Below are 72,089 nucleotides of genomic sequence, written 5' to 3' on the forward strand. Positions count from 1 at the left end.
CAGTCTGCTTGAATCTAACCATAGCTTCTAGCTGTAATATCAGGGTAAAGCAAGAAGTGAGCCAAAAGCTCAACAAGTGCTAACAGTACAACGCAAAACATAAATCGAGATATACCTTTAGGAATGACAATGGAAAGACATATTCAATGATAACGAGAGATAAAACTTATGTGAGTTGGCATCATTTTGCTTGCATCAAAACAAATTTTAAAATCATTCTTAATCAAAATCATTTTATGACGCTACGGATTACAGCCGGTGATCAGCCGCGAAGTAATCCCGAACCTCGCTGGGTTCTAAAACATTATTGGGAATCCCTAGGCAACTTTTAAGCCTAATATAAGTGTGGAAAGGACTCGCGTCTCAGTCCAGATCCACCATTCAAGAAAATATTTATCCCCCTTTGGGACTGAAAATTCACATTTTATTTATTTCAAAAGCTGATGCCGAATTGTAACAAAATCTCTTTTAACTGTAAATATTTTTATTAAGGAATTATAGATCAACTCGAAACACGGGAAACAAGGTACTGAATATCAGAGCCATGATTCACAAAACTATTCTATATTCAAGTAATTGAATAGTTTTCATATATCAAAGATTGGACAAGAGGATTTAGTGAGGGTAATGGATAATATGAAGGGTAATGCCAATTTGGGCTCAAAATAATGGTTTCTCATCAAGGTTCAAGTGCTGGATCATTAAGAATGTAAGCTTCATGAATATTAAGGGTGTTAAGGTATGAAGAATAATTTTTAGCTCAGGGTATATCAGAATTTTCAAGCTTTAGGATAAGAAAGAGGGTATCAATTAATGAGGAATCAAGCTGGGAAGTATCTGACTATCAGAATTCAAAGTAAGGTTCTATAGGGGTTCAAGTATCAGGATGAGATATCAATGCATAGGAAACATCAACATGTTAATCAAGAGGATCAATCAAGAAATATATCAACTCTTCATTTTTATCATGGCATTAAACTATCATGAAAGACTTTTGAACTACTTGCAATACGTACTCGAGGGTTCATGGCATCTCTATGTAACTCAAAGATAAACAAAAGATACGCTTGATTTAAATATATCAAAATGACTCAGGATAATTGCATCGATATATATATGAACTGTTTACAGTAAATACGAAGGTCAAGTTGAATCACTTGCCTTGAGATAGACTGGTCTGGTCTGACTGGTAGGAGCAACAACTGGAGCTTCACTCGACTTTTATGGCAAGTTTTCCCTCATCTCGAGATCCTACATAAATAATAATAATCCTCATTATAATATATTCTTACCATTTTAACCTATTTACAACCCGAAATTAAACATGGATGGCACTTAGGCCTATACGCACTTAATTCATATCCACCATTATATTTTCAAATGTACACACGTAGCCACATAATCACATATCGTATATTAATACCAAATAACATCATATACACCATAATACCACACTAGGCTTGGATGATCTCGACTCACCACTTAAGTCACTTGGTCGCTAACTAAACAAAGTCTTCAAATTTGGGCTTCCTAACTCAATGTGCCTTTCCTAAATTATCCAAAACCTATTGACCCTCACTTGTGTCTTTTGCTCTACTGACCTTATACTATCTTACAACTATGGTGGTCGACCTAATACTCACTTCTAAGTGTTCTAAAGCTATGTGATAAGTGAAAGTGCTCACTGGTGCAAATTTCAGAATGGTAACTAAGGTTTCTTGAGTGCATTAGACACTCTTAAACTACAAGTTTTTCTTCAAAATTTTTACACAAGACTCTCCTGACCTAAGGGCATCTCACAAGCTTGATGTGGCTCAAAGGCCTGGCTTGGGCCTTCTTGGGCCTAAGCTAAAAGTCCAAGGTTCCCCTGTTTTTCTGGGCAGAAAATGCCCTGACTTGAATTAACTTGTGACACATGGTTCTAGCTCATATCCTATGAACTATGGTTGGAAAAACTTCTCTGACATACCCTCTAACTAAGGCCCAATTGGGCCTAATGAGGGCCTACCCATGACATGGCCAAATCTCCCTATTTCTAAGTTGCAACAAAACTGTCCCCTGCTGGACAGATTTTGTTATTCTACTTGTGCACTTAACCAAATGACATGCAAACCTCCAACCAACTCCTAAAACCTATTATATACTCCCCATACTAACTTCTGGTAGCTTGGGCCTCAAAGTGCACATCAATGACATGGTCAAAACTCACTCTAAACCTCAGGGTACTAAACTGATTTTTCTGCAGAAACTATAACTCTCATTTTCCAAGGCTTTGACTTGACAAACCTATCTAACAACAACTCAAAACTTAAACAAAGACTTATACATGGTATTCTACTGAACTAACTCCCTTTTTCTAAAAATAACCTTGGTGAGATCATCCTTACCTAAGGTGCAACTATGGCAAAACAAAAGAGACTACTCTTTACAAATCACAAACCTTTATGCTCTTGAAGCAACAAGATATATATATATATTTTTTTTTATAATAGATAACCACGAATTATTACCATGCAATAAGAAGTATAAATCAATATTAATACATTATTCCTACTGAAATTAAGGCTCATTAACAACATGAATCTAAATGATCAAAACTTCCAAAAAAATCAAAAGTGATTTACATGCATGCATGCTTTCGGATCTTTCAAGCCAAAGCAACATGATTTCCAAATAAATTTTTATCATAATTCAACATGCAAGCCTAACATGGATTACAACTAAATGATCAACTAGCATGCAAAAGGGTTTTATCAAGCTTTTACTATAAAATTCACGTTATCATCACAAAATACACAAAAATGTAACAAGGCAACAAAACACCATCCATTCGGCTCCTATCAAGTCATGGCCGAATGGATTAGGGTAAGAACAACATTTCATAAGTGTAACACTCTTATGTCTAGCCATTCTTGACCCTATGATACTATATCTCATGGTGAAAGCCTTAGATTCACAAGAATCAAGGAGGTTCACTTTGAGTTTAACAAAAACATCACCATGCAAGGTCAAAACATAGGTTTTTCACTCTAAACTTTTGAAATATATATAAGAATAACATATAGGGAGTAAAATTACTTGGATATAAGATGATTGTTTGAGTGAGAGTTGAAGAAAGAAGGGGATGGGGCTCGGTTTTGGTGGTTGCCGAGAGGGGAGGGGAAAAACCGAGAGGTGAGGGAGGAGGGAGGGAGAAGAGAGTGAAGTGGTGGGGTGAAGTGAGGTCATGATCACTTCTTGGACTTGTTTTTATGCATTGATTTGACTATAATGTGAGTGGGTTTGAGATTTTACAAGAGTAACCCTCCAATATAGTTAGGTAGATTTGCATGCAAGGGTAAAGGGGTAAATTGGTTAGCAAAATGTGAGTTAGTGGGGTTGAGAATGTCTTATTTGCCCTTTGATTAAATAAAAGAGAGTTTGCATGCAAAGTTATTCATGTAATTTGATAAATATGACAACTAGAATTTATAATGATTTATTTTTATAAAATAAAATACAAGTTCAAAAATTATAAAATTTATACCATAAATTAACTTGTATTTTTAGAGATTTTATAAAATCATTTTCAAAATTTGTGAACAAAATACCTTTTAAAAGAAGATTTTTCCAAAGCTTAGAATATTCCTTATAAATCAAAAATAAAGAAATTAAATAAACTCTTGCTTTGAAAAATCATATACTACCCAAAGCAAATTTATAATGCAGAAATTTTCACTCACACAAACGTACAATCATTGAATATATTTTCATTTGACTTAATATTATACCAAATTCACAAATAATATTACATAAAATGCCGGTCGTAACATTACAGATTCTGATAGAGCTTCTCAAGACCTTCAAATCCAGTACTCGAGCTTTTCAAACAAAGATCAATAACACCTTCAAAAGTTGATTTGATTCTTGAAACAGTTTATGAATATAGGATTTTTCTCTGTAAAATTATATATTTATCTGTCTGCAAATGATTTTGATACGAAATAAAATACGGTAAAAGGCTATTTATATTTACGGAAAATTAGTATCCCGTTGGATCATTCCGGATATAAAACGGTACGTTTATTTGTAAAAACTGATCCAAACGGTATCGGTTTTCGGGATAATTATCCAAATCAGTACAATTTATACTGCGGTCTTGGTATCAGCGCCTGGTTACACGTATTACGAAGTGATAATTGTGATAGTTTAATAAAAAGCTTCCGTTTAGCGAAAATACGGGTTTTTATTGATTTACCGAAACGAATACTGTATCGAAAATATTACGCCAGGACCCGCGCAGGACAAACCGTACGCCGGATCGAAAAAGTCGAAACATGGAAAATGCTCGGAATATTACAATTAGGGTAGGAAGGAGTTCTCGGAAGAGTTTCGGGTTCCAAAAACGTAACAACGGTTGACGTCGGTTGGTTCCCGTTTTTATAAAATAGATTTTAAATACTCGGAAAAAGATTTTATAAATTTCATATGATTCATATAAATTCATAAATCAACATAAAAATAGTTAGGAAGATATGACAATTATCTATATTTTATTTTGGACATATAAAAATTGAAATACTCAATTAATACTATTTTTGAATATTCAAATACAAATAATACTTAACAGTTAATTCACAGAATAGATACTGAACACACATAATGATTATTTAATTAGCAAAAATAATTACACGATATATCCCAGATATTACAAAGTTGCTTGTTTGAAATGGGTTATGGGGATTTTGTCCCACATTGGTATTGTAAAAGAAAGATATTGAGTTTATATAGCATCTTGTGTTAGTGTTGTTTACAACTACTAGCATAAGTGGAATGCTTGTGTGGCCTAGTGCTAGTGGGAACTCTTATATTTTTCTTTTCTATTACAAGTTTAATTATTTTTATTGATTATTTAATTATTAATATAAAATATATTGAGTAAGGATTATTTTAATCATACTCTGAATATATTTTGTAATATTAATATTAATTAATCAGGATATAATATAAATAATAAGGAAAACCCATTTTGTTTACTTTTTTTGTTTTGTTACTTGGTGTACCACATCGAGTAAAATAGAAGAAGAGCAACTTGAGATGCCTATATATTGATAGGTATACTTGAGATTAAAAAGTCCCAAGTCTCGGTGCCTACCTCGCAAACATATATGAGTTATATAGGTTTTTTGGGCAAACTGAGGTGCGAGTCGCCGTTGATCATTGTTGGTTCTGTGGCCAAATTGATCTGTTGATGTTTTATCCTGGAAGCGATATTGCTGCATTTCATCACAGCTTAAGTGGGGCTCTTCAAGAACAGTCAAGTCCTCTTGAAGGGTTTGGCGACTCAGCTGTTGTGTTCTTCTTCTTATCAGAATTTGTAAAGCAATAAGAGATAAGTTTTCTTTACTTTATTTGTCAATTACAGTCTTTATAGTTTGTTATTGCCTTCGTATTTTATTTCGTTTGTTGGTTATTTGCCATGTTCTTGTTATTATATATATAACTGCCCATTGTTGCTGTGTAGTTAGAATTATACCCAACAATCTTGAAGAGATTATAGTTATATATATAGTTAATTAGCAAGATGGTTAACGAAACTGTTGATGTTCCTAAAATTATTGAGACTGGTTCTGGTTCTGGTGGTACTACTACCATTGACTGGACCACGTATCGTTTCCCCAACCAATTGATTTATCGAGTATGCCTAATAAATTTTATGGTGGAGCTTCTTTTTCTCTTTGGCAGAAAAAGACGAAGCTCTAGTTAACGGTTAAGGGTCTATTGTTAGTGGTACAGTATGATCCTCCTGGGTTGGATCAAGAGAAAGCTGAATCTGTTAAGGTTTATGCTTTATGGGCTGAGAAGGATGGGGTGGCTAGGGCAGCCAATTTTGGCATCCTTGGAAAACACCTTGTTCGATGTTTATTCATCAGATGCCTATACTGCTAAAGTCTTATGGGATAAGCTGGACCAAACCTATAATACTGATTCTCAAGGATTTGAGAAGTATTCTGTGGCGAGGTTTCTTGATTTTAAGCTGGTGGATGGAAAATCCATGACTGAACAGGTTCATGAGTTTGAGATGTTAGTTCATGATTTGGGTGAGTCCGGTATGGTCTTGCTTGAGAAGTTTCGAGTGATGTCTGTGATTGAAATGCTCCCTAAGTCTTGGAAAGAGTTTGCTCTCTCCCTGAAAAGACAGAAAGGAGAGATCACATGGACTAACTTGATGTTGGACATCTCAGTACGGGAGCAGCACAAGTCCAAATAGGGACATGTGTTGCCTGTGGAACATGGGAGCTCGAAGGTGAATGTAGTGATTGTAGGACAGAAAAGAAAGGTAGTCACTAAGAAGGCTAACACTAAACTTGACTAGAACAAGGCTAAAAAACCAAAGGCGAACAAACCATGTTGGTCTGGTGGACAGGTTGGTCAATGGAGCAAGGACTGTCCAACTAAGAAAGCTAAGAAAGCTAAAGTGGTAGCTCAAGCAAATATTGTGCTTGGACTTGGAACCACGAGTGGGCCAGTAGCTAACATGGTCATTGGTGAGGTTGTTGCCTCTGGAATCGATGACGGGTATGTTACTTACAACCCTGTATTACTTTCCACTTATCTGTCACATGAGTGGTTGATTGATACTAGAGCTAATGTACATATTTGTGCTGATATTAGCATGTTTGTATCTTATCAACAGAGTCATGGAGTGACAGTGACGATCGGGAATGCTAGTGCTGCACAAGTGCTTGGAATAGGAAACGTGGACCTGAAGTTTGCTTCTGGGCGGATTATATCTCTCACTAGAGTGTATCATGTTCCCTCTATTCGTAGAAATATTATAAGTGGAAGTTGTTTAGTTAAAAACGGCTTTGAACTTTCTTTGAAGTGTAATAAAATAGTTATTACTCATACTGGTACATTCTTTGGCAAGGGTTACTTGTCTGATGGTTTGTTTTTAATAAATGTTGAACCCGTTTTGGGTGGTTTTATTAATGATAGTGTTGCACCTTCTGTTAATTGTGTAGAATCATCTGATTTGTGGCACTTATGACTTGGTCATTTAAATCTTGGTGCTCTAAAGTATATGTTGAATTTAGAGTTGATTCCAAAGTACGCCATTGATAAGAAATCTAGGTGTCAAGTGTGTGTAACTGCTAAACAAACAAGGAAACCTTTTCATAATGTTGTTAGGGATTCAGACTTTTTAGATTTAGTACACTCAGACATATGTGAATTTGGTGGTGTGTTGACTAAGGATCACTGTAGATATCTCATTAACTTTATAGATGATTGTAGTAGATAGTGTTATGTTTATTTGCTTAAACATAAGGATGAAGCACTAGATAAATTCATTATGTATAAAAATGAAGCTGAAACACAAATTAGAAAAGTACTTAAACGTTTGAGGTCTGATAGAGGTGGTGAGTATACGAGTACCTTGTTTAATGAATTTTGCGCAAATAATGGTATAGTTCATGAGGTTACTCCACCATAGACACCTGAGTCTAATGGGTGGCAGAACGAAAGAACAGAACTTTTAAAGACATGATTAACAGTATACTAATTAATTCTGGGTTGCCTAAGTACATGTGGGGAGAGACTCTGAATACGGCTTGCCATATTCTGAATAGATTCCCTCTAAAACATATGAACAAGACACCATATGAATTATGGAGAAAGCGTAGGACAGGTTTGAGTTATCTTCGTGTGTGGGGGTGCCTTGCTAAGGTGCTATTCCCTGAACACAAGAGAAAGAAACTGGGTCCGAAAACTATTGATTGTATCTTTCTGGGCTATCTTGAAACCACAACTGCTATGATATTTTTAGTATTAAAATCTGACATAGATGGTATTGTGGCGAATACGATAGTTGAGTTTCGTGATGCAACTTTCTTTGAGTAAGTATTCCCAATGAAGACTGGTATATCTTTGGGTAGTTCTGAGGATGATCCCACTCACACATCAAGTTCTATTCCTGATCATGTGGAAAAGATGACAAATGTGGGGGTGGATCCTGGTAGTAGCTCTACTCCTAACAAAGTAGAGGAACCTAGAAGGAGTAAGCGTGCAAAGGTAGTCAAGGACTTTGGAAGTGACTTTATCACTAACAATGTCGAGGATGAGCCTTTAACTTTCCATCAAGCCAAGGATTCTTCGGAGTCAAGGCATTGGAAAGGCGCTGTAAAGAGTGAAATTGACTCAATCGTTTCGAACGGAACATGGGAGTTAGTTCATCTCCCTCCAGGGTGTTCTACTATTGGATGTAAATGGATCTTCAAGAGGAAGCTAAACCCTGATGGCTCAATAAATAAGTACAAGGCTAGGCTAGTTGCTAAGGGCTTTAGGCAAAGGGAAGGCATTGATTATTTTGATACATATTCTCCAGTTGCCCGAATGACAATAATCAGAATGCTTATTGCATTGGCTTCTGTACATGGTCTTATCATCATCAAATGGATGTAAAGACAGCTTTTCTTCATGGTGACCTTGAAGAAGAGATTTATATGGATCAACCTGAGGGATTTGTTGCTTCTGGTAATGAGAGGAAAGTATGTAGACTAGTCAAGTCCATCTATGGCCTTAAACAAGCACCTATAGACTGGCATAAAAGTTTGATGAAACTGTTTTAGACTTCAAATTTTTTTAGTTAATGAAAGTGACAAGTGTGTCTACTATAAGGTTAGAGGTAATGATTGTGTGATCGTGTGCTTGTATGTAGATGATATCTTGTTGTTTGGAACCAATATTGAGATTATTAAGGAGACAAAGAGTTTCTTGAAGATGCACTTTGAAATGAAGGATATGGGTGAAGCTAGTGTGATTCTTGGGATCAAGTTGACTCAGTCAACTGATGGAATAACTTTGTCACAGTCTCATTATATAGAGAAATCTATACTTGAGAAGTATGGTTATTCAAATTGTAGAATCACTAGTACACCATATGATTCAAAAGTTGCCTTAGTCAAGAATAGTTCAGGAGTTCCTGTGTCTCAGTTAAGGTATTCTTAGATTATTGGGAGTTTGCAATATCTTGCTAATGTGACTAGGCCAGATATTTCTTATTCTGTGTCTAAGTTGGCTAGATATACAAGTTGTCCAAACAAGACTCATTGGGAGGCACTGGATAGAGTTCTTAGATATCTGAAGGGAACTATTTCCCTTGGCTTGCATTACCGGAGATTTCCGGGGGTACTCGAGGGGTACAGTGATGCAAGTTGGATAGCTAAGAAATCTGGTTCCAATGGAGTGACTGGATATGTGTTTACCCTTGCGGGTGGAGCAGTGTCCTGAAAGTCTTCTAGACAGACTTTGATTACTCGGTCTACTTTTGAGGTTGAGTTGTGTGCACTTGATACCACGGGGACGGAGGCTGAATGGTTACATAGACTCATGAGTATGTTACATGTAGTAAGCAAGCCGCTTCCTGCCATTTCTGTTCATTGTGATAGCCGTACAACTATTGACAAAGTCAGAAGTGTAAAGTATAATGCTAAAATAAAGAGACACATCCAAGTTAGACTAAAGTCTATAAGGGATAGGAACTCAGTATAATATAGCTGATCCGCTGACTAAAGGGATTGAGCATGCTATAGTCCTTAAGTCGAGGTTGGGGATGGGACTAGTAACCCATCATAATTCATCAACATCGGGAACCCAATACACCTGAGAGGAGATCCCTCGAAGTGTATTCAATATGGTAATAACAAGTTGTAAGGATGAATTGGCAGTACCTCTACCATATACATTTAGATGCTTATGTATCTGAGTCTATTCCCTATAAACCTTAAGAGGTACTTGAACTGCTGGTTAGCAAGAGTTATTTGAACTCTGAATGGGGTCAAGTCATTTGATGAGATGATAGCAGTACATCTCTGGAGATGCCCAGCTAAGCGAATGTAATTGTGTGGTCGCAATTAGAGGAAAGGGTTATTCCTCGAAACATTCGACGAACAGGATCGAGACATGACCACTAATGTTTCAAAGCCGTAGATTGGCACCATAGCCTTTGACTTGTCATCGTCTATGGAGTGTGGTTACACCCAACGGATAAAGATTCAAGGTGAAACATTCCATCTGTATCCGGTAGCCATCGAAGTAGAGGACTTAGGAGGGTTCAAACCCGGAAGGGTACCGACTCTGAAAAGCAAGTCATGATAAAATCTGGTATGCAATTTAATTATGGATTGTGGGGGATTGTTAGAAAATGGAAAGTTTGAGGCATATTTTATATATGTTCATGATATGATTTCCGGAAACTAACACTTGGAGGTTGTTCCTTGACATGAGGACTTAAACTTTCATATTTGGATCTAAGATATTTTCTTAGTGGAATCCATGAATATATTGAGACAAAGTTGCTTGTTTGAAATGGGTTATGGGGATTTTGTCCCACATTGGTATTGTAAAAGAAAGATATTGAGTTTATATAGCATCTTGTGTTAGTGTTGTTTACAACTACTAGCATAAGTGGAATGCTTGTGTGGCCTAGTGCTAGTGGGAACTCTTATATTTTTCTTTTCTATTACAAGTTTAATTATTTATATTGATTATTTAATTATTAATATAAAATATATTGAGTAAGGATTATTTTAATCATACTCTGAATATATTTTGTAATATTAATATTAATTAATCAGGATATAATATAAATAATAAGGAAAACCCATTTTGTTTACTTTTTTTGTTTTGTTACTTAGTGTACCACATCGAGTAAAATAGAAGAAGAGCAACTTGAGATGCCTATATATTGAGAGGTTTACTTGAGATTAAAAAGACACAAGTCTCGGTGCCTACCTCGCAAACATATATGAGTTGCATAGGTTTTTTAGGCAAACTGAGGTGCGAGTCGCCGTTGATCATTGTTGGTTCTGTGGCCGGATTGATCTGTTGTTGTTTTATCCTGGAAGCGATATTGCTACATTCCATCACAGCTTAAGTGGGGGCAATAATCTCTTCAAAAACAGTCAAGTCCTCTTGAAGGGTTTGGCGACTCAGCTGTTGTGTTCTTCTTCTTATCAGAATTTGGAAAGCGATAAGAGATAAGTTTTCTTTACTTTCTTTGTCAATTACAGTCTTTATAGTTTGTTATTGCCTTCGTGTTTTATTTCATTTGTTGGTTATTTGCCATGTTCTTGTTATTATATATATAACTACCCATTGTTGCTGTGTAGTTAGAATTATACCCAACATTTACATCATGAGTAGAAACATGTGATTTGGTTTACCTTTTCATCAATGACTAGTTAGCTAGTTATGCCAACTCAACAAGCTGAGCACACACACACAAGTTAAGTAATGGTTTAAGACGATTAAATATTCTAGAGTTCTTACATTCAGTTTTTAGTATCAATTCTTATCTATTTTATTAGTTTAATTGATATCAATTTTTTCTTTAGGTAAAATATATAACCATATTTAAAATTTCATTGAGATTTGTAATACAGGAATAACAATGTGTTGCTGACTCTGTAAAGTTAAGGCTATTCTGTTGCACACATTATTAAAGGTTCAATTTATATTTGTGAAGGTCTTATTTAAAAGTTCATGATGAAGTTCTTTTCTCTAAAAAACAACTCAAATTTTTGGTGGTCTTATTGAATTTCAGGAGACAATTAAAGAATCTTTAACTGAACCATATAAATTATTCAAAGAGATAATAAAATATATTCACATAATGATATTCACGATCAAATGGACATAAATTATAATATAAATGGACCAGTTTGGCAGTCTAAGTCAATAAAATTAAAAATTGATGCGTCTTTTGAAAAAGCGATATGGGATGGAAGTTATTAAAATTGTAATGATCTTAATGAGTTGATGGTGTCTAATGAAGTCCCTAATCTTGCTTCAAGGATGTCACCGAAAGTTGTTCTTGTGAACTATTGTAGCTCAATTGAAAGAATTATGGTTATGCTTTGTGCGTATTCCATAGAGCCTTTTATAATTTTGACTAAGTCAATGAATAAATTAAGTAATTATTTTAAATCACAAGTTTAAGAACCGCTAAATTGTTATCAAAATAATTAGAATCATCTTAATTTGAGTTGGTCTAATAAAAACTAATTGCATATTCAACAAGGATTTCAAGCACAATAATATGGAATGAATTCTAATTTTCTGATTTTCAGAATTATAGCTATTATAAGCAAGTATGGTATGATACAAATATGATCAATTCTCGCAGGACTTCTTATTCTCAGACTTAGTCGGTTAGGGTATGATTAATTAAAATCAACATAATATGAATTATTCGATTTATAATTCTAATTTGAGATCTCACATTGAAGATACATTCACGTGATTTTTTTATTTGCCCAATAATTTTCTTACAAATAACAAAATTTAAAATTTACTGTCATAAAATATGCAAAGAGAAATTTTATGATCATACAAGCTAGCTGCTAGTTAGGAATGAAAAGGTGAACACCGACAACCATAACTAATTAGTTGTTTTGAGTTTATTAAATTTGAAGGTATATACATTAACTTATAAAGGTACAAATAGATTACCAGTAAAAGTTTTATATTTTAAATTATACTATTTGGTTTTTACTATTTACATTAATTTTATAGTTTTTTTTGCATTAATTTTTAAATTAAATTTTTTTGAAGTATTATTATTTAATTTATAGTACCTATACTTATAATACTGTACAACCGGTGATGAACAAATAAAGTTAATCATACATAAAATATAACCTATAATATAAACTAAATAACATAGAATAAATTAGATGATATATGAAATTTTTCTTCAATTATCTTTTTAAAACTAACACGAAAAATGTTTAATGTAATATGATGTTGAGAGAATTCAAGCTATTGAATTATATTTAGTATAAGATCTAAAATATATGTTGTGTTGTAACGAAACGGATACCAAATGAATGTGAACAAACTACATATTTATAATTTAGTACATAATGAATAATAATCTCGGTAATTAGTAAGAAAACGGTCATAATATTTTTGGTCAAATTAATCATATATTGTGTCAATTAAAGATATTAATGGTATAACATACTCAAATGGATTTACCTTAACTCTAAATTTACAAATGTGGTGTCATATCTTATATGCATATTACATCATTTAAAATGTAGAGTGTTTGTATAAAGTTGAAAGATCAAAATGTATTTATATGTATATACAAGTGTTAAAGATTTTGGTTATATTTTTTAAAATTGTTTAAAATTATTAACATATTCTCTAATAAAATTTATGAAATTTATAATTATTACATATCATCAATGTAACTTAATAAACAATTAATTTTACTTTAAGTTTGTATGTATTTTCAGCTCATCATGTTATAAACTACCTTCTGTATCCTACTAATACTTTACTTGTATACTAATAGTTGTTGCTAATGTTGATGCGACATGTAATTTCAGTTTAATATAACTCACTAAAGATTATCTAAATTGTAGTATATGAGTAAAGATGAAAGCATAAAATTTTAACTAAAAAACACTTTTGATTTTCCTTATAAACACTATGCATATGTAGTAACTGTCATTACTAAAAATTTCACCAAGCAGTTTGTAAGAGAGAGCATAAGTACTACATTACTAGGCGTATGCATTTCCCATGACCATATAAGAGCATGTTGTTGGTTAAGTATTAGAATTTGCTTCAGTGTCATAAACCATCCTTAACCATTCATCAATATCATCGTCAGTTATTTTTGCTTCAGCTCTATCTTCCGGGTCACTATTAACGCCAATGTACTGGTACCCCCCTTCAATAAATTTTTGAGCTCCTCCACCCAAATCAGGTGATGCTTCTTGGTTTGGAACATCAAGAGCACCAGTAGAAAAAGTATTTGTCCCCCCTCCAATTTCTCCTCCTAGTTGGAAACTTCTAGGGTTGGTGATTAAATTTCCATTAGAATATACACCTCCATCCAAATCACCTAAACCTTCTTGGTTTGGAACCTCAAGAGAACTAAACCCACAACCATTTGTGGGGATCACTTGATCTACAATTTTGTCGCCCGCATGATGGCTTCCATTGTTCCCAATAACATTTTCATTATTATAATATATCCACTTAGCTAGATCGTGTGATGGTTCTTTATTTGGAACATGAAGAGCATCAGTCATGTAATCAGCATTTGTCGAGGCCACTTGACGGCTTTCGGTGTTCATTATGATACCATTTTCATAGAAATGCATTTCTCTACCCAAATCAACACTTACTTCTTGATTAGGGACCTGAAAAGTACCCATTACAGAATCATTTATCGGGATCACGTGTCCCTTTTCCAAGAATATTTGATCACCTCCAGTTTTCCCACCTAATTGTTCTTTTCCATAGTTGCTAACAACATTGCCATTACGGTATACCCCTTTAGCCAAATGACCTGATTTTTCTTGATTTAAAACCTGAAGAGCACCTGTCACGCAATATCATTTATCCTGGTCATTTCTAGTGTTTACAATATTATTTTTTTAGAATAAATTCTCTACCTGCATTACCTGATATTTTATTTAGCTTTTGTTGCACACCTTCAAGGGTAAAGCCCACATAGTTTGTGCTTGGTGGAGTCATTGAGGGGTTTGAAGGAAGACTCTTCCATTCAAGATGTTCCTAGGTTTAAGAAGTATAAGACGATTATTAAAACATCGGATAATAAAATAAAAATAAACATGTATAGGTAAGCTTTAAATTAGTACCTTAAAATGATTAGGGCCTTGTGTTGTTCGACTCTTTTTTTGTTTTCCATTCCCCTCATCTGAATTAATGAAGGTCCTATTTTTTTCCTTTGTCAAAATTGTCCCTGTTATCCATACTATGTGATTCCAAAGCATTGTTAAATGAGAAGATATAAGTGGTTTTTCTAGGAAGAAGGATGCCCCTCTTATTAGAGCATCCTTTGCTAAGTCGATGTTGTAATCCTCAGCCATCACTGTATATTGATTAGTAATTAGTCATATAGAATAAAATATAGAATACGAGTATTAAGCTAAGCTGATATCATAAAAATTAAGTACTTTAATATTCAAAATGAATTGTATGCATATTTATTTTTCTGATGTAAGTTCAATCAAATGCATCCATGAGAATAAATATTTATTTTTCTGATTTCAGTTAAGAAAATTAATGTTCCCATATAAGAAACTATAAAGAAAAATATAAGCACTTGTTTTTGCATTTTTTTTTGTTAGAATACTTTTTTATGCATGTTATGTATGTAAATTAGTTGAACTTACAAATGATGGGCATGAAAAAGCATTGATCCTGAATATGCCTCATAAATTCAAAGATGTCCATGTCTCGCAAATAATAATCAGCCATCACAATATGGTAAAATTCTTTACGGTCCTTGAAAAACTTCAGTGCTACGCTAGCTGACCCGGCCGTCGTCACTGAAACCAAATCACACACATGCACAAGGACTTAGTAAATATAATTAACTTCAAGGATATACCATCTTTTTCTTTATTATTCATTTAAGTATATCAATATCATTTTTTTGAATAAATTATCAATAAAATGCCACCAAGAAAAGTTCACATAAAAATTGGCAAAACGTGTATATATACAAATTTTACTTGTATATCAAAACAAATGATTAGATTGGGATGCATGTCATTTTTATTATATATATCTAGGATAGTTTTCCAACACCAATTATGAAGTCATATGGGAGCTACAATAAACCCAATTTTATATTTCTTAAAAGGATTGTAATGTGAAATTTAAATCAATTATTATTAAAAAATGATAATTAATCACACACACCGCACTGTACCAGTATTCGAACATCAACATTTCGTTGTCTTATTATAAACTAATTTACATTGCAAAAAAATGAACCTTTTTTTGCAATTACCACTAACCATGTATCTTGGATTAGAAGTGCAAGTGTGAATTAAATATAAAAGAAATAATTCTAAAGAAAATCTTTACCATTGTACACTTTTTCTTGAAGCAGAGATGCAGTGTGCACGAGGGACGCAGAGTTGCTATCTACCAATAATATATTAGTACTGTTGATTACACTATGCCAGTCCCTTCTTACTCTATCACCTAGATGATTCATCTTTAAGACACTGACTTCAATTTTAATGAGATTACAATATATCCTTGTATATATGAATGTTTCTAAAAGTCCTATAGAAAATATATAGAGAATATATTGATTTGTAGAGTAAGTCAGTTCCTAAATGTTCAATAGAGGGCATATAAAGAAGGTATAAAAAGTCTAAAGTTTGGTAGTGTGCATTTAATAATGGGACCCACTAAAAATATATGAAAACTTATGATACTAAAAAATTTAGTATTTTAATTTTTATGAATTTCAAAAATCGAAGTAAATGGGGGTTTATCAATATGAAATAGTATGAATTTTTTTTATTATTTAATATTAAGTAATTTTATATATTGTTTAGTTAAAAAAATAGGAAATACTCGATATTTTATTAATTTTGAGTTTGACCAATTACTTTAGAAGTAGAGATAACAAAAGAGAAGTAGCAAACAAATTCTAGATAGAGTAGATTACTGTATAGCATTCATAGCCTGCCTACCCAACTAATTGCTATTTTTTATCATAATGTATTAACAAGTATAAATTTATACGAGTTAAAAATGATAATATTGACCTAGTTTTAGGTTAGAAGAAGCAAATAAATTAGGGATAGAAAATAGAAATAGGAAACAAATAGGAGATAGACTAGCAAACAAATTCGAGATAGAGAAAAAAAGTAGAAAACAAATTGGAGATAAGACTAGATTACACTATAACATCCACCACCTATCTACCCATCTACCCAACTAATTGTTATTTCTCATCATAATATAAAACAAGTTTAAAATTTATATTAATATGTTCTTAGTTTATTTTACTATGTATTAAAATTTAAATAAAAGTAAAATAACTTGGCATTCCATGTGCTTAAGTTTGGTGCAAATAAACTTTTCATGAACATTAGTAGAAATTTGAATATCATAATCTCTATTTAATCATGACATCAGTAAAAATTTAAATCAAATTTATGGGGAATAAAAATGCATTAATATTGTAGAAATTAATATCAGATTAGTTAGATCGCGATTGTCCAAAACAAGAGCCCAAGAATTAAGGCCTGAAACGTTAAATTATTTAATAATTTTGTAATTCATAAAGGGGCAAATTAATTATCCTAATTGACGTGCCAAAAAATATTTTCGAGAAATAAACCTAGAGACATAAAAACCTATAAATAATATGTTTCATTTAAGGAATCATCTAGGATTCCTCTTAGGAGGTTGCTTGGGTGATTTTCCCAACAAGTCACCTTAACCAATTCAAAAACAAAGACCCATAATGCCTATATAGAGGGGCATACCCCTCAATTAAAATTATATTTTTTGCTTGATTCTCATTATTCATTAAGATAATTAGGTATGTTTTGAATGTAGATTTTTAGCTCACAATCCCTAACAACAAATAAAATATATTTTTTACGCAATAACATTTAGCGTCGTTTTTGAGAAGAAGACAACCATGCACTAGCATGGAGTGGTCAAGATCATCAACCACAACTGAAGACATCACAACAGTTGTTGAATCACCGTCGCTCACTGTCGCACACTGAAGGGGTCGATTTCATTGTCATAGAGGTTGTTAGGTCACACAACACTATAGAAGGGGGTTAAATATAGTGTTTATAACATTTAAATTGATTTAGAACACAATTATGTAACAGTAATCAAGTATATTCAATATAATAAGCTCTGTTACAAAGTACCAACTACTCTCTCAGTGATGAACAATATCACTAAGAGCTGCTAGGTTACAATGAATAATGTTCTCGTAAATGATAACACATATAGTGTAAACCCTAAGTTGTGTTTATATAGTACACAGTTACAAGATAACTTCTGATTGATATGAAATATATCTCTTCCTAAAATATATCAATCAGATATTATCTTCTGTAGTCCTATAGCTGTCCAACTCTCCATGCATATCTTTATTTGTTTAATCCAGATTCTCTCCTGTAAATTAGCCGCATTCCTTATCTAAAGTCTTCCCGCACTTAAGTCCTGGTATATCTTCTGACGCCTTAAGTTCTGATATAAGTTTTGACTTCAGTAAGTTCTGATTTCCAGTAAGTCTTGATAAGTCCTGATATTAAGTTCTGAAACTAAACACAACAGATTAGACATGACATCACAAATATATCTAACAATCTTCCCCAACTTGTAAATTATGAAAAATATACAAGTTGATAGATTTGATGATGTCAAAAACATTTAAGTACAAATGAAATGAAAGTTTATTTAGACAACTAACTACAACTTACTGTACATGTAGCTTTACCAAAATCACTGGATCAATCTGAATCCAAAGTGATTCCTTGTAAAGTCTTTTACCGGCTTGTCTTCAGCTTTTCTCAGAACTTCAACTAACTGTTCTTTGACTTGCATCAGTTCTTCATCTTCATTATCACCAATCTGATAAATGGTTGTTCTGAGTGCATGAATTGATGTTCTTTCAAGACCATCTCCAAGTCTGATAACTCTAGGATGTGAAAAGTCTTCATTGTAACATAAGCATTTTCCTTTCAAAATTACTTCTACCTTAGCAGAATTCTTCCTCATAGGAATTTCTCTTCCATCATCTTCAGTTATTTTTGGAATGTATTGAAAAGCTTTTGTACCAGAGATTCTTAGAGGATCTCTTATAGCCTTCAATATGTAATTTGACCATTATCTAGTAACATCATATTTTACTTCCAGAAGATAGTGAGTATATTGAAGCTCTTTGACAGACTTCTTTAGCACATCAGTATCAGCTAGTCTGTAAGTTCTGCCATCATTAAGAAATAAAATTAACTTCTCTTTCACATCTGATTCATCATGAGTATCCATGACAATTTTAGCAGACAGCACTTTATCCAGGTGCTTTTGTTTGATTTATTCATATGGTTTGTCTGTCAAAATGAAAGGATATCTAAGAGTGACTTCTAATCCTATTTATATCTTTTCTTCATCAGAACCTAATCCAGCTCTATCTCTAGGTTGCTTGGCTCTCAACCCATATGTTGCAAGTTGATTAATCATTAGATTGGTCTTAGGTTCCACTGAAGTAGCTTTGTTCCCTAGCAGCTTCTTCTTATCAGCAATTGTCATCTTTCCCAAATCAACTTGAGCTCTGTCAGAGGTTAATGTCTTGATGACTTGATCAAGATTTGCAGATCCTTTTGTAGCTTGCTATTCTTCACTATGAACAACTTGTGCTATGTTAGAGGTTGTCTTAGATTCTTCTGTCATCTTTCTTCTTTTCAGAGTTTCAACAGTTTCATTTTCTACAGCAGTATCATCAAAGACTTGAACCATTTTGCACACAGGATTCATCAGAATTTGAGGAATCTTCATTTTCTGCTTCTTTATTGGTTCATCAATCTTTTCTTTCCCTTTTGCTTTGGGATCAATTTCAACTTTTGATCTAGTCTTGGGCTTTGAAGCCTCGAAAGTTGACATTTCCTTGATCACAATGCCTTTTTCCTTAGGCCTTGGAGGTTTCTTTGCATTAGAAGCTTTAGACTTAGGATTTGTCTTCTCAGCTGCAAATCTAGCTTCTTCCTCCTTTAGAGTCTCTAAATCTATTCCAGGATTATGCTTGAGAAACAATCTTTTAGCAATTTCTTCATCAAGAGTCTGAATCTTGGGATCCTTATAGTAGACAGTAGTCTCCCTTCCCTTAAGCTTTAGAGTTTGTAAAAACTTCTGAGAGTCTTGACTTTCAGTTTGAATCAGAATATCAGAACTTGATATCAGACTTTGATTATCAAAATGTACTTTTAGAACTTGAGAATTCACAGCTTCAGAACTTGTATTCTTCTGTGTAGAAGATTTTCTAAAATCAGAAATTAGTTTCTGTGAAGAAACTTTGTTGTTTTGCTTGCCTTGACCTTGACCTTTTCCCTTTCTAGGGTTTCCCTGGTCATCTTCAGAATCATCCTTTTTCTTCAGAGTTTGGCTAGTTGAGCATTTTGACTTAACTACCTTTTCCCCCTTTTTGGCATCATCTGATAGGAGTAGAGAAAGAAGGAGTTCCACTGAAGATTGGATCTCAGTTAATTGAATTTGTTGAGCTGCTTGATTTTGCAAGACCTCATCCAGTTGGGCCTACTGCTTTTCTTGAACTTTCTCAATAGCTTCCATTTTCTCATGAATTGGTCTGATAAACCTCTTTTTGTCTAGTTTGATCTCCATATCTAGCTTATCAGCTGATTCTTGAAGTTTATCAACCTTTGCTTGAGTTGTGGAATGTAGAACTTGAAGAGATTTAGTACTAAGAGCTGTGACTTTTAGTTGGTACTTGAAATCAGAATTTGTCAGCAACTCATCAGCTTTTGAAATATGTTCTGACAGAATATTTGAGCTGGGAATGAAATCATTATCATTCCATTTCTTCGTCCATTCCACTCCTCTAAAAGTTTCCTCCCATGGAACAGGAGCATCTTCTTCAACAAACTTAAGCAGTGCCTCCTTCCCAAGAATTGGAGCATTAACTGGAACACTTGCTGGAGCACTATCTCCAGAACTTGATAAATTCTCATCATCTTCTGTTAACACCAAAGTGTGTGTAACTGAAGGAGTTTCTGGAGCATCTTCATTTAAATTCTGATCTTCAGTGCCAAGATCAAGAATTAGAGTTGATGGTCTCTCAGCTTGTAGAATTGGTGAAACAGGAGGTGTTGACTGTTTTGCTGGTGGAGCTTCCAGATAGAGAACAGTAGGAATATTCAATTTATGAATATCTATTTCAGAATTTGTCTTTTGTTGTTCAACATCATCTGTAGCTTGGATTTGAGAGTGAGGTGGAGAAATCACAGGTTCTGATCTGTGAACTTCAGGAATTTCAGATTCCTGAATCAGAATTTCTCCAGGTGCTGGAAGGGCTTCAAATACTGTAGATTCTTGTGAGATCAGAGATTCCTGATCCCCTTCCTCAACTTCTTCAGAATCTTTAAATTGAATTTGTGCCATATGCACACCTGCTCTTGTCTTCTTTGATCTTTTGGATGGTGGAGAGATATAATCTGTATCAGATTTTACAGATCTTTTCCTTTTAAAAATGCCAGAACCCTCAGCCTCATTCTCCTTCTGAAGAGTTGACTCTTCAGCTTCTACTGTCACAGGTTCTGATGTTGGAAACTGGACCCATTCATCCTCATCTGATTCATCTCTCATAATCAGCCTTCTCTTTCTCTTTGGTGGAGATAGAGGAACAAATTTGGTCCTTTTGGTTTTGGGCCTTGAGGATGTGTCAGATTTTACAACTGGCACCTTTTGAGAAGTACCAGAGATTGGTTTGGATTTGAGAGGTGAGGTTCTGATGGTAGGTGCTGATGAGTGTGGTTGAGAGGATTGTGCTGGTTGAAAGTAGGTTGTGATGATAGGTTATGGTTGAGAATTGGAAGGTTGGGTTGGTGGAGGTTGAGAAGTGGTAGGCTGTGTAGGTGCAACATCAGGATATATAGATTTGTATGTGTGAGGATCAAAATTTACTAAGAATTGTTTGACCGATTGAGAAATTTGGAGGGGTCTTAGTACATTCTTCTTATTATCAGCAGATAATAAGTCTGTGAAAGCCCTTTTGTGAAGTTTAAAGGGTTCAATTGTCTCACTAAAGTTTTGAGGTGCATCTGAACAACAGAAATTAGATATAAGCTGACAGAATCTAGCAAAATAAACTGTGTTGCTATCTTCTTTCATCCTATCACCTATAAAACCCAAAATTGCAGAAGCATAATCAAAATGAGTTTGATTAAGAAGGGCATACCCAATTTGTTGACTCATTATTGCGATAGCATCAAAGTTGGAGCATTTGTTGGCAAAGGCTTTGGTAATGCAGTCGAAAAAGAAGCTCCACTCCCTCCTGATGTAGGGCCTCTTCATTTGTCCCATCTTGGAAAAGATTTCTCATACCCAAGATTTGCCATCATATTTTGAAGAGCTGACTCCCCAACTTGGGAACTGTAAGTACAGTTTTCTGGTAGATGCGAAGCTTGTCGAATAATAAACAAGGTAACCAGATGTTCATCTTCCCCTGTTGAAAAAATAATAATCGGGGACCTATTTTCACTAACATCATCATATAGCCCAGACCTCCGGAACTCCGGAATTTGTTTGCCTGAGAGAAGCTGTGGTTGGGTCAGAGCATAACCAATTTCACTTCGAGCAAGAAAATCTTAAATGAAGTGAAGTTCAGAAGGAGCCTCGTCCTTGTTGAGAATAACCATGTAGTTGTTGGGAACAAACTTGGCTCCATCATAAATAAGATTCTTTGGTGCCATTTCTGTGAAAAATTAAGTGAAAAGTTGTGTGTTTGTAAGGTATTTGATAAAATGCCTGTAAGAATGTCAGTCAGAAGATAGAGAGAAGAAGAGAGAGACAGTAAAATAAGAGAGATTAGAAAAGAGTAAAAGTAGTTAAAAGATTATTGAAATCTTTAACTCTAGTATTTATACTCTCCATGTGACAACGGCTCTTTTCGGAAGTAGAACAAACATTTTACATCTAGCAGCATGTAAACAGTCAAAACATTATTAGTGGGCACGGTAAACGTGCAGTAATTATTGCTCACATGCGGTTACCAAAACAAACACGCAACCCATTAACCAAATGATTAGTAATGTTTTTATCTCACTTAAATATTTTGTGATAATATGACCGTTACAGTAAATATTAAAAAAATAAGTCAAGTAAATAAATAATGCCACGTAAGCATCAGGATTTGCATCAGAACTTGACTACTATCATAATTTAACGGTCATCAGAACATGGCTTCTGTACTCAAAAAGTGAATGACTGTTTCTGTGATTCTTCACACAAATACTGACTGGTTTCTTCAGAGTTTAATCATCAGAACATAATCAGAACTTGTCCTCAGAATTTATGCAAATAATGTTTAACTGTTTATCTGAAACAACTTAATCACCACAGTAATTTTCATCATTCATATGGAGTGACAGTGTGTGTATGTGCAAGTGATCAGATAAAGATTAAAGTCTAATAAACTTCGGTATATCTTAGAAATAAGGCATAACTAAGAAAAGTGCTCAAAATATGTCTTTAATTTTGAAGTCTACTATAGAATAAATTTATGCAAGTATCCACCTCAACTGTTTGTGCTCATTTTATGCATCTTTTGAAATTCTTTTGACAGTGGCTTCTCAGTGTAAATGAGTTACAACTGCTATCAGAATTTATGTTGTTAACAAAATATTTCTCCAGTAATCAGAGAATGTGAAAAGTCACCAAGAAAAATTTGCTTTTCTAATGCATATTACTTAATACGAGCAATGAACTTGGATCTTCCCTCTCACATAAATTACTCTAGATCTCAAAGGAGTACCTGATTTTAATTTTTCTTTTCTTTTGTTTTCTTCAGATAAGTGACGCTTATCAAGCATGTAGTTCATCCCTAAGATTTACTGACATCAGAATTTGACAGATAAGAAGCAATAATCTAGTTTGTGACTTAGTAATAAGATACACAAAGTAAATTTGACTAAGATCAAAATCAGAGTTTGCTTGTGTTATTGATTTCCACATAAACAACTAATTCAAACATGGGATACATAATTTGTTAAAGACTACTAAGTCAGCATCTAACAAGATAATACTCATTGGATTGAATAGTCACAGAACATTCAAAACACTCTCAGAGTTTATAGAATCACATCAGATAACAAGCAGTTTTTAATATGTTACAATCTAAAGCACATATTACATGAAGATAAGAAAATCTGTAAACACTGATCATAAAGTCTGATGCATGAGAACAAAAACAAAACAGATTTTGAGAAAGAACCTGAAACCATTCCAAGTTCATTTACCAGTCTTGTAAAGGTAGCTTCACATAGTGGTTTTATGAAGATATCTGCTAGTTGTTGATCTGTTGGAACAAAATGCAAATCCACTATACCTTCCATCACATGTTCCCTTATGAAATGGTACATAATGCTGATGTGCTTTGTCATTGAGTGTTGAACTGGATTACCTATCATAGCAATAGCACTTTGATTATCACAGTAAATGGGAATTTTAGAAAATTCTAACCCATAGTCCAGTAACTGATTCTTCATCCAAAGAATCTGTGCACAACAGCTTCCTGCAGCAATATATTCTGCTTCCGCAGTTGATGTGGAAATTGATTTATGTTTCTTGCTAAACCAAGAAACCAATCTGCCTCCAAGAAATTGGCAGCTTCCACTAGTGTTTTTCCTGTCTATTTTGCATCCTACAAAATTTGCATCTGAGTAACCTATTAGCTTAAAATCTGATTCCCTAGGATACCACAATCCAAGATCAGTTGTACCCTTGAGGTACTTGAAAATTCTTTTCACAGCTATTAGATGAGGTTCTCTTGGATCAGCCTGAAATCTTGCACAAAGACAGGTAGCATACATGATATCAGGTCTACTTGCAGTTAAATAAAGTAAAGAGCCAATCATACCTCTGTAGTTAGTAATATCTATTGATGCTCCAGTATCTTAATCTAACTTGGTGGCAGTGGCCATAGGAGTGGATGTAGTTGAATTGTCTTGCATTCCAAATTTCTTGAGTAAATTTCTGGTGTAGTTGGATTGATTTATAAAAGTACCTTCTTCGGTTTGCTTGACTTGAAGTCCCAGAAAATAGCTCAACTCTCCCATCATACTTATTTGATATCTTGACTGCATTAACTTGGAAAATCTTTCACAAAGTTTTATATTTGTAGAGCCAAAGATGATATCATCAACATATATCTGTACCAAAAGTAAGTCATTTTCATGATTGAGGTAGAACAAAGTTTTATCAATTGTGCCTCTGGTAAATCCACTTTCCAGAAGGAATTGAGCTAAAGTCTCATACCATACTCTTGGAGCTTGCTTAAGGCCATAAAGTACTTTTTCAAGCCTGTAGACATGATTTGGAAATTTTGGATCTACAAAGCCTGGAGGTTGTTGTTAGGTCACAAAACACTATAGAAGGGGGTTGAATATAGTGTTTATACAATCAAATTGATTTATCAACACAAGTATGTAACAGTAATCAAGTATATTCAATATAATAAACTCTGTTACAATAGAACTATTGTTCTCTCTTAGTAATGAACAATATCACTATGAGCTGCTAGGTTACAATGTATAATCTTCCTCATGAATGATAACACATATAGTGTAAACCCTTAAGTTGTGTTTATATAGTACACAGTTACACGATATCTTCTAATTGATATGGAATATAATTTTGTCTCCTAAAATATATCAATCAGATATTATCTTCTACAAGTCTTCTAGTCTTCTAACTCTTCATGCATATCTTCTATTGTTTTAGTCACGATCCTTTCATGTAAAATAGCTGTTTTCCTTATATGAAGTATCCGCACTTAAGTCCTGATATAGATCCTGACGGCCTTAAGTTCTGATATAAGTTCTGACTTCAGTAAGTTCTGATTTCCAGTAAGTCCTGATATTAAGTTCTGAAACTAAACACAACAGATTAGACATGACATCTCAAATATATCTAACAATCTCCCCCAACTTGTAAATTATAAAAAATATACAAGTTGATAGATTTGATGATGTCAAAAACATTTAAGTACAAATGCAATAAGAGTTTATTTAGACAACTAACTACAACTTAGAGTCCTTGTAGCTTTTACCAATCTTACTGAGTCAATCTGAATCCAAAGTGATTCTTGACAAAGTTTGATATCAGCTTCTCTTCTGCATTCCTTAGGACTTGAGCTATTATAGCTTTGACTTGCTTCATTACTTCATCTTGACTTCCAATCTGATAGATTGCAGTCCTAAGTGCTGAGATATGATTTCTTTCCAAACCATCACCAAGTCTGATTACTCTTGGATGAGATGAGTCTTCATTATAACACATACATTTCTCTTTCAGAATAACTTCAAGTTTAGCAGAATCCTTCTTCATTGGAATTTTACTTCCATCATCTTCAACTATATTTGGAATGAATTTTGTAACCCTTGATCCAGAAATTCTTGCTTTATCCCTTATGGTCTTCATTATGAAATTTGACCATCTCCTAGTAATCTCAGACTTTATCTCTAAAAGATAATGAAAGAATTGAAGTTCTTTCAGAGATTTGTTCAGCATATCTGATTCTGACATTCTGTATGTTTTTCCATCTTCAAGAAACAGAATCAGCTTTTCTTTGACATTACTTTTATCATGAGCATAAGGTGTTTCTGTGTAACTTCTTCAAGTGGTTTGTCAGTCAATAAAAATGGATCTCTAGTAAGTACTCCAACTTCTGTCTTGATCTTGGCTTCTTCAGAACCTAATCCAGCTCTGTCTCTTGCTTCTCTGAATTTCAATCCAACAGTCATGAAATCATATAACAGTTGACTTTTCTTAGGATCTGATGGATTAATATTCTTCCATAGGAGTTTTCTCTTATCAGTAATTGTCAATTTGCTTAAATCAACTTGAGCTTTGTCAGAGGTTGATGTATTGATGACTTGATCAGAATTTGCTGTTTCTTCTATAGCTTGCTGTTCTTCACTCTAAACAACTTGAGCTATGTCAGAGGTTGTCTTAGATTCTTCAGTTATCTTCCTTCTTTTCAGAGTTTCAACAGTTTCATCTTCAACAGCTGTATCATCAAAAACTTGGAGGTTTCTTTGCATCAGAAGCTTTAGACTTAAAATTTATCTTCTCAGCTGCAAATCTAGCTTCTTCCTCCTTTAAAGTCTCTAAATCCATTCCAGGATTATGCTTGAGAAATAGTCTTCTAGCAATTTCTTCATCAAGTGTCTGAATCTTGGGATCTTTATAATAGACTGTAGTCTCCCTTCCCTTGAGCTTCAGAGTTTGCAAGAACTTCTGAGAGTCTTGAGTTTCAGCTTGAATCAGAACATCAGAACTTGATATCATATTTTGATTATCAGAACTTGCTATCAGAACTTGAGCATCTACAGCTTCAGAACTTGTCTTCTTCTGTGTAGAAGATTTGCTAGAATTAGAAATTAGTTTCCTTGAAGAAACTTTGTTATTTTTCCCTTGACCTTGACCCTTGCCCTTGCTAGGGTTTCCCTGGTCATCTTCCTTATCATCCTTTCTCTTCAGTACTTGACTAGTAGAGCATTTGGACTTCACCACCTTCTCCCCATTTTTGGCATCATCTGGTAGGAGTAAAGATAGAAGAAGTTCTACTGAAGATTGGATTTCATTCAGTTGAGCTTGTTGAGAGGCTTGATTTTGCAGGACCTCAGTCAGTTGGGCCTGTTGCTATTCTTGAACCTTCTCAATAGCCTCTACTTTCTCATGAATAGGTCTGATAAACATGTTCTTGTCCAGCTTGATCATCAGATCCAGCTTATCAGCATTTTCCTGTAGCTTATCAACCTTGGCATGAGTAATGGAGTATTGACCTTGAAGGCTTTTAGTACTGAGATCTGTGACTTTAAGTTGAGCTTTAAAGTCGGAATTTGTAATCAACTCATCAGCTTTAGCAATATGTTCAGACAGAACTTTGGAGCTTGGAATAAAATCAGATTCATTCCACTTCTTGGTCCATTCAACTCCTCTATGAGTTTCTTCCCATGGAACAGGAGCATCTTGTTCAACAAACTTTTTAATCAGTGCCTCCTTTCCAAGAGTTTGAGCTGGTGTGTTGACTGGAGCTGACTCTCCAGAACTTGTAAGAAACTCATCATCTTCTGACAACACAAGTGTGTGTGTGGCTGTTGGAGATTTTGGTACAACTTCATCTGTTTCCACATCCAGAATTGGAGTAGTTGGAACTTCAGCATTTAGTGGAAAAATAGGTGAAGTTGCCACTTGTCCTTTTGGTGCTTCCAGAAATAGGACAGATGGAATGATCAGCCTATGAAGGTAAATTTCAGGACTTAATCTTGAATCTTCAACTTTAGCATTTTCTTTGATAGGAGAGACAGGAGGTGTGATCACTGTGTCTGGAACAGTGTCTTGAGCTTGAGGTGGAGGTGGAAAAGCTTCAATCACTATTGGTCTTGATGAGATCAGAGATTCCTGATCCCCTTCCTCAGCTTCTGTAGCATCCTCAGATTGAGGTTGTGCCATATGCCTTCTTGCTCTCATTTTCTTAGATCTCCTGGATGGTGGAGGAGTTGCTTGAGCAGCATCAGAACTTGAAGTTCTTTTCCTCTTTAATATATCAGATCCCTCAGCTTCAGTCTGTTTCTGAGGAATTGACTTTTCAGCTTCTTTTGTCACAGGTTCTGATGCATGAACCTGGACTTGATCCTCTTCATCTGATTCATCCCTAAGAATCATCCGTCTTCTCCTTGGTGGAGATTTAGGAACAGATTTTGCTCTTGAAGGTTTGGATCTAGATGTTGTAGCAGATGGTTGTGGTTGAGAAGATTGTGCAGGTTGGAAATAAGTTCTGATGGTAGGTTGTGATTGTGGTTGAGAAGTTTGAGCTGGTTGAGTATTGGTTGTAGGTACTGATGGAGGTTGAGCTGGTGCTACATCAGGATATATGGTACTGTATGTGATTGGATCAGAATTTACTAAGAACTGTTTGATTGATTGAGGAATTTGGAGGGGTCTTAGTATAGTCTTCTTATTATTAGTAGATAATAAGTCAGTGAAAGCCCTTTTGTAAAGTTTAAAGGGTTCAATTGTCTCACTAAAGTTTTAAGGTGAATCAGGACAACAAATATTATAAATAAGTTGACAAAATCTAGCAAAATAGACTATATTGCTATCTTCTTTCATCCTATCACCAATAAATCCTAAAACAGCACTTGCATAATCAAAATGTGTTTGATTCAAAAGGGCATACCCGATTTGCTGACTCATTATGGGTATAGCATCAAAATTTGAGCACTTGTTGGCCAAAGCTTTTGTAATACAGTCAAAGAAAAAACTCCACTCCCTCCTGATGTGGGGTCTCTTCAATTGTCCCAGCTTTTCCAAAGACTTTTCATAGCCCAGATTTGCCATCATTTGTTGAAGAGCTGACTCCTCAACTGTTGAATTGAAAGTGCAATCTTCTGGAAAATGTAGTGCTTGTCGAACAGTTGACAAAGTCACCACATGCTCATTCTCCCCTGTTGTAAAGATAATACTTGGGGATCCAGCTGTTCCACCATCATCATAAACACCGGACCGCAAAAACTCTAGAATCTGCTTGCCTGAGAGAACCTGGGGTTAGGTCAGTGCATAGCCTATTTCACTTTGAGCAAGAAAGTCTTGGACGAAATGAAGTTCTGAAGGAGCCTCGTCCTTAGAAAGAATAGCCATGTTATTAGGAACAAACTTGGCTCCATCATAGATTAGATCTTTGGGTGCCATTTATGTAAAGAAATAAGTGAGAAAATGTGTGTTCACAAGGTGTTTGTTAAAAAGCCTGTAAGAAAGTCCGTTAAAAAATAGAGAGTAAAAGAGAGAGAGAGAGAGAGAGAGTAAAAGAAATAAGAGAGTAAGTAAGAGAGAAAGTAAAAGATTTGGGTTATCTTTTGTATCTAATATTTATACTCTTTCCACTCAACGGCTCTTTTTGGAAGTAAAACAAACACTGTTTACACCTAGCAGCATGGAAATAGTCAAAAAAGTAATGAGTAGGCATGGTAAACGTGCAGTAATTATTGCTCACATGCTGTTACCAAAACAAACACGCAACCCATTAACCAAATGATTATCACTGTTTTTATCTCACCTGATTATTTTCTGACAAAATATAACCGTTACAGTAAATACTGAAAACAAGCCAAGTAATTAAATAATGCCACGTAAGCATCAGAGTTTCCATCAGGATTTACATCCGAACTTGACTATTATCAGAATTTAACGATCATCAGAACATGGCTTCTGTACTCAAAAAGTGAATGTCTGTTCCTGTGATTCTTCACACAAATACTAATTGGTTTCTTCATAGTTTAATCATCAGAACTTGTCCTCAGAATTTATGCAAATAATACTTAACTGTTTGTCAAAAACAACTTAATCACCACAGTAATTTTCATCATTCATATGGAGTGAGAGTGTGTGCATTTGCAAATGATCAGATAATGATTAAAGTCTGATAAACTTCAGTATACCTTAGAAATAAGGCATAACTAAGAAAAGTGCTTAAAATCTGTCTTTAATTTTGAAGTCTACTATAGAATAAAGTTATGCAAGAGTCTACCTCAACTGTATGTGCTCATTTTATGCATCTTTTGACATTCTTTTTACAGTGGCTTCTCGGTGTAAATGAGTCACAACTGCTATCAGAAGTTATGCTATTATCAGTGGATTTCTCCAGTAATCAGAGAATGTAAGTCACCAAGAAAAATTTATTTGCTTTTCTAATGCATATAACTTAATACCAACAATGCACTTGGGTCTTCCCTTTCACATATTTACTCTAGATCTCAAAGGAGTACCTGACTTCAATTTCTTTTCTTTTGTTTTCTTCAGATAAGTGAGGCTTATCAAGCATGTAGTTCATCCTTAAGATTTACTGACATCGGAATTTGACAGATAAGAAACAATAATCTAGTTTGTGACTTAGTAATAAGATACACAAAATAAATTTGACTAAGATCAAAATCAGAGTTTGCTTGTGTTATGGATTTCCACATAAACAACTAATTCAAACATGGGATACACGGTTTGTTAAAGACTACTAAGTCAGCATCTAACAAATAATCTGTTATTCCCAAGGAACTAACAATGAGATTTACAGAAGGGGGGTTGAATGTAAATCTCAAAACTTTTTCAAGTTTTGAGCAGTTTCAAAAGCTAAGTGTATGATGAACAAATATGTGTGAATTGCTTTAAGCAAGTGCAGAAAGCTGTATATTCAAAACACAAATGTAAAGAACACAAAGGCTTTAAACTTTTTTGGTGGATTTGTTGTTCCACCAGAGATGTGTATTTCAGAAAATATGTGATACAAAAAATTGTTCACAGCTGCTTCCTAGTACAAACTAGATAATTTTCTCTCTGAATTTTTCTAAATAGCTCTTGAAAATTCACACCTAATTACTAGCTGCAACTTGGTTTATATATCACCAAGTATTTCAAGTGAAGACAAAGATAAAATACAATTATAAAATAGTCCTTCACATGTTTATTCTTCATTTCTCTATCCAATGCAATCTAAGATAATCTGTGAATCTTTGAATACTTCCTTATTTGCACTAGAATGGAAATGTTGCTTTTTCTTGATTCCTCTAAGAGGCTACCACATTCCAATTGTCTCTGTCAACCCATGTGCCTCTGTCAGCTTATGAATTGTCACTATCAACTGCTATGAAACTGAGCATCCATTGAAGCTTTCATCCGTTTGTGGCTTTATCCGTTGATGCTCTTATCCGTTGATGCTTTAGTAGTTGAAGCTTTATCCGTTGATGCACTCATCCGTTGATGGATGTTATCCGTTGAAGCTTTAGAGACATCCGTTGAGGCTTTGTTTCTCATCCGTTGAAGGTCTTTAATTTACCAGTTGATACTACTTCATTTATACAAAATTACAAGGCATGAAATATTTATAATTAGCCCTCCTATTTGCATATCCACTAGTAGTCAACATGACTCATAATTTCCTACAACTTCTAAGAATTATAACTCATTTGCAAAGACTGAAATGTGCTACAATACTAAATTTATTTCTAAGTAAAGCTACTCCATCAACGGATAGCCAAAGTGGTCTTACCCGTTGAGGCTACAAACACTAGATTTCTACTTAAGTGTTTTATTTAATTTATCATCAAACTAATACACATATATTCCTAACATAAGCCACATTGGAGTGAATAGTCACAGAACATTCAAAACACTATCAAAATATATAGAATCACATCAGATAATAATCAGTATTTTATATATTATAATTTAAGCACAGATTACATGGAGATAAGACAATCTGTAAACACTGATCATAAAGTCTGATGCATGAGAACAAAAACTAAACAGATTTTGAGAAAGAACCTGAAACCATTCCAAGTTCATTTACCGGTCTTGTAAAAGTAGCTGCATATAGTGGTTTTGTGAAGATATCTACAAGTCGTTGATCTGTTGGGACAAAATGCAATTCCATTGTACCTCCCATCACATGTTTCCTTATGAAATGGTACCTAATGCTGATGTACTTTGTCATTGAGTGTTGGACTGGATTACATGTCATAGCAATAGCACTTTGATTATCACAGTAAATAGGTATTTTAGAGTATTCTAACCCATAGTCCAGTAACTAATTTTTCATCCAAAAAATCTGTGCACAACAGCTTCCTGCAGCAATATATTCTGCTTTTGTAGTTGATGTCGAAATTGATTTCTGTTTCTTGCTAAACCAAGAAACCAATCTGCCTCCAAGAAATTGGCAGCTTCCACTAGTGCTTTTCCTGTCTATTTTGCATCCTGCAAAATCTGCATATGAGTAACCTATTATCTTAAAATCTGATTCCCTAGGATACCACAGTCCTAGATCAGCAGTACCCTTGAGGTACTTGAAAATTCTTTTCACAACTATTAGATGAGGTTCTCTTGGATCAGCCTGAAATCTTGCACAAAGACAGCTAGCATACATGATATTAGGTCTACTTGCAGTTAAATAGAGTAAAGAGCCAATCATACCTCTATAGTTAGTAATATCTAGTGATGCTCAAGTATCTTTATCTAACTTGGTTGCAGTGGCCATGGAAGTTATTACAGTTGAACTGTCTTGCATTCCAAACTTCTTAAGTAAATTTCTGGTGTACTTGGATTGATTTATGAAAGTACCTTCTTCAGTTTGCTTCACTTGAAGTCCCATAAAATAACTAAGTTCTCCCATCATACTCATTTGATATCTTGACTGCATTAGCTTGGAAAATCTTTCACAGAGCTTTGTATTTATAGATCCAAAGATGATATCATCAACATATATCTATACCAAAAGTAAGTCATTTCCATGGTTGAGGTAGAACAGAGTTTTATCAATTATGCCTCTGGTAAATCCACTTTCTAGAAGGAATTGAGCTGAAGTCTCATACCATGCTCTTGGAGCTTGCTTAAGGCCATAAGTGCTTTGTCAAGCCTGTAGACATGATTTGGAAATTTTGAATCTACAAATCCTGGAGGTTGTTCAACATATACCTCTTCTTCCAATTCTCCATTGAGAAAAGCACTTTTCACATCCATTTGAAAGACTTTAAACTTCTTATGAGCAGCATAAGCCAAAATGATCCTAATGGCTTCCAATCTAGCAACTAGAGCAAATGTTTCATCATAGTCAATACCCTCTTGTTGAGAGTACCCTTTAGCAACCAGCCTTACTTTGTTTCTTGTAATTATGCCATCACTATCAGTTTTGTTTCTGAACACACATTTTGTGCCAAAAATTGATCTGTTCTTTGGTCTTGGCACTAGGGTCTAGACTTTGTTTCTTTCAAATTCATTTAACTCTTCTTGCATTGCTTACACCCAATCAGCATCTTGAAGAGTTTCATCCACTTTCTTTGGTTCAGTCTGAGATAGAAAGGAGTGAAAGAGACATTCATTTGATGTTGTTGTTCTAGTTATGACATCAGGATCTCCAATTATTAAGTCAGGTGTGTGTGATTTAGTCCACTTCCTTGCAGATGGAAGTTGATCTCTAGAACTGGATCCAACCCCCATGATCCATGCTGTCTCCATCAGCATTTTCTGATGCTCCCCCTGAAGTTATGCTCTCTGAAATTTAAGAATTTGAGTTGGATTCTTCAGGAATTGAAGAATCAGAGTTTCCAGAATTATCAGAGTTTGGCTCATCAGAACTTGAAGAACCAGTGATAGGTGCTGATGCTTCTTAAGAGTCTTGAGATGTGGTAGGATCATTAGATTGCTCCCCCTGAACAGGTGCATTTTCCCTTGGAGTAATTGCCATAATTTCAATGACATTAGAATTTAACCTGTCAGAACTTGCAGGATCAGGATTTAGGTCATCAGAATTTAAATCTTCATTTTCAAATCTCAGCTGATCACGATCATTGAAATCTTCAAGTCCAGTAATCTTTTTATTATAAAAAGATACATTGATAGATTTCATGACAACCCTTATTTTTAAATTGTAGACTCTGAAGGCTTTTATGGAAAGTGGATATCCAACAAAAATTCCTTCATCAGCTTTTAGATCAAATTTTGACAGCTGTTCAGGATGAGTCTTTAGAACAAAATACTTGCATCCAAATACATGAAAGTATTTCAGATTTGGCTTCTTTTTCTTCACCGTCTCATATGGTGTTTTTCCATGCTTGTTTATGAGTGTAGCATTCTGTGTAAAACAAGCAGTCTGCACAGCTTCAGCCCAAAAGTAGGTTGGTAGCTTTGCTTCATCAAGCATAGTTCGTACAGCTTCAATGAGAGTCCTGTTCTTTCTTTCTACAACTCCATTTTGCTGTGGAGTTCCAGGTGCAGATTCCTGCTTTATTTCATGCTCTTTGCATAACTCTTCCATGACTGAATCTTGAACTCAGTGCCATTATCACTTATTATTTTAACAGAATCTTTGACCAACTTATCCAGCTGTCTGACATGATCAGTTAGAGTAGATACAGTTTCATTCTTCTTGTGCAAGAAATACACCCAAGTGTTTCTTGTGAACTCATCCACTATAACCATAGCATATTTCTTCTTTGCAATGGACATGACATTGACTGGACCAAATAGATCAACATGCAGTAAGTGATAAGACTCAAGAATTGAAGATTCAGTTTTGCTCTTGAATGAAGATTTTCTTTATTTTGCCTTTTGACATGAATCACAAAGGCCATCAGGAGAAAATACTGATTTTGGAAGTCCTCTCATAAGATCTTTCTTTACTAGCTCATTTATGTTGTGGAAATTTAAATGAGAGAGTCTCTTGTGCCAATTCCAGCTTTCTTCAATTGATGCTCTGCTTAACAGACAGATTACAGAACCGTCAGGGTTTGTTGAAATTCTGGCTTCATATATGTTACAATGTTTGTAACCTTTCAGAACTACTTTGCCTGTAGAATTACTTACAACTTCACAGTGTTCTTCAAAGAAATCCACATGATAACCTCTGTCACAGATTTGACTCACACTTAGAAGATTGTGTTTAAGTCCTGAGACAAGAGCTACTGATTGAATGATGACATTCCTAAGATTGATATTGCCATATCCCAGAGTCTTTCCCATGTTTCCATCTCCATAAGAAACTCCTGGGCCAGCTTTCTCCACAAAGTCTGATAGCAGGGCTTTATTTCCAGTCATATGTCCTGAACATCCTAGAATATCCACTGTCCAGAACTAGGATGTTTTTCCTGTTACCCTGCAATCACAAAGACCACTATTGGTTAGTTTTAAGGACCCAGACTTGCTTGAATCATTTGGTCAATTTAAGTTTGTTAGCATTTGCAGCGGATTTAATTTTAGAGTTTATGCTAACTTGCTTTTTATCAGACTTTATATCAGACTTTGTATCAGAATTTACACTAGAAGGAATTACACTAACTTTCTTCAAATAAGGTTTTATTTAATAATAATTATAGTACAAACTATGATATTCCTTACAAGTATAAATGGAATGCCATAAACTACCACAATTAAAACAAGGATTTTATGGTTTAAACCTAACAGACTGACTCTTAACTCCTGATCTAGGAGATAAAGGTTTATATCTTTATTTTTCCTGCAAAAAGAAGCAAGATGGTTAGAGTTTCCACAATTATAGCATTTCTTTCTAGGAGCATTAGGAACAGGCATATAATTATTGCTTTTATTCACACCTTCCTTTTCATTCCTATTTTTCCTAGCTTCCTTGACCTTGTTCACATTTCTAATCTCTTTCAGCTTATGCTTAAGATGCTTCTGTGTCATTAAACCTATGTTTACTGAAGCTGGTTTGTCCTGTTTTAATTTGTCAGAAGTTGACTTTTATTTGACTTCTGTTTTAGAATCAGACTTTGACACATCAGTTTTTGCTACAAATTTAACAGGATTAACTTTAGGCTTTTCATCTTTCTTGGTAAAGTTTGGTTTAGATGACACAGTTTCCTTTTCTTCCTTATCATCTAGGTAACCTGGACCTTTCCAATTTCTATTTTCTAAGATTTTCTAACTTGTTCTTCCAGAGTTAGTCCAAGTTTTGATTATCTCCTTTTCCTATTCCAGTTCAGATTTAAGAGATTTATTCAATTTTAGCACTTCATCTCTAACATACAAAGCCTCATCTCTTTCTTTCTGAGTTTGATGGAACATAACTAACTCTTTTTCTAAGTAGTCACTTCTGTTTCTAAGAGCAAGACTTTCAGAAGTTAATCTTTCATTTATTAAAGTCAGATATCTAAAACTAATGAACATGGTTTTCAAATATAATCTTAGCTCAGAAATATCATCAGTATGAAATACAAGAGTTGATTGAGGTACCTTTAATTCAGCAGCATCAGTACTACTATCAGCATTTGTCATCAAGGCATAGTTCACCTCATCTTCAGAATCTGAAGTGTCTGCCCAGTTTTCTTCTTTGTGATAAGTGCATGTCCTTTATCACCTTTTGCTTTCTTGCAGTCAGGAGAGATGTGGCCTCTTTCACCACAATTGTAGCATTTGACATTTGAGTTGTCTCCCCTATAAGACTTTCCTCGTTTGCCTTCAGACTTTCTGAACCCTTTCTTTTACGAACTTCCACCTTTCCTTGAAAACTTCTTACCCTTTCTGAATTTCTTGTAGGCAATCTTTGTGATACCCTTCACCATAAGAGCACACAGTTGCATCATTTATGCATCAACATCAACTTCAGATAAATTTTCAGATTCTGAATCATCATCATCAGAATATGATGACTCTGAATCAGACTGTATGATGAGAGCCTTTCCTTTGCCCCTCTTTGAGACAACCACTTTAGGAGATTCCTCCTCAGCTTTAAGAGCAACTGTCTTTGACTTTCTTCCATGCCTTTTTCTCCTTTGATCCATCTCAAGTTCATGATTCTTGAGTATACCATAAATTTCATCAAGAGTAGTTTCAGCAAGGTCATAGTTGTCTCTTATGGTAGTAGACTTCAAATCCCAATTTTTCAGGAAGAGCTAAAAGGAACTTTAGATTTGAATCTTCAAGATCATATTCCTTGTCCACCAGTGACAGGTCATTCAAGAGTTTGGCAAACCTGTCATATAAATCAGTTAATGACTCATCAGCTTTTGAGTCAAAGTGCTCATACTCTTGAGTGAGTATAGTCTTCCTGTTCTTTTTTATTGCATCAGTTCCCTGGCATCTTGTCTCCAAAGCATCCCATATCTCCTTTGCAGTCTTGTATCCTATTACCATGTTTGACATGATATTGTCAATTGCACTATGCAGCAGATGCCTTACTCTTGCATCCTTGGCAATAGATGAGATGTCTTCAGTTGTGTACTCACTTTTCTCCTTTGGTATCATCTTTGCAGGTTGATCAACAACTGCAACAGAAAGCTTGGTAGGATTATATGGTCCATCATTAATTCTATCGAGGTATTTTGGATCTGTGGCTTCCAGAAACATAGCCATCTTTACTTTCCATATAGGATACTCAGATGCTCTCAGTAAGGGAACCCTAATACTCTCATATCGACTGTGAGTTTGATTGTTTTGAGTATCTTTAGTTTTAGTGGGCTTAGGTGGAGTTTGTGTTTCTTCAGACATGATTGTAAACTGGATCTCACTGTTTTTATATCAACAGTGTGGCTCTGATACCACTTGTTAGGTCACACAACACTATAGAAGGGGTTGAATATAGTGTTTATACAATCAAATTAATTTATCAACACAAGTATGTAACAGTAATCAAGTATATTCAATATAATAAACTCTGTTACAATAGAACAAGTGTTCTCTCTCAGTGATGAACAATATCACTAAGAGCTTCTAGGTTACAATGTATAATCTTCCTCGTGAATGATAACACATATAGTGTAAACCCTAAGTTGTGTTTATATAGCACACAATTACAAGTTATCTTCTAATTAATATGGAATATAATTATGTCTCCTAAAATATATCAATCAGATATTATCTTCTACAAGTCTTCTAGTCTTCTAACTCTTCATGCATATCTTCTATTATTTTAGTCACGATCCTTTCCTTTAAATCAGCTGTTTTCCTTATCTGAAGTATCCGCACTTTAGTCCTGATATAAATACAGACGGCCTTAAGTTCTGATATAAGTTATGACTTCAGTAAGTTCTGATATCCAGTAAGTCCTGATATTAAATTCTAAAACTAAACACAACAGATTAGACATGACATCTCAAATATATCTAACAGTTGTTCAACATATACCTCTTCTTCCAATTCTCCATTGAGAAAAGCACTTTTCACATCCATTTGAAAGACTTTAAACTTCTTGTGAGCAGCATAAGCCAAAAAGATTCTTATGGCTTCCAATCTAGCAACTGGAGCAAATGTTTCATCATAGTCAATACCCTCATGTTGAGAGTAACCTTTAGCAAACATCCTTGCTTTGTTTCTTGTAATTATGCCATCACTGTCAGTTTTATTTCTTAACACCCATTTTGTGCCAACAATTGATCTGTTCTTTAGTCTTGGCACTAGCGTCCAGACTTTATTTCTTTCAAATTCATTTAACTCTTCCTCCATTGCTTGCACCCAATCAGCATCTTGAAGAGCTTCTTCCACTTTGTTTGGTTCAGTCTGAGATAGAAAGAAGTGATAGAGACATTCATTTGATGTTGTTGTTCTAGTTCTGACACCAGCTTTAGGATCTCCAATTATTAAGTCAGGTGTGTGTGATTTAGTCCACTTCCTTGCAGATGGAAGTTGATCTCTAGAACCGGATCCTCCCCAATGATCCATGTTGTCTCCATCAGCATTTTCTGATGCTCCCCCTGAAGTTATGCTCTCTGAAATTTCAGAATTTGAGTTGGATCCTTCAGGAATTAAAGAATCAGAGTTTCCAGAATTATCAGAATTTGGCTCATCATAACTTGATGAATCAGAACTTGAAGAGCTAATGACTGGTTCTGATGCTTCTTGAGAGTCTTGAGATTTGGTATGATCATCAACTTGCTCCCCCTGAACAAGTGCATTTCCCTTTGGAGCAGTTACCACAGTTTCAATGACATCAGAGTTTAACCCGTCTGAACTTACAGGATCAGGATTTAGGTCATCAAAATTTACAAAATAAGAATTTACATATTCATTTTCAAATCTCAGCTGATCATGATCATTGAAATCTTCAAGTCTAGTAATCTATTTATCATCAAAAGATACATTAATAGATTCTATGACAACCCATGTTCTTAAATTGTAGACTCTAAAGGCTTTTGTGGAAAGTGGATATCCAACAAAAATTCCTTCATCAGCTTTTAGATCAAATTTTGACAGCTCTTCAGGATGAGTCTTAAGAACAAAACACTTGCATCCAAATACATGAAAGTATTTTAAATTTGGCTTCTTTTTCTTCACCATCTCATATGGTGTTTTTCTATGCTTGTTTATGAGTGTAGCATTCTGTATAAAACAAGCAGTCTGCACAGCTTCAGCCCAAAAATAGGTTGGTAGCTTTGCTTCATCAAGCATAGGTCATGCAGCTTCAATAAGAGTCCTGTTCTTTCTTTCTACAACTTTATTCTATTGTGGAGTTCCAGGTGCAGAAAATTCCTGCTTTATTCCATGCTCTTTGCAGAACTCTTCCATGATTGAATTCTTGATCTCGGTTCCATTATCACTTCTTATGATTTTAACAAAATCTTTGACTAACTTATCCAGCTGTCTAACATGATCAGTTAGAGTAGATGCAGTTTCATTCTTCTTGTGCAAGAAATACACCCATGTGTATCTTGTGAACTCATCCACTATAACCATAGCATATTTCTTCTTTACAATAGACATGACATTGACTTGACCAAATAGATCAACATGCAGTAAGTGATAAGGCTCAAGAATTGAGGATTCAGTTTTGCTCTTGAATGAAGATTTTCTTTGTTTTGCCTTTTGACATGAGTCATAAAGACTATCACGAGCAAATATAGATTTTGGCAGTCCTCTCACAAGATCTTTCTTTACTAGCTCATTTATGTTGTTGAAATTTAAATGAGAGAGTCTCTTGTGCCAATTCCAGCTTTCTTCAATTGATGCTCTGCTTAACAGACAGATTGCTGAACCATCATAATTTGTTGAAAGTCTGGCTTCATATATGTTACCATGTTTGTAACCTTTCAGAACTACTTTTCCTGTAGAATTACTTACAACTTCACAGTGTTCTTCAAAGAAATCCACATGATAACCTCTGTCACAGATTTGACTCACACTTAGCAGATTGTGTTTAAGTCCTGAGACAAGAGCTACTGATTGAATGATGACATTCCCAAGATTGATATTACCATATCCCAGAGTCTTTTCCATATTGCCATCTCCATAAGAAACTCCTGGGCCAGCTTTCTCCACAAAGTCTGATAGCAGGGCTTTATTTCCAGTCATATGTCCTGAACATCCACTGTCCAGAACTAGGATGTTTTTCCTGTTGCCCTGCCATCACAAAGACCACTATTGGTTAGTTTTAAGGACCCAGACTTGCTTGGATCCTTTGGCCTTATTAAGTTTGTTAGCATTTGTAGCGGATTTAGTTTCAGAGTTTATGCTAACATACTTTTTATCAGACTTTGCATCAGAATTTACACTAGAAGGAATTACACTAACTTTCTTTAAAGAAAGTTTTATTTGATAATAATCATAGTACAAACTATGATATTCCTTACAAGTATAAATAGAATTCCATAAACTACAACAATGAAAACTAGGATTTTGTGGTTTAAACCTAACAGACTAACTCTTAACTCCTGATCTAGGAGGTAAAGAGTTTATATCTTTATTTTTCCTGCAAAAAGAAGCAAGATGGTTAGAGTTTCCACAATTATAGCATTTCTTTCTAGGAGAATTAGGAACATGCATATAATTATTGCTTTTATTCACACCTTCCTTTCCATTCCTATTTTTCCTAGCTTCCTTGACCTTGTTCACATTTCTAATCTCTTTCAGCTTATGCTTAAGATGCTTCTTTGTCATTAAACTTCTTACCCTTTCTGAATTTCTTGTAGGCTATCTTTGTGATACCCTTCACCATAAGAGCACACAGTTGCATCATCTCTGCATCAACATCCACTTCAGATAAATTTTCAGATTCTGAATCATCATCATCAGAATATGATGACTCTGAATCAGACTGTATGATGAGAGCCTTTCCTTTTCCCCTCTTTGAGACAACCACTTTAGGAGATTCCTCCTCAGATTTAAGTGCAACTGTCTTTAACTTTCTTCTATGCCTTTTGCTCCTTTGATCCATCTCAAGTTCATGAGTCTTGAACATACCATAAATTTCATCAAGAGTAGTTTCAGTGAGGTCATAGTTGTCTCTTATGGTAGTAGACTTCAAATCCCAATTTTCAGGAAGAGCTAAAAGGAATTTTAGATTTGAATCTTCAAGATCATATTCCTTGTCCATCATTGACAGATCATTCAAGAGTTTGGCAAACCTGTCATATAAATCAGTTAATGACTCGTCAGCTTTTGAGTCAAAGTGCTCATACTCTTGTGTGAGTATAGTCTTCATGTTCTTTTTGATGGCTTCAGTTCCCTGGCATCTTGTCTCCAAAGCATCCCATATTTCATTTGCAGTCTTGCATCCAATTATCCTGTTTGACATGACATTGTCAATTGCACTATGAAGCAGATGCCTTACCCTTGCATCCTTGGCAATAGATGAGATGTCTTTAGATGTGTAATCACCTTTCTCCTTTGGTATCATCTTTGCTGGTTGATCAGCAATTGTAACAGAGAGCTTGGTAGGCTTATATGGTCCATCATTAATTCTATCAAGGTATTCTGGATCTGTGGCTTCTAGAAACATAGCCATCTTTACCTTTCATATAGGATACTCAAATGCTCTCAGTATGGGAACCCTAATACTCTCATATCGACTGTGGGTTTGATTGTTTTGAGTATCTTGAGTTTTGGTGAGCTTAGGTGGAGTTTGTGTTTCGTCAGACATGATTGTAAACTGGATCTCATTGTTTGTATATCAACAGAGATGCTCTGATACCACTTGTTAGATCACACAACACTATAGAAGGGGGTTGAATATAGTGTTTATACAATCAAAACGATTTAGAACACAGGTATGTAACAGTAATCAAGTTTATTGAATATAATAAGCTTTGTTACAAAGTAGGTTAAACTACTCTCTCGGTGATGAAAAATATCACTAAGAGCTGCTAGGTTACAATGAATAATGTTCTCGTAAATGATAACACATATAGTGTAAACCCTAAGCTGTGTTTTTATAGTACACAGTTATAAGATATCTTCTAATTGATATAAAATATATCTCTTCCTAAAATATATCAATCAGATATTATCTTCTGTAGTCCTATAGTTATCCAACTCTCCATGCATATCTTTATTTGTTTAATCCAGATCCTCTCCTATATATCAGCCGCATTCCTTATCTGAAGTCTTCCCGCACTTAAGTCCTGATATATCTTCTGACGCCTTAAGTTCTGATATAAGTTTTGACTTCAGTAATTTCTGATTTCTAGTAAGTCCTTATAAGTCCTGATATTAACATCTGAAACTAAATACAACATATTAGACATGACATCACAAATATATCTAACAGAGGTACAAGAATAACGACTTTACCCATTACATTTTCAAAAGTGCGAACATAAAAAATAAGATTGTATTGTACTGGATACAATAAACAACACATTAAAAATTTTAGCCTTGCAGATTTGTTTGCTTGATTAGTGTGTATAGGGTGTAAAGGCACTAGCTGGGAAATATCAATATGTGTTTGTCATTAAAAACAGAAGGTCCCAATTATAGTAGAGACATTACATCAGAAGGTTCAGCACGGCTAAAGAATACAACAAGAAGAACAAATATACCTCAACTACTAAAAGAAACCAAGACAGACAAACTAGGGAAACATGAACAACTACTAACTCAGCTAAATACTCTAACCAGGGACCTAGCTAGCTAGATGTCTAAGACTGAATGGATTCACTGCACAAGTTTACCACCCCAATCACCATACAAACTAAGAAAATATACCATTGAACTAGAATAAACAAATTAATATATATTATTCATCCATGATAAAAAGTTTGTTATACAATTGATCCAAACAAACACAAAATTAAAAATTAAAATCAAAATATAATTTGACCAACAGGAACAAAATCATATATACTAATTATTTGGGCTAAAACAAAATTATCTAATTGATTCAAACTTAAAAAAATTAAACTAAAAATAATCAGTTGGATTTAGTCGGAGTAATGGGCATCAGGATAAAATAAATTACTGCAAACCACTGGCCCGGGATAAATCAAATTATTACTGTCTTTTTTAAATAGCTCTTATACTTAATCGATTAAGCAATTATTTTGCTAAAATAGTATTTTTCTAATGTTTCAGACATAAGGGAAATATTGTATTTATTTATACGAGTATTAATATATTTATCATGAAGTCATATCAATTAAAATTTAAAATTAGAATATTTAATAATCAATTTAAAATAATTTTTAAAAAAATATATATTATACTAAAAAATATATGTGCAATCCGTTCATCGCACGTGTTTTAAGCTAGTATATATAAGAGATAGAATGAATAATTTCAAGACTCTAATATTGTGGTGGTCACGACTAAAACCATCCTTTATTTCAATTTCAGAAATGTCATGGCAGCGTGCGATGATACTATACACCAAGGAGTGTTTATGTACGCAGTGCTAGTAATTAAACAAAACAAGCTTGTAGTACTCTAGGCGTATATGCTCGCTCCAGTGGATCTCTGATCAATACTTTTAAAAACATTCATGAAGTTATTTTATCGTCTATGTTGTTTAATCTTAAAGAAGGAAATAATCACATTCTATAGATAAAATACCTAATTTGATAAAAACAAACAAGTTTGCAAGAAAAATCACTAACAACTTACATTCTTAATAGCTTACTATTCTAATTGTTGGGCAAACTTAGTATTTTAGACTAAGTTGTGAATCATTTTGAGACTTTATATGAGTGAGACACATTATGTGTTAGTGGTGTGTATTTATTGGAACGTATTCTCCTCTTCGAGAGGATTCCAACACATATTTACATGCTCAAAAATGAGTAAAAGGTGAATGAGAACTGATATTCCAAAGTATGACCTTTTAATATGAAAAGTAGGTTTTGTACCACATCGAGAGTAGCACAAACATATTCCTTGGTTTTTCTTATAAATACCATGTACCACATAGAATAAAAAAAATAAGTTCTTTCAAAACTCTCTTTATATATAGAGTCTTAGGGCATCAGTTTCATTAAGTCGGGAAAATAAGAGTCGTCTCTTCAATTCTCGGTATCTTCAATCTTAAAGCAATTTTCTTCAATTTTCATACTTTCTTGTAAGTAGGCGCAAATGTCAATTTGATTATTTAAATTAGATTTATTTATGGGTATATGAGTAGCCATTATTTGCCTCATTAATTAAATTAAATTAAATTTAGTGCGTTAATTTCCTTGATCACTTGTGGTCATGTGCTTGAAATTAATATAAATTTGATTTTAAGTGGTGCTTTGTTTAAGCATAATAGGTACGAGGCAAAGATAAGCACTATATGCTGGATAATTGGTTTTCTTATAAGCCTATTGATGCTTTACTGGTTATTGATTTATGATCAATTTATATTCAAGTGGACATATTTGGTGATATCTGTTTCTCGGGTTAATCATTATAAATTGGTAGATTAAACTCAAATTTATAATTTGTCCATGTTTTCGCTATTAATGGATAGCTTATTATGTTTTGTTTAATTAGCATGGTGATTGATAATATATATGAGCTAGAGTTTCTTAATTCTGAATTGATTTCGGAATTATTAGTATACTAATACAAGAATCGTATATGCTATAGTTTCCATGCGTGTTTGCAAGTTCATAACATGATATTGCTATGCAATTAAATGATATGGCTACATAAATGTGACCCTTCATGATGGAACTTGATTATTTGGTACCGCGTATCTATTTAATCGGAGAAAATAGATTACAGGCATAGGTTTGTGACAATAAACGTGATACAAACTATGTAGTTCTAAACATATTATTTTAATAGTTTTATTTGTTAACAAAATGCTTTTAGTCTATATGGAGACTTTGAAAAGTTATTAAAGGAGGCATAAGTTATTTTATTATGTAACGTGTCTCGTTAGTTAACAATAGTTTGACTGGAAAAATTTGTTCTAGTATTCTCACTTGTGCTGCACTAGATATTATGAAGTAATATGTTTGTTGTTAAACAATGTAACGAGTTGTGCAGCTGAAGTGAACCATATTTATAATTGCTCGGGATTCTCCACATTAAAAAACCTAATGGGCCTGGAGTACAGGTTATGGGTCGGCACAGAAATTATATTTTTCTGGTTGGATTTTTCCTCCAGATAAAGAGTAATTTCACGTGTTGGTGTCGTTCTTTTACGGCAGTGACACACGAGCCTATTATAGTGATTCATGTGATACTTAATACGGAGAATATTGATATCAGCTAGTATTTATGCTGAACTTCGGAGAGAATCCGAAAAGTTGTTAACCATAACGCATCAGTTGATCAAGGATCACTGAATGTGGGTTTATTGAAAATTTATGTTCTTCCTTGGGCCTTTTCTGGTTGTACCAGTAGGTGAGCCGAAAATGTAGGCTCGTGTGAACCATGTAAATATTTTAGAGAAATTCAGTAATTGAATTTCTAATGATAAGAACTACGGGAAGTTCTTTAAACATGATATTAAAATCTTATAGGTTTTAATGAATGACGTAAAACCTACTCAGATGAGAGGTAGTGACATGATATGTGTTCTTTCTGGTTTGATAGTAAAACATTTGTCACCCGTACTCATAATCGAGTCAATATTGAAGCTAAATAGAGAGATGTGTGCTCTATAAGCTCAAGGGTAAAACCAACTTAATATAGATAATTAAGATGGTAGTGAATAAATTTAATGATAAATAATCACCGGGCGAATTCTGTTTGCAACGTGAATATTCATGAGATTGTTGCACCTTACTCGCGTTAAATAAATGGAGTAGATGCAGGCTTGAGTGCGCTCTGAGGGAGATGCAAAACGATTGTGATCAGCTCAGACTATCACTGAATTTGAGGATATTAGTTACGAAGGGCTAATCATCCCTTAAACATGATACCACAGAAGGAAATAATTAAATTTTCTATTAGTTTTGGAATGTTTTCTGACATTCTGTGAAATATTAAAATTGTGGGGGTATTTAGAATAGAAAATTATTAAATTTTCTATGAATAGTGGAATGTAATGAATTATTCTTGAAAATAATTGAAATGTGGGGGTATCTCGAAACTTGATACCAATACCTCTGTTGGTAGCATGAGATCCAAAATCAGTTGAGATATTTTGGATGGATACATAGACAATGGTTGAGTCTAATAATATTCGATATATGAATCTAATTTTTGAGATTCGTAATAATACTATTGCATAGTTTAGGAATCATTTTGAGACTCTATATGAGTGAGACACATTATGTGTTAGTGGTGTATATTTATTGGAACGTATTCTCCTCCTTAAGAGGATTCCAACGCATATTTACACGCTCAAAATGAGTAAAATGTGAATGAGAACTGATGTTTCAAAGTGTGACCTTTTAATGTGAAAAGTGGGTTTTGTACCACATTGAGTAGCACAAACCTATTCCTTGGTTTTTCTTATAAATATCATGTAACACATCGAATAGAAAAACAAGTCCTTTCAAAACTCTCTTTATATATAGAGTCTTATGGCACCAGTTTCATTAAGTCGAGAAAATAAGAGTCGTCTTTTCAGTTCGCGTTCTCTTCAATAATATCTTAAATTAGGTCACAAACTTGTTTTGTTCATCACATCCAGTATTAAATTTTATTAAATTAGGTTTTATATCTATAGAATATATGTGTAACATAAACATCAACTACATTTCTGCATCATTAATTTTTTGTAATAGTTTAAACTTTGTTCTTTCAGTGTGCCACAAATGGATCATACATTTTCAACACAAATTCTACTGCGAGTTTTTGAAAAAAGTAAAATGTACTGAAATTAACATTTATTGTTAAGAAATTCTCAAAAGTGGATACCCATCATTCCTACTATCAAATTTTCCATCATTAAAGCCTCAACTTCCCTGCACATTCGCCTCTCCGAGGGCAATTTTCCTGCATTAGTTATAGTTCTATCAGAGTCAATTGACTGATTTTGAGTCAATTTATCTTGAAGAGTAGAGTTTAGGGAGGCTGAGCTTAATTTACTTAAGCTTTAGACAAGACTAAAATCTTACCGTTGTTGTTAGTAGGGGCAGTGCAGTTTGGAACAGGGCAGGATGCAAGACTGGAGAGAGGCAGAATAGGAATGTTCTGACAGTTACAAATCTCGATCATGTAGCCATCTGGATCATGAAAGAACAGTTGATCCACCACCACGCCTCCTTCTGTCACCACCGCAGTCACATATTCAATGTTCAATGCCTCCAGTTGCTGGATTATAAGGTCCATGTTTGTGCACTGAAACGAAATGTGGTTGTCTTTTGGATTTATCTTTTGGCCTTTTTTTGTTGCTGCACTTTTCACTTCCAACAAATGTATGCCAATTCCATGGTTGAATAACCTTAAATTTCAATAAAACTTCAATAAGCAAACAATGTTTTATAAATTCATGATATAGATCACAATGTTACGTACCATGCACCTTCAAAGTCGAAGGATGATGGTCGCTTGACAAGCACAAATCCCAGTACATCCTCGTAGAATTTAACGGACGTTGCCAGAGACTTGCAAACATACGAAACATGATTCAGAGCCAACAATGGCATCTCATGCTTCTGAGATGACAATGTATCTAACATCTTCTCCACTCCCGCATTCTCTATCTCTTTGCCCATCGCTGTCATACTTATCGATATCTCTACAAGATAAAATAAGAAGAATGTGGTAAAAAGAAAGTATGCAAGTAAGTATCTTTATCACTACAAGTGAGAGTACTTATGATGATCACAGAGTAGATATTATTTATAGACATATATGATGAGTACTTAAAGATGTGGGGAAGCTTCCAGCTCATTCCAACGTGAAACACAACAAAATGGTCACTATACAACTACTTCAATTTCTCCTCTTCTTATCCACCTCCTAATTCTTGGTTTATTTATTTTCTCCGTGTCTATATTATCAATGTCTTTACACACACTAGATGTTCACACACAAGCACTGAGATTTCTTTTTGTTGCCATGCATATAGATGTGCCAGGACTTGCAAAACACGTGTTAAATTTCGAAATTTTGGTCACACGGTATTAGTTGAAAGACAGATGCTTCATGCTCATATAACGTGACTATTAGGTTGGTCATTATTTGCAGGTGTGTATTCACTTGTGAAGAACATGTTGATATGTTGAGTTGAGTATATTAATCAGTTTTTCGATATTCTTTAAAGAACTTGTGCTATGTTCGGAAGCAAACAAACATATTTCAAATCCCAGTGCTATTCTAAACCAGAGACTAGCTAGCTGATCGATCACTTGATAAAGGTGTGTAAACATAATTTTCATCAGGCAGTAATATAAACTGTATTAAAGGGGACTCGCTCAAAAAATGAAAAGGTGGACTCGTGTCATCTAGAAACTTTTCATCTCGACACAAGGGCCTAAATCTCACGGCTCACGTTGACATTACATCTGTCAAATATTATTTGGGTGAATGAAATATAATGATATTCAATGAGATTTTAAGTGAAAAATAATTAAATTTTTTAAAAATCTTATTTTTTCATCCATTTCATACATATTCACCTATATTATAATTAAATACCCTTAATTTGAGATGGAATGTTTCATTCCTTACTAACTCCATTTTCTTCACAATTTTTATCATAACAATTTTATCCATCTAATTATTTTTTTTCAAATCTTTCTTCCAACTCTCGTTTATTTTATTTACTTACATCCATTCCATTTCATTCACCACAATCAAACACAACCTGGGTTCTTTATGATTTACCAAAGTTATCATTGTCATATTTTTTTCCCGTAAATGTAAATGCAGATTTTTAACTGTTTCAAACATGTGATGTTTGCATACGGGATTAATCATGCTTTTTAGAGAGAATATCAAAAATAACATATTTTTTTGGTGAAAATAAATGAAAATATTGATTCTGACTACGGATAGCTGATTTTATTGTTTCGGATATCTATTCGTCAACTGAGTTATATTTGTCAAATGGAAATCTGCAACAGCCCGATTTTTCGGACTATTAAATCTAAATACACAACTTAAATAAAACACATTCTTTTAATCGAAAAATTCAATATATAAGGAAGGTCAAAGTAGCAGTCAAACTTAATAATCAAAATCATAAAAATAGAGACGCAGCTCCACAAATCCGATATTAATTATCTAAACAGATAATCAAATTTATTCTTATGGTACGAAAGTCTTATTCAAACTAAATAGCACGAAAATCCACGAAGTTCACATCCTTATTCAAATCCAGAGCTTCCTGAAATAGAGAAAATGGATGAGCTACACAGCTCAGCAAGTACAAATTGACTAACTCTTAAATAGAAAAACAATGGGCGTTTTAATAAAACGAATTTTCTCATGACGATAAAAATTTTGTAAAATATTTTTTTAAAACAAAGTCAACCCAAAATTTTATATTTTAAAATTCGGAATTTAAAACAGAACATAACAGATTTTATAACAGATTATGACATAATGAAACAGAACGAAACGATAATTCTTATAAATACCACAGTCTTGATCTACGGCCACACTTTACCAGTAGCCGGCATCTTATTCTTATTCTTGTTCTTTATACCACACTTTGGCAGTGGTCGGTATCTAAAATTCAATAATTACGCGCCCTTAATAGGTATCTAAAGTTGCACACTTGTGCGCCTATTAAGGGTATCTAAGTCTAGTTCCAGAACTATAGCCTAAATTACGAACGGGTTCGAAAACGTAGAGACTGGGTTATAAAATTCACAAATACTTATATTTTATAGTTTTGAAATCAAAGTTCTTATATCTTATACGAAATTAAAAACAGAATTGAAACATATTTTCCAAAAGTTAAAAATAAGTCAAAAATACTTATTTCAAAGTCGACACTTAAAATCTGAAATTAATAATGCGAACAAATCCTAAAATTTATAAGCAAAATGTAATTAGTTATTTATTCTATAAACAAATTATATTCATATACATCATCAAATCAAATAAAATGTTGACCACGAAACTAAACAGAGACCGACTTAAATACTAATGACCAAAGACAATTAATCTCCACAGAACATATAATGCAGGTCACTTAAATTATTTAAAATACAGATCACATCACATATTATAATTAAACAAATTACATAAAATGGAAATGGGGCTTAAAGCCCATCGCAGATGGATGAAACCACACTGTGCTAAAACTAAATATCTGGTATAAATGATCACCATTAACTTTAACATGTAACATAATTTTATATACTATTACCACATAAATATTATGCATGCACGATCACAACAAATTGAGCTAGTCAATATCTAATATACACATGTTGAGGATTCTAACCAATAATCTACTATTTATGTGTATGCACTATATTTAAATTCATAAAATATTAATTAAATCACAGAATTTAATCACACCTCATACTAAATTTATTTTTAACCAAAATCTAAGATATTTAATATCTAGCTATAAACATATTCTATGTAGCAACAATCAAAATAATATTTAATTACTTTTAAAACGAATTTCCTTTATTTAATATATATATACACACACATTTTCAAAAATAGTATTTTAAAATTTCAAACACAATGCTAGGAACGTATCTAAACATAATATAGTTTATCTATAAATATGTACCAAAATCATCTAGCATGGAAACTATAATTATAATAATTAAAAGTAAGCTACCTTATAATTTGATATCTACACTAAACAAATAACTAATATTTACAATTAAAATAATATTTCTTGCAAATATATTTAATAACACAAAATCACGAACCGTCATGGATCAATTAAAATCATGTTATATACTAAAATGATCATGATGATAAGATTTTGTAAACAATTTATCATCTATACGGGCAAAACTCGAAAATACACCAATTAAATTACATAGCATGACTTGTTATAGAATTAATTAATACTTTTGGCATAAAACGCAAGAACACAATAGACTAATCAACAAATTCTAAGTGTTATAATAGTCGGAACGTGACAAAAAGGAGCAGGCATGTAACAACACTATATTATGCATACATAACTTAATTCAATATCACACCAACATCACATGACATAATTGTCCTGAGAAACAAAATCACGAAAACTAAAGCAAAATAAAAGTCGTACCTGTGGGCGGTGAGAGCTCTACAAGCCTCTCGCTAAGCTGTAAATAGTTTATTATATAGGTACATAAAACCTAAATTTAATTAGGAAATAACAAAAAAATTCTTAAAATTTACAACCTCTCCAAGTCAATTCTATAAATAAAAAAATTAAACACATATAATTGCCTAAATTAAAAAGATTTCGATTTTCTAAATTATTCTTACACTTCTTTACACAGATAACAAATCTTCTCCTAACCCAAATAACTTACGCAAAAAGTTTCCGAAATATTCTAAATAAATATTTATCTAAACGAATTAATATCTAATATCTAATAAATGAATTACGGATTTTACATTTTTCCCTCCTTAAAAGAATTTGGTCCCCAAATTCACACAAATAAATTTAAATTAAATAAGCCACCTAAAGAAAAGAAATCATCCTTATTGCAATAATTGTCATTTCCTGTGAGCTGAAACACGCGTCATTTGCCCATTTTGTTATCTACTTCCTTCCTTGGTGGCGGTGGCGGGTTATGCGGGTAATTCGAAATCTTGTGTCCTACTTCTCCGCAATGAAAATAAGCACTTGTATTCCAACGGCAGACCTTGTCCGGATGATTCTTGCCACACCTCGTACACCTCTCTCGATTACTTTGACCTCCGATGTTATCATACACGTGTGACTTCTTATGTAGTCCCCCTTGAAAAGATTGCCCACTAATTTGAGTGGACCGCTTCTTATTCCAGCTGCCAGACGCCTTTTCAGATTCTTCCAAGCCCCTCTCGATCACTAACGCCTTGTTGAGGACAGCCTCGTATGTCTGACTTCAAAAGACGCCACAGAACTCCTGATGTCGCTTCGAAGTCCCTCTTCCAATCTTCGTGCTCGACTGCTCTCATCTGCTACTAAGGTCGACGCGTACTTCGTAAGCTTTGCAAATTCTGCTTCGTATTCAATGAGGATTATGTCACCTTGCTGAAGCTGAATGAAGTCCCTCTCTTTCTGCAGACAAACTGTTCTCGGAAAGTACTTGCCCTCCAAAACCTTGTTAAACTTTGCCCATGTATACGGTTCGGGATTTTCTTCAAGATTCGATGTTGTCTCGTTCTTCCTCTTTTCCATGAGCCACCATTCGTAATCGCTTCCTTGCAATTGGTTCACAGCTAAGGTCACCTTCTGCTGCTCACTACTCCCTAAAAGTACAAAAGCTTTTTCCATCTCTTGGATCCACGTCTCAACGATAGCCGGGTCTGTAGCTCCATCAAAAATTGGCGGGTTCAAACGCTTGAACCGAGAGACGATGTTAGGCTTCGGTTGCTGATTCACAAGTACAGCTAGAGTTTCAGCCAACTGGTCAAAGACGTTTCCTCCTTCATCATTGTTTCCTTGATTGCCATTGTTGTTCTGATACTCGTCTGATTGTTATCATTCTCCCCGTCCATCTTTTCTGAAACACGCAAAACAATTTCTAAACTTATAGTCAATAATCAAAAAGCACACAAGTTAAACATATCAAATAATCACACAGACAAATGTTTAAATCCAATATAATTTCCTAAGAACTATACGACAGTCTAAAGGATCGCATCCTAGGGAATGTACTAGTCTCATACCAAATACACTCCGAAGGACAGCCTGCTCTTGATACCAACTGATACTGCTCGACTTTTCGGACTATTAAAAGAATGTGTTTTATTTAAATTGTGTATTTAGATTTAATAGTCCGAAAATTCGGGATGTTACAATATCCAAAAAAAATAATTTTTTTATAAAAATTCTCTGATACGCATTTGATAGTTATTGGGTATCTCAAAAGTAATACCCAAACTCTGACATACCCAATTCAGAAATAAATATTATCGTTGTCCAATTAAAAAATACGTAATTAAATGAATATTTTCAATCATGTATTTTTAAAATGAGTATTTTGATGAATTTTACCCAAAAAATTGCTATTTTTTACCTTCACTCTACTTTTTACACTTAAATTTTTGGCCAAAGGCTGTAGCTGAACATCCAACAAAGAAACATGCCTACTTTGGATTTTTATTTCCTAACAAGTGCTTAAAAATTCTAGTAGTCATATTTATTTTGTTAATTTTATGTGATACGATTTAAATTCAAAATAAATTATATTGTAATTGAACTGAACATTTTTAAACCGAAATTCAATATATGGTTTCATGGCAGTTTCAATTTTTAATTTTTGAAACATGAGAACATGCATTTTATATTTCAGTTTTATCCAAATATTTCACCATTCAAATGTTCACCCCTACTACTAGAAAGTGACTCCAGAATACACAAGTACACCTAGAAAGGGACTCCGGAAGAGCATTAACATCCAGATCTCTATCCATCCCCTATCTTTATAATTTTGGGGAATTCATATAATTTTATCTAAAATGGTTATCACATCCTATCCCTAAAATAGGGAAAAATTGTAGGGGTCAAAAACAAGTCCCTATGTTTGAGGACTACTATACACCTCGCATCTCATATTATTACTAATACTCTGCTAGACGTCATGCTTAGATCAGTAGATAAAATTGAAAATAAAAGAAAGAGATTGAAATAATTAAAAAAGAGTATAGAGATGGGGATGGGATGCAGGTAACTAAACAAACTTTACGGATAATTATGGGGAATCGTCATTTATAAGTATTAAATGTATAACCTAAACAAAAAAAACAATTTAGAAGAATTATTTATTTTGGGGCAGGATAGTCGTACACGTGTATAGACTTTAACAAGAAAATATCAAGATTTACAAAAAAAAAAAAAGTATTTTAGTTTATAAATAACAAAAAAAAACTAAGTGTAAAGCTAAAAATTACATGTTCCAACTTCCAGCCTCCTAATAATGATTTTAAAGTAGGCTGATCATCCAAGGTTTACTCAGAAGCCGCCACAACCATACTCTAATGTGAGAGACTTTCTTACATTTTTGGCTGATGTGAGATTTACCAAGTACAAGGAGATTACTGGAGATGGTATTTTCTTGTGTCTTGGCAAAATGCCGAGTCAGAATCAGAGAAAGCAATGGCAATAATGGACACAAGCTTGCAGGAAAATTCCGTGACTACAAAGTAGCACTATCACTTAACGGTAAAACTATCAATAACCAGCAGTCCTAGCTACACTTGGTGTATTTAACTATTCCGATAGTAGATCAAGAGTATATTTGTGTGAGCATAAGTGCATAATATTGCAGGTTTCAAGTTAAAATTAGAGAAATTACAGCAAAGCATGTCAGAATATATACTTAAACTGGAAGTTTCACCAATCAATAGAAAACAAGACTATTCTGAAAAATATATCATTGTGTATATGATTACAAACGGATCAAGCCAAAGTACAACACCTGCACCTGCTTTACATATGTTGCGTGATCTACAACAATTAAACTTCCCGACTGAAATGTCCTTGCATGATCAGTCATTGAGCGCATATATAAAGTCAAAATATGCAAAGATACACAAAGACTACGGCGAAACAAACTAGACTCTTGCTGTTTGTCAAGAATAACAAACAAGAGCTTTAATCTACATGTCAACGCTGTGAGAAGATTCGCATCCTTGTCCTTTTTGAAATTATAACCACCACTCCTGAACATAATCTTCATAGAGATATCAGTTTCCTGTTCAACTGCAATGTACCATCTCCATGATCATGATCATGCTCGTGGTCGTGAAAGATTAGCGTCAAAATACCAACTAGACATAGCACTGAACCAACAAGAAGCTTGTCATAGCGCTCCACCCAGTGAAACTTAATTTGACTTGCACCATAGAAAGAGAGAGCTACCAATGAGGTCATCACGGTGATAGTGCTGAAAATCCAATGTCATCAAGGAAGTCAGAAACTCCTGGAATTTGCGGTCTTAGAAATATATTCACACATTGATGTATGATAATCTTAAAACCTTGACGCATTTAACATAGAAACAGTGCACAAGTATCCTACTTGAGGTAACAATCATCACCCCTAACTTACAAATTCTATAGTATTTGTTAAATGAATAATGTGTTTTCCAGGAAAAAAAATCATGTGGTCAAACAACATAATATATAGTATAATTGAGAATAATACCTAAAGAGAAGTACAATGATGGCAATCACCATCATGGAGTATGAGTTCCCAACGGCAAGAAACACTGGAAGAGTGGTTGCACAAGGAGATAGAGCAGGAACCAGAATAAGTCCTGCGACAGCCATTTTTTCCATAGGCTGGTTGTGCGTGTGGCCGTGACTACCCTTTCCCATCAGAAACAATATGATATAACTACCGCCAAGAAAAACAAGCAACAGAGAAGCAAGCTTGTGCACAGTTTCCTCTCCAGCAATGGTGTTACTTATGGTGATTGCAGTTATGCCAAGAAGTGAAGTAGAGAGAACATGCAAAACTGCCCCAAATGCAGCTAAATAAAGAGAGAAGAAAAAAATATATAATCTTGAGCCCCATATATGTAGATCTATATTCTATACATATAATCAATGGGTATCAAATTCTTTGGAGCAGAACATGGGCCAACTTTACTTAACTCATTGATAGACCATAGGAATCAGTAACACTCGAGGTCTTTATATTAAATTATTATTATTGTGCTTAATTCAGATAAGACTACAAGAGGGTGGCGGTCGAGTGTGAAGTTAAGTAATAGAGTGAACTTGGCAAGCAGCATCAAAGTTGCAACATACATGAAAATCTAAGTCGGGATTTCAAAAATTTATATCAAACCAAGTTTCCTGATATGGGTGATTGTTACCTCTGCCAAGTGCAACCTCACCAAAGATACAAAACACCAAACTATAGTATGAAACGGCTGAACTTGAACCATCCTAAAGAGCGCTACATAAGACATGCTAGTACTTGAATAATGTGGTATGCAAAAGTAACTAATAATGAGATTGATTCAATTGGAGTATGGGTTTATTCATCATTGTAATTCAAAGTTATTTGCATCAAGCTAAATGATAGCAACCGAACGCTAAAGGCTAAATACATAATAAGGTATAGCAAGGACCAGAGACATAACCACAACAGGGCTAGCCTGGGCTTAAGCCCGGGAAGATTTTGGGAAAAAATTCTTGTAGTTTTAAATGTTATTATTTTACAGCCCAATTAGATCTAAAGTCCATGTTGAGCCAAATTTTGCCTGGTCCATTTAAGCTAATAATTGTCAAATTCACTGAAACTGTGTGAAAATCAAACTAGCAAAATATATAAAGATAAGAATTTTACTTTTAACCGTGAACATTAGGTGTATGATAAAGGTGAAATTTTACCAAAGACTAGTCAAACCCACCTTATTTTAAGTTTCTGGTTCCGTCCCTGCAAGGACAAAAAGGTTTCTTTTGACCTATATAATTGTCCTAGTTCTCTCTTGTCTAAACACAAAGACAAAAACCGAGCCCTAATGCAAGAAAATATTCCAAACTAACTTGATTTCATAAGTGAACAAGCTCCATCTTACTCAGCTTATCACGAAAATGTTAAGATCAGAAAGTAACAGGACTATTATCTGTATCTATGAAATCATTATAGACATTGAGAAATAAATAGCACCACCACCACAACCAAATCAAATAAGAGAAACCCTTTGATTCAAACTACACTCGATATCCTCGAACAATAACAACACGTCACTAACTCTAGTGATAACCTGATACAAAAACATCACTACCACTCTCATCAGGCATACATTATCTCACAAAATATCATAAATAAAAATGCTGATTCATTATTCAATATAAATTATTACAACAAACAATATGTTATATGATGTTGGTAGCAACAGATCTCACAGTAATAATTAGTAATCAGCCCAAAAAAATTAATTAATAAAATGATAAACAAGAACGAAATAGATGCCTAGATACACACAATCGATGTATACATATGAGAGAGAGAGAGAGAGAGGGACGTACTAACAAGGAGTGTACGAGAGAGAGTCCATTTCTGGGCACGGCCAACAATGGAAAAGGGAAGCCAATGGGTAGGTATGAATGAGTGTAAGAGTGATACGGTGGCAATTCCTCCGATGGTCGACAAATCTCCGGCGCTCAACCCACCTTCACTTTCCGTACCCCACACCATTTTCTATTTTCGACACCCTTTTCATACATATTTTATATTAAAATACAGTCGTGCGCGGTGCATCCAGTTACAACTCCATTCGAGGGATCTATATCGGTAGTTCGAGATCTTTGGTAATTTCAAAAACCTTATTAAAATTTTGTACAAACTATTTTATTTTGACATTTTTTTTATTTTTCTATTAGTATTTGGTAGCAACCATGGTTCTAAAAAGCGAGAATAGGCATTATTCGGTATAACAATCCTTTAGTGATTAATCAGATAATCGGTGATTAATCGGATTGATTAATCAGAGCATTAATCAGATATATTTAATAAAATATAAAAATAATTAATTTATTAAACTAAATATATAAATTTAAGAAAAAAGTGCAGTGATTAATCAGATTATAAAATCGAATCAACGGAGCATATTGAAATTATTAATCGATAAAATCGGTGATTTTTAGAACAGAGATAACAACTTTTCAAGATACCACCATATAATATTTGTCCAAAATATCACCGTACAACTAATTTCTTTTAAAAGAAAATAACTAAATTAATTCTTTTTCGAGGTCTCTTGACCAAAAATATTAATTCTAAAATATATTGTTCTAAATATAAATCAGACACTCCATTTTCAGTGGGGTATTAGGATGATATGCCGCTACTAGTTAGGTTCGGTTTAGGTCCAATCCATATATTTTCGGTGTAATCTGGTTTGGTCCGAGACTGAATAAATTAAAGAGTAAATTGCAGTTTGCACCCATTATCTTTGAGTGTTTTCTCACTATGGTCTCAAACTACGTTTGTTGACAAGTTGCACTCCAGGTTTTAAATATCTGTTCATTTTGCACCCCTTCAGCCATCTGCCATCCAACATCACCGTTAACGTTAATACTGTTCAATTTTCAGAAGGATAAATTGGTAATTTGGTTTGCCTAACGGCTATCTAAGCACTTAGCAGTATATATACACAATCCTAATACATATATGATTCATACATCACTTAGCATCTATTTTACAGCCTTCATTTCTTTTCTGTTAATGGCTTGCAGGTGTAACTGTGGGAAGTAGGTATTGGAGGCAACAACATGGACCTCGACAAATGTTGGGCGTCGTTTCTTATCATGTCCTGATCGTAGATGTGGCTTTTTCCGATGGGTTGATCCTCCTTTGTGTGACCGTGCTCAAATCATAATCTCTGGGTTGCTTAGGCGATTAAACAGATTTGAATAAGGTGAAAGAGGAAGAAATAAGTTTGAACAACCTAGGATAGTAGAGGTTGAGAAACAGTCATGTAGTAAAGCTCTTGTTCTCCTAATTGTAATTTGGATCTTGATTTTTCTCTTCTTGTTTTCGTCAGATTAGGAGTAGTAATTGTAATTGTTTGGTGGCTGTAGAAATAGACATGTAAGTGTTATTAATTTCTATCTTGTAATGGAAAGTTTGGTGGTTAGAATTTATGATTTGTAATAGATTTGCATTGAATTTAGGTGGTTGTGCTGGTTTTTTTCTAGAATTGATGTTCACTGGTTGTTGAATGATAAATGAAGATAGTAATTTTATGTAGCAAAAGAGAGTACTTAGTAATTAGAGTAGCAAAAGCAGTCGTTACATTTCGATACCAAAATAAACAAATGAGAGTAGCAAAAGAGCACATAATCTCAGTTCATTACAAATACTGAGAATGATTAATGTGTGATTGTATCTGAAATACCAAAATATCACATAATAGTACGTAGAGATTTTATCTTAAAATCACTCATTTTTCCCCATATTTTCCTGCTTATGCAACCTTGCAGCCTCCAAATTCTTTAAAGATGTGAATTTTTGGCCTTGCACTCGCTGAATCTCAGATGTTTGTGCTGGTGCTTTGAAGGGTTTGATGATGCCTGCATGTGTTGAGGTCTTTAATGGAGATGATCTTTTACTTAGTCCAGCTAGTTGTTTCACTCTTCCGCCTCCAGAACCACTTGACTTTTTTCTACCAATATTGTCTGTTTGTGCTCCTTCATATTTGGCTCCCTGGTTTGTTGCTTCATCTGCCTCTTATTTGTTCTTTTTCTCATCTAATGTCTATAATCACATATAGATAAGCCAATTATTAGTGACCAAACTATTTTGATTTTATAGGTAAGGGTAAGAATAATATTTCACCTTTGCAGAACATGTTCTAATATTGTGTCCTTCTTCCTTACGGTATGCACACCTGGGAGGCCTTTTTTCTGCTACATTTTTCCTCGTCTGTTCCTCCATATTCTCACACCCTGTTTGGGCTCCTTCATCCAATTTCTGCATATACAATGTTTATTCTTGAACTTTTAACTCGGGTACATGTATTGTTAAATGAAAAGAGTAAAGTTAGTACACAAGTCTAACCTTTTTTGTGCAGGTTCTTGTATTGTGACCAACCCCTTTGCAGTGACGAGACTCTAGACTTGTTCCTATCCTCTTCATCATATAAGGTTTATTGGCTCTAGTTTGAATAACATCTGATCTAGTATCCCTTTTCTTTTTTGGTCTCCCTGGAGCTACTTTTTTGGTCTTCCTTATGCAAATTCCTGTATAAGTGCATAACGCAAAAACGATGCTCAGCCTCCGGAACGTGCGAATCTAGTGCATTTACCAGGCCTTTTTGCCTATCAGAAATAAAGGTGTAGGTGGCAACATTAGACATTCTTAAGTCATCTTTCAACAGACCTATAAACCATCCCCAACTATCATTATTTTCGGCTTCGACTTGGGCCTAAGCAAGTGGATACATACTGTCATTTGGGTCAGTTGCAACTGCTGTTAAAAGGATCCCACCTAATGGGCCTCGAAGGTGACAGCCATCTAACCCAATTATTGGTCTACAACCATCCAAAAAACCCTCCTTTAATGGGCCAAGACAAACATAAAAATGCTTAAATCTTCTTGTTTCTTCTCCTAGTCCAGCAGACTCAGACATTATCTTAACAGTTGATGTTGGCATCTGTCTTCTAACTTCATTTCCATATGCAAACAACTGTCCATACTCAGCTTCATGCTTTCCAATAATATTCTCTCTGGCTTTTTTCAGTGCCCTATAAATCATAGATGTAGAGATCTTGCATTTCAGGTCGTTAACTACCTTCAAATGAAAAGCATTGGTTGGCCATGTAGGGTTAATTCGAATCTTATCTTCATACTTATTTGCAATTGTTGTGGATATATTGTGAACTTGATGATTTCATTAACAAAACACCTTAGTAGATTTTACTTAGTGAAAAATGTATCACTCGACGGATAAGGAATATAGTCCCGACGGATGACTCAATATAGTCCCGACGAATGATGATTTATTATCCATCGAGTGAGTAGCTTGTGTAATAATGAGTCTATAGCACATTTCTACATACACCTTGTTTAAATTCTGTAGTAGCACTCAAGTCATGTTGACCTTAATTAGATATGCAGAATAGGTTGATTAATTGTACATAGATGATGTCTTGTAATTCTGCATAAATGAAATGAAGTCAAGTGTCAGATAGCTAATTCAGCAATATGAGCACTTTCATAGTGAAGATAGTGAGTCTCTCACTGACATTTTTAGTAGATTTCAAAAACTACTAAATGCTCTGAAGTTGTATGAAAGGGTCTATCAGACAAAAGACTCCAATCTTAAGTTCCTTAGATCTCTTCCAAAGGAATGGAAACCTATGACAGTCTCATTGAGAAACTCTCAAGATTACAAGGAGTTTACTTTGGAGAGACTATATGGCATCCTGAAAACGTATGGGCTTGAAATAGAGCAAGATGAGAGGATGGAGAGAGGAAAGAATAAAGTAGGATCCATTGCACTAGTTGCTGAGTTAGAGAAAGAGAAGGAGATGAAGATGGAAGCTGTTGAATCAACTTTAAAGGTCTGTGAAAACAAGGGCAAGGGGCTGGTAGCATAAAATGAAGATTCTTTGAGCCAAGATGATATGGAGGATATTGATGAACATCTTGCATTTCTTTCCAGAAGATTTGCCAAGCTCAAGTTCAAGAAGAACTTTGGAGCAGCTAAGCCAAATAGAAACATGGTGGATAAATCAAAATTCAAATGTTTCAAATGTGGCTTAGCAGGGCACTTTGCTAGTGAGTGTAGAAAGTCAGATTCCAGTAAAAAGAAGTTTGAGCCTGTGGATTATAAACAGAAATACTTTGAGTTGCTCAAACAAAAGGAAAGGGCTTTCATTACACAAGAAAATGACTGGACAGCAGATGGTCTGGATGAGGATGAGGATATCAGCTATGTCAATCTAGCCCTAATGGCCAAGTCTGATGAAACAGAGACAAGTTCTTCAAGTAATCAGGTAATCACCACTAACCTTGCACATTTATCTAAAGCTGAGTGTAATGATGCAATAAATGACATGTCTACAAAATTATATCATTTGTGTGTTACACTTAAGTCTCTTACTAAGGAAAATTGTTAGGTCACACACACTGTAGAAGAGGGTTGAATATAGTGTATAACACAAACAAATCGAATTCAAAGAACACAAGTAACAGAAAACAAACTTTATTAAACTCTGTTATAATGTAGAATTGTCCTCTCTCAGTGATGAACAAATATCATGAGAGTTGCTAGGGTTACAATGAATAATATTCTCGATAATGATAACACATATAGTGTAAACCCTATGTCTGTGTTTATATACTACACAGTTACAAGATAATCGCTAATTGATATGGAATATAATTTTGCTTCCTAAAATATATCAATCAGTTATCTTTTCTTCCAAATATTCCATTCTTCACAGAATTCCTTCTTCATGCATATCTCTTCTTACGTTTGTCTTGATCTTCTTTCCTTTCAATCAGTCGCCTTCCTTATCTGAAAGTTTCCTTTAAGTCCTGATATTATCTCCTGATAAATATCTCCTGAACCTTAAGTACTGATAACTTAAGTTCTGACTTCAGTATAAGTGCTGATTTCAGTTAAGTACTGATTTGTCCTGTTTAAGTAAGATCTGAAAACTAAACACAAATCATATTAGACATGACATTATCAAATATATCTAACAATCTCCCCCAACTTGTAAATTAGCATAATATACAAGTTTAACAGATATTTGATGATGTCAAAAATATTAAGTACAAATGCATGAGAATTTAACTAGATAACTACAACTTACAGTCCTTAAAGCTTTACCAACTTTAACTTCTGATAACAACTTCAGTCTGTATACACATCAGAATTTGAGCAGTTGTAGATCTTGACTTGGCTTCACTTTCTGATCTCTTCGATATCAGGAGTTGTTCTGAGATAGTTCTTTAACAAACATCTCTCAGCATATCTGAGTTCATCAATCATTCTCCTTTTAGCATCTTTAAGCTCTGCAGTATCTTCACCACTTTGGAAGATAGCATATCTGAGATCATTATTTTTTGCTTTTCTCAACTCCTGATCTAGTCTGATGACATAGGCTTTGTCAGACTCTAGATTGAATTCAAGTCCCTTAATACCAAGATATGTTCTGATCTTTGCAGTATTAGGCTTCATATCAACAATATCACCCTTGTGATCTCTGTACTTGGGACAATATGTGCTGTCAGGCTTTATAGAATAAAGCTTCTTCTATCTCTGAATTTGAGTCTTCAAATAATTTGCAGCACTTTCTGTTATTCTGTCCTTCATTTGAAGTAAGAATAAATCATGTTCTAGTTCCTCAAAATACTTCAGTGGTATAGCATTTTCCCTTATATGGTAGACCCTTCCATCTGTCATGAAATATAACAAGATGTATTCTTTTAAGAAGGTATGGTAGACCATTTGTACAGACTCTAGTTGATTCAATCTTTCAGGAGTTGCTCCAATATCTGGTTCACTTCAGGAAGTTGGATCATTGGTTGTGTTATGCACTCTTCTTTCATCAGCACTACCCAATCCAGATTTATCTCTTGCTTCCTTTCCAGTAACCACTCTTGCTTCAAAACCACTTGCTGCAGTCTTCAAAGGTTGAGTCTGTTTGGCTTTAGTGAATCCTGGTAGGAGTAACTTTGAGGATTTAACATGAGCAATGTCAGAGGTTTTCTTTGACTTATCTTCTGATATCAAGCCAACTTGAGCTATGTCAGAGGTTGCTTGCTTCATTGTTATATCAGAACTAACTATATCTTGACTCTGAACAACTTGAGCCATGTCAGAGGTTGTCTTAGAAATCTTCCTTAAAGTCAGAGTAAGATTAGCATCTTCATCAGAAATTTCTTCATCCATAGGAGGCACATAAACCTTTACAGGTTCACCAACTTTTTCTTTGCCCTTGGACCTTGGATCTATCTGCAATTGTGATTTGGCTTTAGTTGCCACAGGATTTGTCCTTTCTTTTATCACAATGCCTTTAGCCATAGGAAGTTTCTTTTTAATAACAAAAGCTTCAGATTTGGAGTTGATTTTTTCTAACTTAAGTCTAGCTTCTTCTTCCATTAGACTCTCAAAGTCCATTCCTGGATTTTCTTTCAGAAATAACTGTCTTGAAATTTCTTCATCAAATTCCAAAAATTCATCAGAACTTATCCTTTTACCAGTATCAGAAGTTATTCTTCTCCCAGTATCAGAACTTGTTCTATGTCTTGTAGTTCCAATTCTACTTGATGAGAGACCTCCACCTTGACCATGACCTCCACCCATTCCAGAGTTTCCCGGGTCATTACCATCCTTTCCCTTCAGTGTCTTATCAGGTTTGCATTTGGACTTAATTACTTTCTCCCCCTTTTTGGCATTAGCAGATAAAAGAAGAGAGAGAAGCAATTCCACTGAGGATTGAATCTCATTGAGTTGATTTTGCTGAGAAGCTTGATTTTTCAAAATTTCATCCATCTGAGACTGTTGCTTCTCTTGGGTTTTCTCAATGTTGGTAATTTTGTCAAAGGAAGGTTTGAAAAACCTTTTCTTGTCCAGCTTGACAAATGTATCTTGCTGCATTAAGGTTTCTTGAATCTTGTCCACCTTGGCCTGAGTTACAGACTGTTGACCTTGAAGGTGCCTTGTACTAAGTGCAGTAACTCTTAGCTGTGTCTTGAAATCATCATTGACTAACATCTCATCAGCTTTTTCCAAGTGATCAGCAAGAATCTTTTCAGTATGAACAAAGGTAACTGTGTTCCACTCCTTAGTCCACTCCTGTCCTCTAGGAGTTTCACTCCAAGGTACTGGTGCTTCCTCTGTAACAAACTTTTTGACTATCTCAGCTTTTGAAGGAGTTTGTAGAGGTGCATGTCCAGAAGGACCAGCTACATCAGCATCTAAATTTGTAGCAGCATTACCAGTATCATCAATATTTGCAGCATCAGAACTTACAGAGTCAATAGCTTCAGCATCTTCTAATAAAAGAACAGTATGAGAAGCTATGGAGGCTTCAACATCGTCATCTAAGTGTTGATCTCCAACTAAGTTCTGATCAACAGCCATATTCTGATGCCCACCTAAAATCTGATCTTCAGTATCTAGATGCAGAGAAGGTGTTGTAGGCAATTCTTGATTAAAATCAACATCAAGAATTGGTGTTGTTGGTGGAGTGACTTGAGTTGGTGGAGCTTCTAGATACAAAACCTGAGGCACTTCCAAGTTATGAATGTCAATTTCATCACTTGGCCCCTGGGTATCAACATTTACTGGAGATACTGGAGGTGTAGGAATGTGAGTAGTTTCTGGCTCATGTAGTGGAGAGTGATGAGTTGCATGAGGGTCTGGATCAGCACTAGAAGAATTGTGAGCTTCAACAGGGTCTTGTGAGATCAGAGATTCCTGATCCCCTTCCTTAGCTGCTGCTTTCATTCCTTTACCAGAATCTTCAGGCCTTTTTGCCAATATTTTGAATCTTTTAGCTTTTAAAGTGACTTTAGGAGCTGTATCATCAGAATTACGCTTTCTAAGCCTTTTTAGGGGCCTAGAACTCCCAATATTAACATCCTCCTGAGAAGAGACCTTCTCAGCTTCTAGAACAACAGGTTCTGAGACAGGAACATGTTCCTCAACATCTGATTTATCACACAGAATGAATCTCCTTCTCTTTTGTTGTGTCTGAGGTACTTTCTTAGTCCTCTTAGGTTTGGAAGATGAAGGCTGCACTGTAGGTTCTGAAGTTTGAGGTGGAGAAGTAGAGGTGGTAGGTGCTGATGGATGAGGTTCAGATGGTTGAACATCAGGATATAGTGCAGTGTACTTAACAGGATTATAGGTTATTAAGGCTTGTTTGATAAATAAAGGAATTAAGAGGGGTCTTAACACAGCCTTCTTATTATCAGTAGATAATAAGTCAGTAAAAGCTCTTTTAGCTATTCTGAATGATGAAATTAATTCACCATAATTTTGGGGCTTATTATCACAACAAAAACTATAGATAAGCTGACAGAATCTAGCAAAATAAACAGTAGATCTATCTTCATGCATTATGTCCCCAATAAAACCTAAAACAACACTTGCATAGTCAAAATCAGTTCGATTTATGAGAGCATACCCGATTTGTTGGCTGAATATGGGAATTGCATCAAAATTGGAACATTTGTTTGCAAAAGCTTTAGTTATGCAATCAAAGAAGAAACTCCATTCCCTCCTTATGAAAGATTTCTTCAACTGGCCCAGCTTTGCCAATGTCCTTTCATATCCCAGACTGGCCATCATGTTTTGAAGAACTGGCTCGTCAACAGTAGAATAAACACAGTTCTCAGGTAGCTGCAGTGCTTGTCGAACCGTGGACAATGTCACAACATACTCATCCTCCCCTGATGAAAAAATAATACTTGGGGACCCTTGATCACCACCATCATCATATACACCTCTTCTCCAGAACTCCAGGACTTGAGTACCAGAGACTACTTCGGGTTCAGTCAGAGCATACCCAATATCAGAACTAGCAAGAAAGTCCTGAATGAAGTGAAGTTCAGAGGGTGCTTCTGCATTGCTAAGAATAGCAGAGAAGTTATTAGGAACAAACGTAGCTCCATCAAAAATTCTGTCCTTGGGTGCCATGAGAATTCGTGAGAAAGAAAATTGCCTGTAAGGTGTTTGAGAAAATGTCTGTATGAAAAATCGTCAGTAGATGAGAGAGAATAAAAGTAAAAAGAGAGAGATAAAATATCTTTTCTCTCTTTTACTTATACATGGTAAAAAAAATAACCGTTGAGACACCTGTCACACATGCAGCAGTAAAAAATAATTAATGGGCACGGGTATTCAGTAATCATTACTTATCACATACAGTTTTTCAAGGAAAAACCGTTCCACTTACCAAGTAATCCCATTTATCAAGGTCGTTCAGTTTAATTTTAAATTTTAAAACTGTTCCCACTTAATAAATTACTATTACTGCTTTACCAATATTCTGTAAAAATATGACCAATGATAGAATGACCATTAATAAACCACGTAAACAGATACTGCCACGTCAGAATCAAAACTTGATTTGTATCAGAGCTAAAAAGGTCATCGGAATATGGTTAGTATCAGGATTTAAAATGTTATCAGAATATCAAATGACTCAGAGACAATATCTTGCATAAATATAAAATTTCATTAATATATTGAGCAAATACATTTCATGAAATTTAAATTACATGCTGAAAAGTACAAGATTGTCCTAAGCTACAAATCCTAACATCAACAGCTTTAGTCCTAAGCAAGAAGCCAGACAAAGCTGACGGTAAAGAGAAACAGATAGCTGCAATTATTTCTTCTTCCTACTCTCAACAAAAAGAACAGCGAGACGAATGATTCGCTCCTGCTGTCAGAGAGCTTCTCTCTGTTCCTCTTCCAGACGCTCAAGATGGCGATGATAGTCCATATAGAAGAACAAGAGGTCTGTGAGGACCTCTTGGGGAACTGAGTCCCAGATATCATCAGGAATGGCAGTGACATGCCATTCCTGCTGCCACTCAGGACACCTCAAGTTGATAGTGAAAGTGTCATAGTTCAGAACTAAGTTAAAGTGAACCATGTTTGTGATGAGTGAAAAAGAAATGAGTTTGAGAGAAAATGAGAGATGTGTTTGCTGGAATGAGGTGTTGGTTTATATAGCCAATAGAATACCAAAAGACGCAAGGAAAATTGAATGGTTATAGGTAGAAATAATTCTACCTCGTCTCCCTAGACTGATGAGAATAATAACAACCATTGGAAGTTTAAAACAGGATTTAATGCGCACACGAAACAGGTAAAAACTACTGTGCATAGACGTGTACCACTAACCCAAATTATGTTGACTGTTAATATCTCACCCAAATATATTCTGATTTTAAATAAGACTGTTTCAGATTTTAATCACAAATAAGTCAAGTAAAGAATCAGAGTTTAATATCAGAACTTAGACTTATATCAGAACTTAACAGTCATCAGAACATGATTTCTTAACTCGAAAAGTGAATGCCCATTTTTTTAATTCTTCACACAAATTCTGATTTCGTTTCTTCAGAACTTAATCATCAGAACTTCCATCAGAACTTGTCCTCAGAATTTATGCAACTGACACTTAAACATTCATCTAAAACAACATTTATCACCACAGTAATTTTCATCATTCATATGGAGTGTATGTGTGTGCAGTAAGCTAAATATCAGATAACGATTAAAGTCTGATTCACTTCAGTACATCTTAGAAATAAGGCATAACTAAGAACTTTGCTTAAAATCTGTCATGATTCTGAAGTCTACTTTAGAATGAGTTCATGCATGAGTCCACCTCAACTGTGTTGTGCTCATTTTATGCATCTTTTGAAATTCCATTTTACAGCGGCTTCTCAGTGTAAGTGAGTCACGACTGCTTATCAGAATTTATGCTATTATCAGAGTATTTCTCCAGTAAATATAGAGTATGAAAAGTCACCAAGAAAAATATTTATTTTGCTTTTCTGATGCATATTACTTAATACCAGCAATGCACTTAGGTCTTCCCCTCCACAGTTTTTACTCTAGATCTCAAAGGAGTACCTGATTTTTATTTCTTTTTCTTTTCCTTTTCTTTTGATAAGTGAGGCTTATCAGTACTTAGTACATTCACCAAATTTACTAACATCAGAACTTAACAGATAAGAAGCATTATTCTAGTTTTTGACTTAGTAGTAAGATAGACAAAGTAAACTTAACTAAGCTCAATATCAGAATTTGCTTGTGTTAATAGATTTCCACATAAACAATTACTTCAAACATGGGACTTGTTAGTATATTAAAGACTACTAGGTCAGCATCTAGCATAGTTATCCTCATTGGATTGGATAATCACAGAAACATTCATATCACTATCAGAGTTTAGAAATTCACATCAGACAACAATCAGTACTTAAGCAATTTGGAATTAAGCACAGAATACACAAAGATAGTAATATCTGTAAATACTGATCATAAAGTCTGATGCATCAGAACAAAAACTAAGCAGATTTAGAGAAAGAACCTGAAACCATTCCAAGTTCATTTACCAATCTTGTAAAAGTAGCTTCACACAGTGGTTTTGTGAAGATATCTGCTAGTTGTTGATCTGTTGGAATAAAGTGCAATTCCACTATACCTTCATCCACATGTTCCCTTATGAAATGGTACCTAATGCTGATGTGCTTTGTCATAGAGTGTTGAACTGGATTACCTGTCATAGCAATAGCACTTTGATTATCACAGTAAATAGGGATTATAAAATATGTTAACCCATAATCTAGTAATTGATTCTTCATCCAAAGAATCTGTGCACAACAGCTTCCTGCAACAATGTACTCTGCTTCTGCAGTTGATGTGGAAATTGACTTTTGTTTCTTGCTAAACCAAGAAACCAATCTGCCTCCAAGAAATTGGCAGCTTCCACTTGTGCTTTTCCTGTCAATTTTACATCCTGCAAAATCTGCATCTGAGTAACCTATTAGTTTAAAATCTGATTCTCTGGGATACCACAATCCCAGATCAGCTGTTCCTTTAAGATACTTGAAAATTCTTTTCACAGCTGTTAAGTGAGGTTCTCTTGGATCTGCTTGAAATCTTGCACAAAGACAGGTAACATACATGATATCAGGTCTACTAGCAGTTAGATAGAGTAGAGAGCCAATCATACCTCGGTAATCAGTAATATCTACTGATTTACCAGTATCCTTATCCAATTTTGTTGCAGTGGCCATGAGAGTTGATCCACTTGAACAATCTTGCATTCCAAATTTCTTCAGCAAATTTCTGGTGTACTTGGTTTGACAAATAAAAGTGCCTTCTTCATTCTGCTTGACTTGAAGGCCCAGAAAATAGCTAAGTTCCCCCATCATACTCATTTGATATCTTGACTGCATCAGTTTGGCAAACTTCTTGCAAAGTCTGTCATTTGTAGAACCAAAAAATGATATCATCAACATATATCTGCACCAAAAGTAAGTCCTTTCCATGGTTGAGGTAGAACAGTGTTTTGTCAATAGTTCCTCTGTTAAATCCACTTTCCAGAAGAAACTGAGCTAAAGTCTCATACCATGCTCTTGGAGCTTGCTTAAGGTCATAAAGTGCATAAGCCAAAAATATCCTTATGGCTTCCAATCTAGCAACTGGCGCAAATGTTTCATCATAATCAATTCCCTCATATTGAGAATATCCTTTTGCAATCAGCCTTGCTTTATTTCTTGTAATTATGTCATCACTATCAGTTTTGTTTCTGAACACCCACTTTGTACCAACAATAGATCTGTTCTTTGGTCTTGGCACTAGGGTCCAGACTTTATTTCTTTCAAATTCATTTAACTCTTCTTGCATTGCTTGCACCCAATCAGCATCTTGAAGAGTTTCTTCCACTTTCTTTGGTTCAGTCTGAGAAAGAAAAGAATTATAGAGACATTCACTTGAAGTAGCTGTTCTAGTTCTGACACCTGCATCAGGATTTTCAATAATTAAGTCAGGTGTATGTGATTTAGTCCACTTCCTTGCAGATGGAAGGTTTTCTCTAGAACTGGATGCTCCCCCATGATCCATACTATCTTCATCAACATTTTCTAATGCTCCCCCTGAAATTATGCTCTCTGAGTTGGATCCTTCAGAATTTGAGTTTTCAGAATTATTAGAACTTGGCTTATCAGAACTTGATGAATCAGAACTTGAAGATCCAGTTGTATGTTCTGATGCTTCTTGAGATGTGGTTGTATCTTCAGTATGCTCCCCCTGCACATGTGCATCTTCCTTTGGCGTAGTCACCACAGTTTCAATAACATCAGAGTTTGCAGTATCAGGATTTAGATTGTCAGGATTTTCAGTATCAGAATCTAAGTCTTCATTTTCAAATCTCAGCTAATCATGATCATTGAAATCTTCAAGTCCAGTAATCTTCTTATCATCAAAGGAGATATTGATAGATTCCATGACAACCCTTGTTCTTAAATTGTAGACTCTGAAGGCTTTTGTGGAAAGTGGATATCCAACAAAAATTCCTTCATCAGCTTTTAAATCAAATTTGGATAGTTGTTCAGGGTGAGTCTTAAGAACAAAACACTTGCATCCAAATACATGAAAATACTTCAGATTTGGCTTCTTTTTCTTCACCATCTCATATGGTGTCTTTCCATGCTTGTTAATGAGTGTTGCATTCTGAGTAAAACAAGTAGTCTGCACAGCTTCAGCCCAAAAATAGGTTGGTAGCTTTGCTTCATCAAGCATTGTTTGTGCAACTTTAATAAGAGTTCTATTCTTTCTCTCAACAACTCCATTTTGCTGTGGAGTTCTAGGAGTAGAGAATTCCTGCTTGATTCCATGGTCTTTGCAGAACTCTTCCATTGTCAAATTCTTGAACTCAGTGCCATTATCACTTCTTATGATCTTCACAGAATCTTTGACCAATTTATCCAGTTGCTTAACATGATCAATCAAGATAGATGCAGTTTCACTTTTTGTGTACAAGAAATACACCCATGTGTATCTGGTGAACTCATCCACTATGACCATAGCATATTTCTTCTTTACAATAGACATGACATTCACTAGACCAAATAGATCTACATGTAGTAGGTGATAAGGCTCAAGAATTGATGATTCAGTCTTGCTCTTGAATGAAGATTTTCTTTGTTTAGCCTTCTCACATGAATCACAAAGGCCATCAGGAGCAAATACTGATTTAGAATCAGAGTTTATGTTAACATTTTTTTTATCAGCATTTTCACTATCAGACTTTGTATCAGAACTTACACTAGAAGGAACAATGCTAACTTTCTTTAAAGAAGGTTTTATTTGATAATAATCATAGTACAAACTATGATATTCCTTACAAGTATAAATGGAATGCCATAAACTACCACAATAAAAACAAGGATTTTGTGGCCTATAAACAGACTGACTCTTAACTCCTGACTTTGAAGGTAAGGACTTTATGTTCTTATTCCTCCTGCAAGAAGAAGCCAGATGGTTAGAACTTCCACAATTATGACATGTTTTTCTAAGAGCATTAGGAACAGGCTTAAAATCATTTCTTTTTTCACACCTTCCTTTCCATTCCTATTTTTCTTAGGTGACTTTACCTTGTTTACATTCTTAACATCTTTCAGCTTATGCTTAAGCTGCTTCTTTTTCACTAAGCCTACGTTAACTTCAGTTGTCTTTTCCTGTTTTAGTTTGTCAGAAGTTAATTCCTCTTTAACTTCTGATTTCTCAGTATCAGACTTTACAGCTACAAACTTAACAGGTTTTAACTTTGGCTTTTGTTTAATAAATATA

The 72,089-nt window shown here is 34.5% G+C and overlaps 3 protein-coding genes across 3 annotated transcripts; all 3 read right to left on the reverse strand.

The window, feature by feature from the left end:
* Nucleotides 1-13,598: 13,598 nt before the first annotated feature.
* LOC141685792 (uncharacterized) lies at nt 13,599-14,891 on the reverse strand. The gene is made up of 3 exons (XM_074490878.1): nt 14,661-14,891; nt 14,463-14,574; nt 13,599-14,380 (listed from the first exon to the last, which is right to left on the reverse strand). Exons 1-3 carry the CDS (start codon nt 14,889-14,891, stop codon nt 13,599-13,601), a joined length of 1,125 nt encoding a protein of 374 aa, XP_074346979.1.
* Nucleotides 14,892-46,907: 32,016 nt separating this feature from the next.
* On the reverse strand, nt 46,908-47,994 carry LOC141682953 (glyoxylase I 4-like). Its single transcript, XM_074487641.1, has 3 exons — nt 47,689-47,994; nt 47,289-47,614; nt 46,908-47,166 (listed from the first exon to the last, which is right to left on the reverse strand). The coding sequence occupies exons 1-3, from the start codon at nt 47,895-47,897 to the stop codon at nt 47,075-47,077; spliced, it is 627 nt and encodes a 208-aa protein (XP_074343742.1). The 5' UTR covers nt 47,898-47,994; the 3' UTR covers nt 46,908-47,074.
* Nucleotides 47,995-54,634: 6,640 nt separating this feature from the next.
* LOC141686836 (uncharacterized) lies at nt 54,635-57,534 on the reverse strand. Its single transcript, XM_074491923.1, has 3 exons — nt 57,277-57,534; nt 55,439-55,766; nt 54,635-55,178 (listed from the first exon to the last, which is right to left on the reverse strand). The coding sequence occupies exons 1-3, from the start codon at nt 57,443-57,445 to the stop codon at nt 54,968-54,970; spliced, it is 708 nt and encodes a 235-aa protein (XP_074348024.1). The 5' UTR covers nt 57,446-57,534; the 3' UTR covers nt 54,635-54,967.
* Nucleotides 57,535-72,089: the final 14,555 nt, after the last annotated feature.

Source organism: Apium graveolens, chromosome 9 (assembly GCF_009905375.1).
Source record: "Apium graveolens cultivar Ventura chromosome 9, ASM990537v1, whole genome shotgun sequence".
In the NCBI taxonomy this organism is placed as follows: Eukaryota; Viridiplantae; Streptophyta; class Magnoliopsida; order Apiales; family Apiaceae; genus Apium; species Apium graveolens.

Coding starts and splice junctions, on each gene's coding strand:
- LOC141682953 (XM_074487641.1), bottom strand. CDS start 47,897: ATGACAGCGATGGGCAAAGAGATAGAGAATGCGGGAGTGGAGAAGATG. Junction 47,615..47,688: donor TTCGACTTTGAAGGTGCATG/GTACGTAACATT, acceptor TTGAAATTTAAG/GTTATTCAACCATGGAATTG. Junction 47,167..47,288: donor TGCCCCTACTAACAACAACG/GTAAGATTTTAG, acceptor TAACTAATGCAG/GAAAATTGCCCTCGGAGAGG.
- LOC141685792 (XM_074490878.1), bottom strand. CDS start 14,891: ATGGCTGAGGATTACAACATCGACTTAGCAAAGGATGCTCTAATAAGA. Junction 14,575..14,660: donor AAGGCCCTAATCATTTTAAG/GTACTAATTTAA, acceptor TCTTAAACCTAG/GAACATCTTGAATGGAAGAG. Junction 14,381..14,462: donor AAAGCTAAATAAAATATCAG/GTAATGCAGGTA, acceptor ATTGCGTGACAG/GTGCTCTTCAGGTTTTAAAT.
- LOC141686836 (XM_074491923.1), bottom strand. CDS start 57,445: ATGGTGTGGGGTACGGAAAGTGAAGGTGGGTTGAGCGCCGGAGATTTG. Junction 55,767..57,276: donor CTCTCGTACACTCCTTGTTA/GTACGTCCCTCT, acceptor CTCTTTATTTAG/CTGCATTTGGGGCAGTTTTG. Junction 55,179..55,438: donor ATCATTGTACTTCTCTTTAG/GTATTATTCTCA, acceptor TTGGATTTTCAG/CACTATCACCGTGATGACCT.